General features: G+C 33.0%; 5 protein-coding genes across 6 annotated transcripts in view; 2 read left to right on the top strand and 3 right to left on the bottom strand.

Moving 5' to 3' along the window:
• Positions 1-19,384: 19,384 nt before the first annotated feature.
• On the bottom strand, positions 19,385-22,586 carry LOC133291091 (probable inactive receptor kinase At2g26730). The gene is made up of 2 exons (XM_061489274.1): positions 21,214-22,586; positions 19,385-20,110 (listed from the first exon to the last, which is right to left on the bottom strand). Exons 1-2 carry the CDS (start codon positions 22,493-22,495, stop codon positions 19,443-19,445), a joined length of 1,950 nt encoding a protein of 649 aa, XP_061345258.1. The 5' UTR covers positions 22,496-22,586; the 3' UTR covers positions 19,385-19,442.
• An 18,960-nt stretch (positions 22,587-41,546) lies between these two features.
• On the top strand, positions 41,547-49,042 carry LOC133291092 (sodium/pyruvate cotransporter BASS2, chloroplastic). The gene is made up of 13 exons (XM_061489275.1): positions 41,547-41,788; positions 41,944-42,061; positions 43,577-43,697; positions 43,798-43,839; positions 43,925-44,038; positions 44,120-44,182; positions 45,444-45,571; positions 46,612-46,693; positions 47,018-47,069; positions 47,203-47,300; positions 47,440-47,598; positions 48,437-48,526; positions 48,630-49,042. The coding sequence occupies exons 1-13, from the start codon at positions 41,662-41,664 to the stop codon at positions 48,705-48,707; spliced, it is 1,272 nt and encodes a 423-aa protein (XP_061345259.1). The 5' UTR covers positions 41,547-41,661; the 3' UTR covers positions 48,708-49,042.
• Positions 49,043-57,564: 8,522 nt separating this feature from the next.
• LOC133291057 (transcriptional corepressor LEUNIG-like) lies at positions 57,565-65,950 on the top strand. Its single transcript, XM_061489239.1, has 18 exons — positions 57,565-57,596; positions 58,282-58,379; positions 58,490-58,599; positions 59,151-59,438; positions 59,524-59,615; positions 59,725-59,812; positions 59,907-59,970; positions 61,358-61,407; positions 62,017-62,313; positions 62,440-62,568; positions 62,651-62,890; positions 63,320-63,419; positions 63,553-63,662; positions 63,807-63,956; positions 64,692-64,844; positions 64,936-65,052; positions 65,457-65,660; positions 65,804-65,950. Exons 1-18 carry the CDS (start codon positions 57,565-57,567, stop codon positions 65,948-65,950), a joined length of 2,469 nt encoding a protein of 822 aa, XP_061345223.1.
• Positions 65,951-67,210: 1,260 nt separating this feature from the next.
• LOC133291121 (gibberellin 3-beta-dioxygenase 3-like) lies at positions 67,211-69,396 on the bottom strand. The gene is made up of 2 exons (XM_061489317.1): positions 68,933-69,396; positions 67,211-67,808 (listed from the first exon to the last, which is right to left on the bottom strand). The coding sequence occupies exons 1-2, from the start codon at positions 69,394-69,396 to the stop codon at positions 67,211-67,213; spliced, it is 1,062 nt and encodes a 353-aa protein (XP_061345301.1).
• A 1,999-nt stretch (positions 69,397-71,395) lies between these two features.
• LOC133291106 (ABC transporter G family member 32) overlaps positions 71,396-72,089 on the bottom strand; it is a 10,591-nt gene continuing 9,897 nt past the window's right edge. For both annotated transcript variants that reach the window (XM_061489298.1, XM_061489299.1), the window contains exon 24: positions 71,396-71,974. In XM_061489298.1, the coding sequence (XP_061345282.1) occupies positions 71,705-71,974 (270 nt within the window). In that variant the 3' untranslated portion in view covers positions 71,396-71,704. The remainder of the gene's footprint in view (positions 71,975-72,089) is intronic.

Below are 72,089 nucleotides of genomic sequence, written 5' to 3'. Positions count from 1 at the left end.
TTTTCACTATGTACCATGTTTAACTCATTTATTTTCAATGCTGAGAGTTTTTATCACTCACCTTAAATTCTCTACTATTCGTACGTATAGAAAACAAACAAAAATTCGCATAATAATAAAGCAATTAAATGAGACTAAAATGCAAGAACAATTATTGTGGCCTAAGATACTTGGAATAAGAAACCAAGTTGATTGGTGAGGAGCATGAAATATAAGAAATTTGAGATTCTATTCTTTTGAATCCAATTATTTATCTAAAGTTCTAATTCATGCAATATAGTCATCAAACGATGACCAAATTCAAATTCAAAATTCTATTCAACTTGGATAAAAACAGAATAGTATTATTTATACGAGTCATGAGAGCTAAAAAAAAAAGGATAAGGAATGGATTTTCAAATAACATAATATAAAGATATTCTTGTGGGCTTTGCGGAAAGCTGAGGAAAGGTACGTCTACGGGTCGAAGGATTTTGCATATATATGAGATGAGAATCACTAAGTACTGGACCCGTTAATTAAATAACAAGTATATCACAAACAGGATTATTCTACTAAAAATTCCATGTTTCACTTGAGGATAGATTCTCAGCCCTTTTAAGCATCCAAAAAAACTAACTCACTCAATTATTATTCACTCTTTTCATATTATAATCATTGCTAGCTGTTTGCATATTTAATTTATGCTCACGTGGGAGAGTCCATAACTTTTTGCATGATTGATTTTCAACCCTCATTTTCCCTTTAAGTTTTGAGTTTTTATTTTCTTAATTGCTTAACTTTAAGCTCAATAATATAATCAGTTTAAGTTGAGTTGGATTATTAGATTGGTCAGAGTTCAAACCCTCTTAACTTGATCCATCAAGTTAGTTGTTAGGGTTAATTAGGCTTTTCAACCCAATCAGACACGATTCAAATTGCCTTACTGGACACTTTAAAAATATAATAATAAACATGAAATGTAATCCAATTTGCTTTTGCTTGATCAAATGATAAAATGGACTAGCCCAAACCAACTTTTTATTTCCAAATCATGCAAACTACAAGCCTTAGGAATGTGAGTTTCTATATGGATATCCCAAGAAACATTTAAGTCTCATTAAGAGCTAGTGAAAATGTTGTGCAAATTACGGTAGATAGATTAGGTGAATATTGTGCATCATATCAGAGCAATCAACGGCATATACGGCGACACAGGACCAGCGTATCTTTTATCTTATACAGTACTGCACAGGACGCGCACTCGAGTTGGTGTGTGTCTCTTTATTTATATATATATATATATATATGAAAAATATAATTTTACACGTGAAATTTTTTAGTTTGACATCAAATCTTAACTGTTAACTTTCGTCAATCTAACAAGTATAATTTATTAAGAATTAATTAATAATTGTGACCTAATATATATATATATATATATATATATATATATGGGCTTGGTGTTTGTCATTTTAAATGACATAAGTTATGTCATTTTAAGAGAGATAGACACATAAAATGAAAATCAATCATGGGAGAGAGAAAGTCAGTAGTTTTTTTTATTTAAAATTTAAATAAAAAAATTTATTTTGTGTCTATCTCTCTCTTAAAATGACATAATTTTATATCATTTAAAATGACAAATATTTTTCCATATATATATATATATATATATATATATAAGAGAGTGGAGTATGGAATAGAATCACTTTGGTCGGCCTCTATTGAAAAGATGAACTTGTTGAAAAGCAAAAAGGTACACTTATTCAGAGTATTGGCGAAGACTGGAATTTTGAACATAATGTTAAAATACTTGTTGACTCCCCATTATTGTTTGTGTCAAAACAAAGTAAACTACCAACGTCAAATATCATTGTCAAAAAATTCTTCACTTAGTCATGACACTGAGTTTGAGTTTTGTGGGAAAGTTCATGTATCAATCTTTTTTTTCTCTGTACTTAGGTTCCTTTTGTGCATTTAACAGCATCAGTCTTTTTAAAGTTGTACATCTAAATAAGATTAGGATAAAAGTCACTTTTATATATCCTATCCTTGGATTCCTGCAGGCGAGAAAGGTTAACGAAAGGCTTCATGAAACGGACCCAACTGAACCAACAGTGAAGGGTTTGGTGTTGGGCTGAGGGGTAAAAGAAGGGTTCAAAAGCCCACGCACCTTCAGAATTATATTGTGGGCTGGAATAGATGAATGTCTATAGAGTAATGCTGTCCTTTTTTAATACAATAATGGTATTAAGATTTGACGTTATAATCTCATCCAAATTATTTAAAGTGAAATAGTTTTTTTTATGTTATAGGAAAAAAAATTTCTCATGCAGTAGAAACAAAATTATAAGTGGGACCCACAGATAAAAGAAGATAAAAAAAAAATAGAGGTGCGGTCTACTTTTGTGTGTGTGTAGAAAATTGACTTTTCTTATGTATCCTCCTCACCCGCAAATCAATGCTAGTGGCTTAATGTTATCCTACCTTTTCTTTGATTTTTCAATGATATCTCCACCCATTAAGATGACAATAATCCACTTAACAGCATACAGTGCGAAAGTTTTTATCACTATTATTTTATTTTCAATTAGCTGATTCCGTTGTTTTTCATTGTAATTGCAACAAACTCCACCCCTCCCCATCTTCTTGTCAGCCTCTCTTCCCTCCGTCCCTGTGAAATCTCTTGTTACATTTCATGTGATAGATATATAGTATATAGATGGATTGGAAAATCAGTAATACTTATTTTACGATGATAAAATGCATGGTAAAAATCACGTATTTTTTTTCTTCAACAATATTCAATCCCGACTCAATAAAATTATTGATATTAAAATTACTTTTCCATACGTTCAATTTTGTTCAGTAGGATTATTACATTCCGATTTAAATGGTTACGTTTTTTTCTTAATTTCAGTTACAAGTTTTGCTCTTCTTAGTTCTTATTGAACATTTTTTTAGGTAAATGGAGAAATAAAAGAAAAATTTTAATGTGCGTAAATGTGGAATGCCCACCAAATAACTACATAAGTTTTAATTTAATGTAGATTACATTACTCATTGTATATATTACACGGCTGGATATTTGAAATGGGTTGTTAAACTGAAATTACACGGTCCCACTCATAAAGTAAAAACAAAAGACTGTGAGGCCCATCAAATCGATCACCTCGATTGAACAGCTTCAAATATTTATCGAGTGATTTTTTGTGACGGATACTCCATATAGGGAGGCCCAGTATTTTTTAGAAGAAGAATTCGTTGACAATTTATTTTTATAAATTATATTAAATATAATCGATCATATATTCTTAATTAAAATATGATCGATTATACTTAATATAATTTGTAAGAGTTTGTAAATAAAAAATTTATAAATATAATTTTTTGCATTCTTTTAAACCTTACCTAATTTATATGGTCTAAACTATCAAACTCGGTAAGAAGCGATTGAATGAGTACTTCGTTTTTTTTACTTTTTTTTGGTTATTAACTGATATGTTTTTATTATTATTTGTAAGAATATCATCTTATATACAGAAAATAGTAACACACAAAAAAAAATATTTTTCGTCATTTCGTTCACAAAACTTTGAAAAAATAGAAGGAATATAATACTTCACATATAATACATATCAATTAAAAACAACACGTCTCAGACACAATAAAATGTCATGCTTTACCAAAAAATAAAAGTCATGCAACCAGGTTTGCATAAATATAAAAAATCTCAAACAAGCTAAATAAACATAATAAGTCTTACAACTTAATTAACACAAGTCTAAAATAAACTACAGTAAGTTTCAAAAATCATAAATAAAAAATCATATTAGTCAATTGAAATCAATGTCATCATAAAACGTATGAATCGGCATAATCAACCATTTCCCACTATCAATGAGCAGATAATTATCAACCAAACCACGTAATACTTATGTTATCATTTTGAGATTCAAATCCTAACTTTTATTAAGTTATAATAGCAAAAAGATAAAATAAAAAAGTCATTATGACAATAATATTGATCAGCTTTAATTTAGAGATTAATCGTTATTAATTTTTAGTTTTACGCCCTAACTCATACTAAGTTTCAAACTCTGACTCAACTAACCAAATTAGGACAGTTATACAAGTGAGTTTAAAGCTATATCAATTTATATATCTTAAACTTAACATATCTTACATTGTATAAAAAAGATATTCATACAACATATATAGAGTATAAATTAAGCTTAGCGGTGAATAAATATCTAAAATGTTATTTTAAAATTCAGCATATTCAGAAATTTATGATATAGCTAATACAATGTGACAGAACAGCACAAACAAACGCATGGCCTGCGGTGAAGAAAGACACCCTTTGAGGGAGCAGGTTGATTCATGTGCAAGCAAAGACCACACACTTGTTAAAAATATTTAAAATTCTATGGGATCTTAACTAAGAGGATGTTGAGACTAAAAGCTATATAATTTATAATAGGATTCTGTATGGAAATGATTGGAAGTTGTTCTTGGCGTTAAACTTTGTGGAGATCCTCAGAACATACGCACAAAGTAACAGACACTTCAATCTAGGTTGGCCCATTGCTGCTCTGGATGTAAATATGTTACTTTAAAATAATGGTTTTATTAATTTCATGTTAAAGGAGATAAGTTATCTCATGTTATAGAGATAAATTTATGGGCTCCACCACCTGAAAAATAATAAGAAAAGAAAAAAGTGGCACAATTATCGAAAGGTGTGTAAAAGAGAAATTTATCACATGTAGCATAAGAGTGATTTTTCTCAAAATTTTAATGTTCATTCTGTTTTGTGAAATCGTGATTTATTGTCAGGGTTCTATTTTCTACCGTACAATAAATCCAATTACCATACAATATATTACTAGGATTTAAAGTCTCAGAATAATCGCTCATTTTAATTACTATTTTTTTTTTTTTAATGTTTATTTCCGCCTATTGATTCTTCTAGTTCAAATTTGCTTTACTCAAAGAGGACCTTCCAACCCCAATAGGAAAACCTAAAACCATTATTGACTATGTTGCTCAAACATGAACGTGCACGGCAAGAAAGGTTAGTCGTTGATGATGCCCATTGCCCAGCATCAAGTGGCGATGAATGAGGAATAATGTATTCCAGAGTTGCTTGAGTAATAATATCCTACACTTATCATGTAAAGAGAAAGTTTGGAAAGTATTTTATAGAATAACATTTGTTTTCCAGATTAGTTCACCAACTTCAAAATCTTACAATTTACAAAATGTATATTTTTAAAATAAAAAATGTTTCTCCCGGTAGATATAATTATCTCGACAAGAGAAACGTTAATCTCTTTTTAAAAACATATGGGAAATTAATTTGCACAAAAGGTTTTTTTTAAAGAAATTTATTCCATTTGATAATCGATGACATAAGTAGGGGTGGCAATTTGGGTTGACCCGCCCCGACCCGCCCCGCCTCGCCACCAACCCGCCAAAAACGGGGCGAGGCGGGTTGACCCGCCAAAAAATATGGGTTGTAAAAATGAACCCACCCCGTTTTATGGTGGGTTGGCGGGTCAACCCACCAACCCGCCAATTAAAAAAATTTAATTAAAATTCAAAAATAAATTATATTTTATGAATTTTTTTAATATTATTTTATTTTATTTAACACTTCTCTATATTTTTTTTAGTCTCAATCTTAAATGTATACTAATATTTATCAAACATTCTTTAGGAATTTATAAATAGATAACATTTGTCATAAATAAAATTGTTATTCTTTATTTTTTCTAGAAAGTACTAAGATAAAAAAAAATTGAATATCACAAAAATTTAAGTACTAATGAAATACTACCTAATTGTAAAAGAATAAAAAAAATAATAAAAAAATTTAAAATCCGACGGGTCAACCCGTCCTGCGGCGGGTTGAACCCGTTTTGACCTACTTCTAGGCGGGGCGGGTTGAGGTGGGTTGGTGGGTTGAAAATCTCAACCCAACCCGCCCCGTTTTGGCGAGTTGATCTGCCGGGCTCAACCCATATTGCCACCCCTAGACATAAGTTAAAATCCAAAAGCATTGCTTGAAATCCTCAACCGTCAACGCTGCCAACTAAAGTAAAAAGAAAAAGGTATGCACTTTACCATTTTTATGGGTTCACTTGTCTCGTTCACTTCATTATTTATCGCGCAAAAGGCAAAATGAACCCTACGAGTTTTTAAAGGCACATTTGTGAAACCCACAAAAACGGTAATAAGGAAGACATTACGTCAAACGGCTTTACACTGAATTTAAGTTTATACCGAGAAGGTTTGAATAGTTATAGTTGTTTGCATGGAAATTAAAGAAGTAATTAAATCACCAGAAAGTAATGGCAAGCTCCCATGACCCTACCTTACCAAATGGCTTTTGCTTAATCTTGAATCTTGTTATTTCTCGAGGCAGAGCATCTTACTTTATGAATTCTGATATGGACATACTTTTTCTTGTATGGAAAACAAAATAAAACACACATATATATATATATATAAGGTAAAATCTTTTGACACTGGTGTCAAGTTTAAAATTTGACACTTCATCTGAGAGCCGTTAGATCAAAAAAGATCAACGACTCTAATTTGTAAGCATGTGACACAATTGATCTTTTTTTATCTAACGGCTTTCAGATGGATGTTAAATTTCAAATTTAACACCGATGTCAAAAGATCTTACTTATATATAAAAAAAAACACACACACACACACATATATATATATATATATGGATTAGGATCATTTTACACCAGTGCAAGTTACACACTCAATCTTGATCGTTGATCCCACTTATATCTAAGGACTCTAATTTTTTTAGTAATGTGAGTCATTTGAGTGTAAGACTTCTAACTCTTACACCGGTGTAAGAATATCATACTTATATATATATATATATATATATATATATATATATATATATATGAGGTAGGATCCTTTGATACCGGTGTCAAATTTGAAATCTGAGAATCGTTAGATCAAAAAATATCAATGGTGTCACATGCTTGCAAATCAGAGTCGTTAATCTTTTTTGATCTAACGGTTCTCATATGAGATTTCAAATTTTAAATTTGACTCTAGTGTCAAAGGATCTTGCCTATATATATATATATATATATATATATATATATATATATATATATATATATATATATATATATATATATGGACAAGATCATCTTACACCGGTGTAAGAATAATAAGTCTTACACTAAATCTTAACCATTGATTTTTTACATCTAACGGTTATGATTTATTAAGTCTCACTCATTAATTAATTTTTAATTCTCAATAAATCTCAACCGTAGATCCATGGAAATCAATGGTTAATATTTGGTGTAAAATTTATTATTCTTACACCGGTGTAAGTTGATCCTATCTCATATATATATGAAGTATGACCAGTCATACTTTTTCTTGTATGGACAATAAAATAACATATAGGGGAAGGATCCGTTTACAATTTTTTTTTACAAATTACACTAAGTATGATCGGTCATACATTCTTGATTGAAGTATGACCAATCATACTTAGTATAATTTGTAAACAAAAAATTTGTAAATATAATTTTCTCCATATATGAATATGAGCTAGTAAGCAGTTAAAGACCACATGAAAAGAATTATTTATAAATTTTTACAAATTACATAATGTAATAATGTAACATAGTATACTTTCAAGAGTTTTATAAATATAACCGTCACCGAACACGACAGCGGTTCTCTAACTTATATCATATTGATTATCGCATCACGAGCTTTTTGATTATCACTAATCATTTTGAAAATGCTCCTTTTCTGAGCTGTTACGAGACTCACACTATTCCATGTTAAGCCTTTTGGCACGTCTCTTTTCTAGTTTTCTTGGCCTGCCTTCCATCACATCTTAATCTATAAAAGTTATTTAAATACATTTGATGTATAACGCATTTTTAAAATGACACAAACTAATATAAATATATCTTCTTAATAATACTTTCCAAGAACTTTATAATACATTCATTGAATACATTAAAGAAATAGCAATAGACTGAGTTCGTGATTTACACTCTAATCTCTCATCCTATATCCGTTGGGCATATATGATTCATATCAAATTGAATACCTTTAATTTGTTTCGCATTGGGGAGACATCAGAGTATTGTATTCTACGCTCGGTTTCATGTCATGTTAATTACTAAGGAAGTATTTTGAATTTTTAGTACTGCATCATGTAAAAGTTCAAGATAAGCCATGTTAGTCATTATTTTAAAAAACGAATCAAACAAGTTTTTGTCTGAATAACCTAAAAAATCCAACGATCAAAGAATCGGTTCAATATTAATAAAAATTCAAAGTTAAAAATTGATTTAAACCCTTTTTATTTGTTTTTTTAAATATTATTTAACTAAAATTATTTTTCGAGAAAAATATAGCCTTACTTATGATTTTCAATTAACTTTTTTATTTTACAGGACATATAATATAATCCTTTAAAACTTAATCTACCTTGATTTTCAATTATTTTATATTAACTTATTGTATATATATTTTATAGTATTAAAAAAAGAATTTACTTATGATCAAACCAGTAATTATAAATCAAGATTTTTATTGATTCAACAATTATCTAATTTTTGAAATAATCATATTTACTTAAAAAAATTATTAAGAGACTCGGATAAGGGGGTGGGGGAAATAGTTGAATTTCTTATAAATTTATGAACGAAAGTCTTGATAAACTTAGTAGATTAAGTACTTAAGGAATCTGGAACTTTGATTTAAAGGGAAGATGTACATGTACTCATCGTAATACAGTACTAGGCAGTTATTCGGCACCTTTAAATAGAAACAATAATTGATTAAGCACCCTACTAAATTTTTGTTCAAAACGACATGAACAAAATCTTGGAAGCATCACCATCAGGAGTTGCAGTGTCCCATCCAAAATCGACACTCTGTTAAATGAGGTAATTATGGTCGTGCATAATTAATTAGCTCTAATCTCTATCCATTGGATGCTCCACAAATCCATCTTTACAGTCTGGCTTACCTTTCCCACAATTGCATATTACTAGTACCGCCACATGTAAATATGTTTGTCAAAACTCAAAAGCAACATATATATGATGCATTGATGCTTCATTTATTAGTTTACGTGGAAACCCTTGATATTGATTATATGAGATTAAGAAGATGTTCCGTATTAATGCACGGCGGTGATCATATTAAAAAATATATATTTCCATTTAAAATTGGTAATTATATTTAAGTAAGACACGTATTCATATCGATATTTTATGAATATTTTAGATATTCTTAGTTATATTTGATAAAAAAAAAAATTGTTTTGTTTTTAAACTTTTGTATCGATATAAATTAAAATATCATAATAAATAATTGAATTATAATATCTTATTATATTTATGATTATGTGGTAGTATTATTTAAAGGGATAATATTACGGTTATTTTTTTTTTCATGTCTATTTTGTTTACCCTTAAATAATAATTTTAACTGATCTTCATCGTTTTTTCTCTCTTGAGATTATGATATAATGATGTGGTAAAAAAGTAGATAAAAAGATATGCATAATATCTAATCCCAATTTTAAATGAGTATAACGGTTTATATTTAACGGTTACACTTTCAATGATAATTGTTAATCTTATTTATATTTAACGGTTTTAATTAGGTGGATATGTGAGCCATTAAATTTAAATTTTTATACGTTATATTATAGTTGTATCTTTTTATTATTTTTTAAAACTTATTATATATCCTAAATTCATGTTTGTTTTCTAGATGTTGGGAGAGAATTCAAGTGTGAATTGTAAAGTTTTACATTGGTTATTAATCAATGGCAGAGCCAAGGAAATTTTATGAGAGATGACAAGGAATTCAAATTTTACACAAAATAAGACAGGACAACATAACAGTGGGTCGATATTGCTAGATTTGAATAACTCTCCAAAATTTATCGGTAATTTATGATCCATTACCTTTTTTTTAAGTTTGAATGTAGTGTTAGACAAAGGTTTGGTGAATTTGAGAGGATCTGACTCCATCATTATTAAGAATACACTAAACGGAACCATATAATTGAAAAGACTTGTGAATCTAATACTTTAAGATTTTGGATTGAGATATTATATCAAATTTATTTAATGTGGTGGATTGTGTTAGGAGAAGATCACCTTTGATCTTATCCTTTAGCAACTAAGTCCTAGTTTTTAGCAAGAATAGTTTGTTATTATTCCATGTATAGTTTGTTGAACAGTATACTTTATTCTAGTTGATCCTCCTTGATTCTGTATAACCGACTTGTGTATATATTGGCTATCAGCCATTTCATTAAATATAACAACATATTCAAATCCTCTTAGTTTTCTATATGGTATCAGTTTGAAGGTATCGATCCACTTTCCCAATGGCTGATTCTGATTCAGATTCTTCCGCTGTCAATATCAATGCTAATGACAAGCGTCCCAACCCATTCAATTTTTCTGCATCACAAACAGCAGCTGCAACACCTATAGTGTCCAACCAAAACTCGATTCCCAACTTGAGTCCTGAGCTTCTACAGCAAATTGCCAACATGGTTGTTTCCTCCACTACACCGTCTGCTAACACTACATCCCTTTCTGGTAAGCACACTCTGCCTTTTACCTGGTTGGTGGATAGTGGCGCTTCTCAACACATGACATGGAACCTCCTTTTAATCTCCAATGTTACATCTATTCCACCCACTACAATAGGTTTACCTGATGGTGATCAACTTGTTTCCAATCACAGTGGCAGTCTCAAGTTGACATCTCATATTTCTCTTCAGAATGTGTTATATGTTCCCAAATTACAATGCAACCTCATATTAGTTGCTCAATTACTTGCTGATACAAATTGCATCATTTCTTTTACTCACAATGGCTGTGAATTGCAGGACCCCATAACGAGGATCAAGACTGGACTGGGTAGATTGCAAGCTGGTGTTTATATGCATGACTCATCCAACAACAAATCCATCTCTACTGCATGTGCGGCTCACACTCAACAGAATGCAGATGTTTGGCACTGTCGATTGGGTCACCCTTCATTTCAGTTTTTAAGCTTTCTTCCTTTTGTTACAGTGAATAAAAATAGGGGTCATTCTCCTTCAGTTTGTGACATTTGCCTACGCGCACAACAAACTCGTACTGTATTCCCTATTAGCATTAATAAAACTACTGCATGCTTTGATCTTATTCACTGCGATATCTGGGGTCCATATCAAACTACCTCTCTAACCGGTGCAAGATATTTTTTAACAATTGTGGATGATTATAGCAGAAACGTCTAGGTTTATTTAATGACCACCAAGTCTGAAACGTTCCAATACTTAACTCGATTTCTTCTCATGGTACGTAATCAGTTTAATACCATGGTCAAAATAATACGCTCCGACAATGGATCAGAATTTTGTGCTCATAATCTCCGCAAGGTTTATTCCGATATGGGAATTATACATCAAACATCGTATGTAGACACACCACAACAGAATGGTCGTGTTGAACGGAAACATAGACATATTTTGAATGTTGCAAGAGCATTACGCTTTCAAGCTAGTCTTCCTATCGAGTTTTGGGGTGAATGTGTTCTAACTGCGGTACATTTAATCAATAGAACCCTCACTCCTCTTCTCCAAGGAAAAACACCATATGAATGTCTTTTCAACCGCACACCCAGCTATGATCATATTCGCATATTCGGATGTCTTTGCCATGCTCATCCACGTCCCAAACCGTTGGACAAGTTTGCAGCTCGATCAACTCGGTGTCTGTTCCTGGGATATCCTTTTGGCAAAAAGGGTTGGAGGCTTTATAACCTTGAAACACATACTGTTTTTGTATCCAAAGACGTGGTATTTGAAGAGAACACCTTTCCTTTTGCACCAACCACAGTCATTCCTACCACTGATATTCCTCACGACCCAAACCCCCGTAACCCCATATCACCCGAACCAACCCTTGCTCCACAAAGCCCATCCTTTGATTCCCAAGTTGTTACCAACCCTGTCCCTTTAATTGAAGACACTCTCCCTGTTGAACAGGCTCAGCCCGAATCTGCCCCTACTGTCTCCAATGAGCTTTCTATCCGACAAGAACAGCCCCCAGAAGTCACACATCCATCTGCACCTTTGGGACGTGGTCACCGTTCTCGCCGTCCTCCATCATATCTCCAAGATTTCAAATGCTCCAAAGTCATCGCACATAATCCACTAGCTTCTTCTACTTCTTCCAGTCCTTCCTCAGGTATGGCTTATCCTATTGCTAACTTTGTTTCTTGTTCTAGATTCTCTCCCAAACATCAACAATTCCTTGCTGCCATTTCTTCTGGTGTTGAACCAAAAACATTCAAGGATGCTGTAACTGATGAAAGGTGGCGTGTAGCAATGCGAAAAGAAATAGATGCCCTTGAACAAAATCACACGTGGGAACTCACTTCTTTGCCACCAGGAAAACGTGTCATTCCATGCAAGTGGGTATACCGCATTAAGTACAACTCAAATGGTACAGTGGAGAGATTCAAAGCACGGTTGGTCATTGCCGGTAACAATCAAATAGCTGGAGAAGAATACTTCGATACATATGCTCTTGTAGCCAAAATGATGAGTGTCCGAACACTTCTTGCGGTAGCTGCTGCCAAATCATGGCACCTATACCAGTTGGATGTTACGAATGCCTTTCTACACGGAGACCTTACCGAAGAAGTTTACATGCGTGTTCCACAAGGTTTCAATCATCACAAACCACATCAAGTATGTCGCTTACGTAAATCTCTCTACGGTTTGCGGCAGTCCCCTTGCAATTGGTTTGCTAAGTTGCGGTCTTCCATTGAATCATATGGCTTCATCCAATCCAAGGCAGATTACACCCTATTCACCTTACACAAAGATGTCCACTTTGTTGCTCTTCTCATCTACGTTGATGACATTATTCTAACGGGCGACAATGATGCCTTATGCACCGATGTCAAGGTCTTTCTCCAGTCATGCTTTCACATCAAGGATTTGGGGATTCTTAAATATTTTCTTGGCATCGAAATAGCTCACGGTCCATCAGGTCTTTTTCTGAGCCAACGAAAGTACGCTCTCGACATATTGGAAGACGCTGGTCTCCTTGCGTGCAAACCATGTGCCTTCCCTCTCGAAACAAATCATAAGCTTGCAGTTACAGAAAGTCCTCCATTCTCGGATCCCGCACGTTACAGAAGACTCATAGGACGTTTGGTTTACTTGACAATTACTAGACCTGAGTTAAGTTACTCCGTCCATGTTCTTTCCCAGTTCATGCAAAATCCTACCATTGCTCAATATGATGCTGTCATCCGCGTTTTAAGGTACATCAAAACTGATCCTGGCCAAGGTTTACTCCTTCGATCCGACAATGATCTCCTTCTTCGTGGATATTCTGATTCGGATTGGGCTAGCTGTCCACTCACCCGTCGATCAGTTACTGGTTATTTTATCATGTTGGGTACTTCTCCTATCTCTTGGAAAACAAAGAAGCAACCCACAGTGTCTCGCTCCTCCGCTGAAGCTGAGTATCGTTCAATGGCAGCAGCTACAACTGAGTTGTTATGGATCAAATCGTTTATGGACTCGCTTGATGTTCCACATTCACACCCTATGCAGTTGCACTGTGATAACCAATCTGTCATGCAAATAGCTGCTAATCCAGTTTTCCACGAACGTACCAAACATATAGAGATTGATTGTCATTTTGTACGCGATCATGTTCTCAGCAATACAATCACTACTACCTATGTTCGTACAGATCAGCAACTCGCAGACATATTTACCAAACCGCTTGGCATGAAGCAATTCAGTTTTCTTCGCAGCAAGTTGGGCATTTCGTCACTTCATGCTCCAACTTGAGGGGGCGTGTTAGGAGAAGATCACCTTTGATCTTATCCTTTAGCAACTAAGTCCTAGTTTTTAGCAAGAATAGTTTGTTATTATTCCATGTATAGTTTGTTGAACAGTATACTTTATTCTAGTTGATCCTCCTTGATTCTGTATAACCGACTTGTGTATATATTGACTATCAGCCATTTCATTAAATATAACAACATATTCAAATCCTCTTAGTTTTCTATAGATTGTCACTTAACTTATTAATAGTGATTTTATTGCCAATGGGCTCCCCAACCCTGGTATGTGAAACTCGCGATGGTTTTGCTAAGCCAGCCTGATGATTGGTTTTCTTGATATAACCTCGTAAATACTTGGAGAAGCTTTCGTTTGAGGGGCAGCCAATGTTGGATTTGATGTTTGGGTTATATTATAGGGCCTGACAAATTCTTTTGTGACTAACCGTCTGAGGCTTAACGTCATGGCCTATTGACACCAACGTGCAACCCTTCATGTCCGCCTACTTTTTAGTGTGGGACTTTATATATGTGATGTATAAAGAGCGAGATAGATAAAGAAATAAAATTGCGCATTAAAAGTTATAATTTTTAGCTTAATGATAAGTATTTTATCATAACACATTAACACCAAAGGGGAAGAGAGTGTGATGAATTTTCGCAAAGCTGATTAATAATGATTTTTTGACATGAGCTCGCCAAATCCATGTATTACTAGGCTACTCTATATATTGCGTAGGACCCCACACAAAGTAAATCTTTCGAGCATAATTAGGGAATAAGAACCAACAAATCATCGGAGTTGGGATTGTTAAATTAAAGCCACCCAGACACGCGACAACTACCACAGTCAAAGTGAACTCGAGACAATATGAAAGAGCCAAAGCCAAAGGAGGAAAGGAACAGTCAATTTTGCGTCCCACCAAAAAAAAAGCCTTGCAAATGTCCGCTTTCGGTTTTCACGTGACTTTACAACCCCACTTGTAACAAATTAGCAAGTTTTCAGTAGCATACGTGGCAAACTAGAGTTATAGGAATCCAAGAATCTCTATAATAAAGTAACTCTCCTCTCTTAATGATTTTTGTATAAACATCAAGAAAAATAACATCATTCCATTCATTTATAAATTTATGCACAATCGAATTATCTTTGTATAATTTAATATATATATATATATAATTATTTCTACAACCGCTTTATATACAATAATGACTTGTGTATGATTATGATTTTCCACATTTAATCTTTTCATTTTTGTATGGATATAATTTCTCACATTTAATACTTTTATGTATATATATGACAAGTATTTGATTACTTCACGTACAATAGTTGTAGAAATATAAACCCCATATATATAGTATTTGTTTATAAGAATAATAAATTTTATATTCAATTTTAATAGTTGATTTTATACATATGACGATTATAATTGATTGAAGATTAATAATTAATTAATAAAAATAATCCAATTAATTAGCGTCGTTTGATAGAAGAAAATTAACTACTAAAATTGAGTGTAAAATTTATTATTCTTATATCGGTTTAAATTGACCATGTCCCATGTATATATATAATTTATTTTCTCTTATAATTTTTTAATTTGATTTTGATCCAATTGTAAGGAAAAATAATTTATAAATATAATCTTCCTTTTTCTTTCGGAATGTTATTCTCCATCTGAAGGAATGTGAACAGTAATTCTTGTAGAGAGAGATTGATATTTGAATTTTTTGTTTTTTGTTTTTTTTAATCATAAATGATAGGACCCACATATGTCTGTATCTGCTGGAAAATGGTGTTGTTATCAGCAACATAAGAAAATTCATCCTCTTTTTCTTTTTCGGTAAAAAAATATAATCCTTCTTTATATATATAATTATCTTTATTTATAAAAGAATTATATGCATCCAGTAAAAGACAATAAGTACACGACCTTCGCCCATTTTTTTGCAACGCATGAATCAGCCTACTGGCCAATGGGTCACAGAGATAGAGGGGCATGAGCGAGTCTCGTTGCAACGTGCCCGAATCGGACGCTCAAAAAGTGACAAAAGTAACACAGTAACAATTTATTTATTTTTTAAACTTAAATCTGCACCAAGAGATTATTTTAAACATAGCTTTAATAAACTGCTTTATTAACATTAAAAATATGGATATTCTAACTCATGAGTGTCTATTAGTCATTGTCGAAATTCAATTATAAATGAAATGTCTTTGCCTGCAGCCGATAAAGTAGTTTCTAGTCTCCGGTCTCCAGTCTCGAAAGAGGCCAAATCTCTGTCCGTTATTTTGACAATTCCGTAACGAGTCCTTGGTAAAGAATGTACATAAGTAAGGTAGAGATTCAGGGGGTGTTTGTTTCAGGTTTTTTGAAGAGGATTATCGGTAATTTTTCTTTGGTAAATGTAATTATCACGTTTGGTAGAAGGAATAAATTACGATTCCCGGATATCCAAGGATTACCGGTAATTTGATTTATAAAGAAAAGTCACTATTCAGATTACCAAAAATAATATGGTAATTCGGAATACCAATCAGAATACCAAGTAAAGGGAAAGCACAATAATAAATTTTAAGACAAAAATACCCCAATACACATAAAAATCTAGACCCAATCTATCAATTACAAAAGTAAAATAGTTTGGGGTTATTTTTGTAAAATAACCTCATATTCCAAGTCATATTTCGTTCTAAACCAAATATGGAATCAGTAATTTTTACCCAATATTCCCGGTAATATTTTGGCGAACCAAACACCTCTTTCGTAAGATTCCAGGTAAACTCAATTTCTACTGAATTCCCATTAATCATGATTCCCGGTCACCAAAAAATTTCTCTTGTACCAAACACACCCTTAGGGAGCAACTAAGGGTGTGTTTGGAAGTCACTCCTAGGAGGAGAATATTTTCCTTATATCTTTTCTTTATTTATCAGTTTAAAAAATAGAAAAAAAATTAATAATTTTTGTACAACCCTTCTGAACCTTAAAATTAAAATTATCTCAATTTGAAATATGGAAAGGTAAATACATTTCTTACACACCACCAAGAGCGATTAAGATTCATCGACTGTGAAGCACCACCGTCCCTCCACTACTAGAAAATATCATATTTTTAATGTAAATTTTCCGTCGTAAAAGATAAAAATTTCTTCGAAAACATATTTTTCAATGGAATTCTTTATGGAATTTTTTCTGTCAAAAAATAAATTCTCGTTGAAAATTTTGAAAAAAAATAATCCATTGAAAGTCTAACTTTTCCATTAAAAGATAACTTCATAATATAATATTTATTGAATGAATTTTCAACGGAATAAATTTTGGTCAAAATTTTAGAAATGTTTTCCGTTGCAACTTTTGACAGAAAATGTTTCGTCAAATAATTCAACAGAATTTAATTTCCGTCACAAATGTCCACGAAATTTTGTTTTTAACAAATTATCGTCACTAATTATTTGTAAAATATAATAATTATACTTATTTTTTAGGAAATGATAAAATTATAAAAAAAAAATCGTCAACTTTGATTACCAAAAAAAAAAAATCAACTTTTTATTTTTCTCTCTTATCACATTTTTAACTCTCAAATAAGGATAAAAGAATACTCTTTATTTTTCTTCCTCTTCCTTTGGATTTTGTTCCTTTCCTTTCGAAACTCGCAAACACACTCTAAACCTGATGGGTACCAAAACACACTCTAATTCAAAGGGTACCAAATCGGAACAGTAGCAAAGAGAAAGCAAGAGCTTGCTTTTAGATTAATTTGCGAGTTGATAGTAGTGTTATCAGACCTGGCTTGAACTGGTCGAGTCGACCCGAAATCTAATGAATCGGTTCAAGTTAAGTATTGAACCGACCATGTATTGGATCTGATGAAAATCTATTCGAACTTGCGGATTTTATCAAAACTGCTGACTTAATCGGGTCATGCATTTTTATTTTAAAAAAAAAATTGTCTCGTCTTGTTTTAAAAAATGTGAAACTCCATTCAAAAAAATTTGTAATTTTGTTTGCTAATAGTATATTGCCTACATCGACCTCAAATTTCAACTTTAAAGACTGAAACAATTTGCGGAACAGTAGATTAAGAGAATGTGACATATTGATTCCTTGAAATTTATTTTTATGGGAAGAATTGTTGCGAAATGTCTTATAATTATTAAACATTGTCAGTTAATGAAATTTGATAGAAGAATTATATGTGGTTATCTGATACTTAATTTATGATTATTATTATTATTTTATTGTATACTTTATGTGATTATTATTATGACTTTTTTATTATTATAAAAATTATATATCTATAGCACTGTATAACAATTTTTTATATATAAAAGATAAGTTTTTATTTATTAATCCGGATGATGCGATTTAATTTATAATTCATCGGTTGAACTAATAACCTAATATGCCGAACGCGGGTCGGGCATAATAATATTGGTCCGTAATCCCTTGCATCGACGGTTCACTCACTAATCACTATCGTTGGGTCAAACTCTCTTCCTTATTTGTCAGAGCTCACAACGCACAAAAAAGGTCCAGCCAGCCTGTTCTCCACCCGTTTCCTCACAAATGGACACACCACACCAAGGGCAATTACGTCATTCTGAATCATTTTTCCCGGTCCCGTGCGAGTTACTTACACGTGAAAACGGACCACATTCGCATCTTCATCAGCAGCAGCGCGCGTGCGCCTTTTTATAACTGCTAATATACTGTGCTTTCTTTATCTCGTAGCATTTGAGGTCAATGCTTATTTTATTTATAATGGATCAAACATTTGGCTTGGTACACTACGGAATCAAAGAAATAAATCAGGTGATCAAATAGTAGTAATACAATTGATAGCAAAAGAATTGAGTAAGTAAAAAAAAAAAAAAACCTCAATTCGATCCAAATATCACCATTCCTATCCGTATCACACTCTGTAATTCTGTATTAGTCTCATAACCGACTGAAAAAATCGAAGATAACAAAAATGCTGAAAAAAACCAACTCATCTTACAAAAATAATTAAGGTTTAATTAACTTAAAAAAAAAAACAAGTGACGTGATACACAGTTTTTGCAATGATTTTTGTAACAATCTGGTCAGCTCTGAAAAAATCCACATGCTGAGATAGCAACACACAACAAGGGTATCAAGACAAATGGAAAGACAAGCTTAATTCTTGACAAAAAAAAATATAAGTTAATAAAGAATTAAAATTTAGAAATGGGGGAAATGACAACTAAAATTCATGAAATGGTCAATGGTTCATGGAACTCCTTCCATTACCTGGTCTTCCCCCAACCCCCCCTTCCCCTTCACGAACAATTCAAACCCTCCCATCTGTAAAAATCATTGAAAATAATTTTAGAAAAAAAAAAATGAAAAAAAAAAAATACATTGGGAAAAAAAAGCACATTGATTGGACCACGCTGGAAGCCAATAAAGAAAGGAGCGCGCCATAATTCACGATACGTACGCACATTTTCAAGAGCGACCCACCACCTTGTCTTGTCTTTTCCTCTTTTTCTCTTTTTTAGAATTTCAACAACTCTTTTTGAAGTTTTATTAAGGTGTGAGCGATGTAGTTGGAGTCCTTGACTCCGGAGGTGGGGTCTGACCCTCGGACCCTTTTGAAGGATCATCGGAGGACTGTCTCAAACCCTCATCGGTCTCGCCTCGGTTCATGTCCTCAATCATTCGCACCACGTCTTGCATGCTAGGCCTCTGGTCAGGCACAACCGAAACACAAGCCATCGCAATCTGCAACAACTGAACCATCTCCTCCTCAATGTTATGGAACCTCATTAGCTCGGCATCGAACACTTCCGCGGTCCACTCTTCACGAACCACTGACTGGACCCACCTGGGCAGATCAATACCCTCCTCACCCAAAGAAGCTTGGTTGGGTGCTTTCCCCGTTAATAATTCCAACAACAACACACCAAAACTGTACACGTCAGACTTGAAGCTGGCCTTTCGGGTTTCTACAACCTCGGGTGCCCTATAACCCGCGACCCGGTTGGACGGGGCTCCGTTGCCGAACATGGGGTTGAGTCCAAAGTCCGAAACGCAGGCGTCGTGGTCCGGTCCTCGAAGGAGGATGTTGGAAGATTTGATATTGCCATGGACCACCTTGCCTGACACGTGGAGGTATGCCAAGCCTCTTGCGGCTCCTAATGCTATTCTCCTCCTGTTGTCCCAGTCTAGCGGGGTTCGCCCAGATCCTCTGCTCCCTGTTATAATTAATAACAACCCAATGCAGTAAATTTGTTAGTCAAAATATACAATCGAATCCAATCCATAATGTAATCCTAACCAATCAATATCGTGTCTACTGCTAGAGTCACAAAAACTATCTCTCTTTAATGCTATATCCTCCCATAGTCCTTTGCCGACGCCGTTTTAGCTAGATATAAGAATGCATTAATTTCATGACTCCACAAGATATAAATATTTCAAGTAACAGTTTGTTGGATTTTTTATTTTATTTTTGGAGAGAACAGAACCCTTTCAAAAGCAAAGCAAAAAAGCAACACTGTCTGCGGTCCCATCCAATTTGGCTTTCCTCTTTCTTGGGTTTTTTTTTTTTTTTATTAGGAAGGCAAATAGACATTTTTTTCTTTCTTTTCTATGAAAAGAAAAATATAAAAAAAGGCGAGAAATAATGTCGGTGAGAGTGTGAGACCATACAGGTAGTAATATAGCATATCATGAGTGCATGTTGTTTGGGTTGAGGGGAATGCAGGAATGGCAAATTAAAGAAAGACAACCTCACTCATGAGTTGAGAATGTTTGCTCCAGAAGCATGAATCAAGCAAGCACAACAGCGCACTCCACGCTGCTTTACAAACTTAACACTTACGATACTCTCCAACTATTAAACAATCCTGCCCATTCATTATTTAATAGAATTAACATGATTCCACTAATAATACTACATTGACACACTAACCACCTTGCTCACCTCCATCATCAACGTTGCAGCCCACACAGTTGATAACAAAAATAAGGATATTAAAATATTTCGAGCCATTAAATAAAAAAAAAAAAAACAAATTTCTACAACTATAACAGCTGGAGCTGGAATTGAGTCAAAATTCCAGAAATAAACAATGCCAATTCCAATTCCAACAAAAAGGGAATATTTTCCCGAATGAACAAAACGAAATGCCAGAAAGGCAAACCCTGGAGAATGTAAAAATAATATTCCGAGAAATACGAAGCATTTTGCTAACTAGTACTAGTGTGATTGCTGAAATCAAATTGCATGAATTAATAATAATCAGATAATTAAAATTCATGAACAGGATAGGAAATTTAAATGATAATATCATACCGTGAAGCAGAGCAGACAAACTACCAGCAGACATGTAGTCGTAAACGAGCAATTTCTCATCCTTGGAGAAATAAAAGGCTCTTAGAGGAACCACATTTTCATGCTTGATTTTACCCAGAACCTCCATTTGCATCTCAAACTCTTTTTTGGTCACAACAACATCCTTCAACCTCTTCACTACCACCGTCGTCCCTTCTTCCAACACCGCCTTGTACGAAGTCCCCACACTCCCCTTCCCCAAAACCTCCGCCGAAGCCCTCAGCAAATCCTCCAAATCGAAGCTGTATATTCCTCCTTCGAAGAACACCAATTTGTTCCTCTCCGCCTCCGCCGACCCACCCGTGATATCGTCCTTCGACGACGACGTTCCTGCCTCCGCCGGTGCCGCACGTTCCGCAATCACGGCCTTCGGCGGCTTAGCCGGTTGCCGGCGTTGCCGCCTGCGGAGGCAAAGCAGCAGGAGTAGCAGCAATAACAAGACGCCGAGAACAGACCCAACAACGATTCCGATAATGGCACCAGTGGAGAGCTTTTTGGACTTCTTCCCCGCCGGGTTCGCCGGCGAAATGGACGCAGGTGACGGCGCCGGGGCAAAAAACGGGGTACAATGTTTCAAAGGTGGCCCGCAGAGATCTGAATTTCCGGCGAATGAGGATTCGGGGAACTTGGAGAGTGTCTCGGGGATGGAGCCGTTAAGGCTGTTATTGGAAACATTGAAATCAACCAATTTGGCTGTAACGCTTGGGAGGCTACCGGAGAAGCCGTTGTTCTGCAAGAAGAGACCGGTGAGGTGGGTCAAGTTGTTGATGGAGAAAGGAATTGATCCGGTGAAGTTGTTGGTGGAGAGATCCAAGCGATTCAAACGAGTCAAGCGAGTCAAACTAGGAGGGAACTCGCCAGAGAACTGATTCTTCTGGAGGTAAAGGCTGCGAAGGAAGGTCAAATCGGAGAAATCAGAGGGGATCTCGCCGGTGAGGCCATTGGAGCGGAGACTGAGGACCCGAAGCTGTGTGAGGCGTCCGATTGTGTTGGTCGGAACCCGACCCAAAAGGCCAACGCCGGGTAAACGGAGGGAATAGACAAAGGAACGTGAAGAGTCGCATTGAACACCGACCCAGTTGCAAGCCGAGTCGGAAGCGTTCCATTGGACTCTGTTAGAGTGTGGGGTTTGGGAGATAAAAGCAAGGAGGGCTTGCTTGTCCCGTGTTGGCTCAGAGTTGACTCGGACACTCAGTTGCAGAACCAAATGCAGAAACACAAGAATAATATTAAGCAGCGCCATTGGGTGTGTCTTTATGGAAACGGAATTAATGAAAAGAAGAGGAGAATGAGGAATGGGTGTTGAGGCGAAATGCCATAAGAAAAGGAGTGATAGGAATTGAGTGAGGTTGCGTTTGGGAAAGAGAACATGAGAGAAGAGAGGTTTAGTAAGAGAGAAGGTATCACGAGAGTCTCAAAAGTGAAGAAGAACTAAATAATAAAGCAGAGATACCAAACACAAACCACTGACTGTAGCTCCCACTGGTCCCAACTCGTAACTCCCTACGGTTTTTCTTTTATCATTTTTAATTCTCCCAGTCAATTGTTTCTACTACGCTTTTTCACCGTTCTAATTATATCCCACGCGCTTTTTCCTCGCGTGTACATTTTTTTTGTACGATTATGACATGGCAAAGAGTGAAAATAAAAAAAGGTGGACAAAATAAAACAAAGAGTGTGTTTGTCGCTGTCTATGGTTATGGTTAAAAGCTTTAACCAAGGGACAAGGTGTAAAGTAACGATTTTAGGACATCAAGTTTTAATTTATTAAGAATGCACATAAATATATACGAGGTACTTGTATAGAAATGCATGATTGGTGTAATCGTGTGGAAATGGCTAAATGAAGGAGATGTGGGCCTAGTTTGATCGGACGGTTCAGGTCCGTGAAAAGGTAGGTATGTGCTACGGGGAATTGGCTTCTGATGCTATGACCTCTGAAGTCTGAATAACAACTCAGATATTCAGTACACTTGTATGAATGTTGAGTTTTGACTTGGTGAAATGGACGGTGATCCAACCATTTGGATTGGAGTTACGAAGGGAGGGTTTGATTTGACCACAACAATAGTGCAATACGGTCGTATTGAATAGCGCCTTTAGCATTAATTTGTGTATTAAACCGGCTTATAATCAACTTCATATGTTCATACAATTTTAGTAAGAAACAAATAAAATCTATACTTCATTGTATTTTTTAAATATTTTACTATGCTCGTTTATAAATAAGACTTGCATTGCATAAAATAATTACTGAAGGGATCAAATAATAAATTTGTTAGCAAAAAATCAATTGTGAAAAAAAAAACAATCGTTTCTTCCGTTCATATGGTCAATATGTCATACTGAAATATTTTGGTGTACAACAAGTAGATATAACATAACTCTATCTATTTACTAATTGCAAAAACGTAAATATTATGAGAAAAATATATGTCCTTTTAGAGAATATATAATTATATTATTTTAAGTGAGAAATAGACATAATCTAGTATTATTTTTATTTAAAATTTAAATTTAAAAATGAAATTCATTTTATCTTCCATAATTTTTATTACTTATGTCTTTTTCTCAATTAAAATGACATAATTATATGTCCTTTAAAAAACAACCACTAAACCTAAGTATTATTCCGTGAATACCTGTAGAATAAGTTCACGGTTTTTCTTGTTCTGTTGATGATGCTCCATTAGACATTAAAATGTATATGGTACTTATCAATAATATTTTCGTACGACTCTAAATCTTCTGCGTGCCACAATTTAGATGTACACCGGTGTCATGTATCTTAAATTATAGATCCGGTGCCTTACCTACTGAGATTGAAACGTAAATCCTGTAATGAAGATGTTTTCATATCAACTACATATGTAACAGATGCTTTTATATTCTTTAAATCTGTTTCCTTAAGTATTTTCTGGTAGTATTCATGTGCTCATTAAAAGCTAAAGAGTTTGACAGTCATTTGACATTTAATAGATATATAAGATCAATTTGTTATTTTTGATGTTCCGTTAAGGTTGATGCTTCTGACATTAAGATATAGGCCTGGTTCCTTGCATTTTAATTTACTACTATATATGAACTTCATATACTATTTAAAAAATAAATACCTACCTTTGAGATTTAAATATAGATGCTGCATGTAGATGATTCATATCCAATGCGTATTTTTTGTTGCACAAAATAATAGTAAGACCATTTGAAAATTGGACATCCTTGACGGATAATTGGGCCCTTTAAATTTGTTGTGTTTGCGTATCCTTTCTTGTTCTAATTTTCAATAATACAAATGATTAGTGTTAGTCAATAACACTAATAAAATTGTTATAAATTTTTTATTTTTTATACAAAATTATTTTAATATTAAAATTATTTTGTATAGAAATATTTTTATTTTTATTTATTTAAAAATTAATCATATACGATAAATAATTTTTCAATATAATTTTAGTTGTATACTATAATACATTAATAAAATTATTACTATCGTTATATAGATACATACACATACGTATAGGCTTTTTTACCCTTTTACCCCTCATTAATTAATTAATAATTATTTTGCCCCTGATTCAAAACTATTCATCAATATGTCCATCTTTAATCGATTAATATAAATATTTAATCGATTAAATGGTCAAAACAGGCAAAAATGGTTGACTCGAGATTTAATCGATTAAATCTCCCTATTTAATCGATTAAATATCCCAACAGGTAACAAAGGATTTCAAGTCAATATAATTTTTTAATCGATTAAATAGGGAGATTTAATCGATTAAATCTCGAGTCAACCATTTAATCAATTAAATATTCATGTTAATCGATTAAAGAGGGACAAATTGGTGGATAATTTTGAATCAGAGGCAAAATAATTATTAATTAATTAATGAGGGGCAAAAGGGTCAAAAAAACTCATACGTATAACACTTTTATATTTTCCTTTATTTAATACAGCGTAAAAGAAAATGTTAGTAATATATTTTTTATTTTTTAAATATTTTTATATTACTATACGAATTTTCAAGTAAATTTTATAAATAATTTGAGCTTATTATTTGTTAGAAAAATCATCATGTTACTTTATTAAAATATTAAAAATATAAAAGAGTATATTGTTAATATTTATAAGGGTAAGATGTATTGCTGTTGTGACACTTATTACATAAATTATCATTTGTTGTACGATGGCTTTTCAATTCATTTTTAAAAACAAAGTAATCGCGTGTATGATAGTGGCCATTAATATAATTTTATGTCTTTTAGTAATTTTATATTAATCATTCAACGCTTCAATCAAAATTAATCCGGCAAAAACTTGTTTTTAAATTCAATCACTAAACATAAACAAAATATTATAATATCAGTTATTTTGAAATTAAATTTTTCAAAATTTATTCTTTTAAATCAATTCTACTATAACTAAAACATTTGAAAAGCTAATTATACATGAAGCATTGTAATTTGTACAGAAATAAACAATAATAATTTTCATACATTTTCAATGTAAACAAAAATATGTTATTGCTTACCAAAAAATAAATAAATAAGTTATTTAAATCACATTATCATATTTTTTAATAAATTTAATATATTGTGTACTCTAAATTTTATTACATAATATATATCATTAAATAACATAATAGACTTTTAAGCACTGACAATATATCAAAATTAAACTTAAAAAAACATATTATATATTCATCACAGAAATAAAATCTATAAATTAAATTATTTTACCTATCATTTCACAGACAACTTGAAAAATTAAGTCAATTTCTGGTCTTGTGAGCTTTCCGTGATCAAGAGACCTAATAACTCTTCCCCAGTTCCCTTCACATAAACTAAAAATAACAGGTCAATTATTTTCTTATAATTAAATCCTTAACAGATTATTAAAATATATTTTAGAAACATTAATCTCATTTCGAAACCTTACAATGTAAAAACAAAAAGCAAAATACTAATACAAAGTGTATCATATTTCAAGACAAAACTAATTCATATGCGCCCTTAATCTCAGAAGCACCGACAGGCCTTTTTTTAAAAAAAATTGCATGTCACACACGACAGGTGGTCAATATTGTTGGACATGCTGTCAAAGCTCTGACACGAATTTTTGACAGGTGATTAATTTTTTTCGACACGTATCCATCACTTTTTTTTTTGTCTAAATTTTATTTTATTAACTAAAAATGAAAAATTAATTTATAAGTCAATTTTTTCTGTTATAGAATTTGACATAAAAAATTAACAAGATATGAAAAATTACTTTTGCTTTATATTTATGTTTGGAATTTGAATATTTAATTGGTTATATGACTTATTATGGAGTGTTATATGAATTAAATATGAATAATATTATTGTTATGGATCCATATAAGGGACCCGTTAATTGACAGGTCCAACAAGTGGCAATCCAAGATCTGAATCAATAATAATCATGGATAAATATCCATCAATGATACTAATCCTAATACGACAGCATAGCAAGCAGGTCTGCGCCCTTACTAGAGGCGCTGAAGGCTCATCCACGCTACCCACAGGTAACCTCTATAAATACAAGGTAAACCCTAAATGTATGTTACGCTCTCTCTCTCTCTCTTACTGTTATGTTGTCACTGTGCGCACACACACGCCCCATTAGCTAACGCCGTTATAGTATTCTGTGCACAGTGATCTTTTTGACTCAAGGGTATCTCCTTCATAGATACCTTAGAGAGGGCACTAGATCCAAAAGTAACATACCAGCCTATTGGACTGGACATCTCTGTCTCAAGGACAGAACAATTATATATATTAAAAATATTATTTAATATCAAAACTTGTCTTATAACATGTCAAAATATGATATTTTTTAAAATTAACGTGTCGTGTCGTATCTCGTATTCCGTATCAGTGTCGGTGCAACATAACTCTTAATAATTTGGTTTGTGGAAGAATGCAAGGTATTCTTATTGTGCACACACACACAAATTCACAAATCATATATAATTTTTTTGGGAGTGTTAAGGAAAATATGGATTTTGCCTTACAATATAATTCTCACGTTAATTCCAATAGGATTTTTTTAATATCTATCTAGTACAAATTACAATCTATTTTCTTATAATATTTTCTCAGATTCAAAAACATAAATGATAGTAAGATAATTAAACTTTTAATTTTATCATAAAAGCTAACATCAATTAACATATAAGAAATGATAAATAGACGTAAATGTTTTATTAGAATTCTCACAAACATGAAATTGAAGGATTAAGGTCATGTTTGAATATTATTTCTAAAAATAGTTTTTTGGCTTTCAGAATAAAAAATATAAAAATATGCTTAATAAGGCCTGTTTTGTGTAAGATTATAAATGTAAAAATTGTAACTTTTTACTTTTATAATCAAATTTAAATAATATATCTGAATTATTTTTGTTTTGTGTTTTGACTATTAACTTAAAAAAAATATTTTTATAACTATTATATAAAACAGTTTTAAGTAAAAAAAAAATCAGAACATAATTAAACAGAACTTTTTTTTCATGTATTATTTTTGTATATACTCTAAAAATTTCGAACCCCTTGTTCAATATATGTAAATATTCTTTAAAAAAAAAAATTTCAGTACACTTGGCGAAGTTCAAAAAAAATATTATTATATGTAATGATGGTAACTTAATTGGCGCCAGTAAACAAAGTATGTGGGAGAGTGAGAGCATGTATTCGATTTTTCTCAATACTGTTTTTGAGAGGGATTTAAAGTCTGAATCACAAGACCTGTCCCGAGTTGGACTAGTTGTGAAACGATGAACCGATTAGAATATATATATATATATATATATATATATATATATATATATATATATATATATATATATATATATATATACCATTGCAATTTCGTTCAAGATGCAACTTTACATATGATTCAATTTATTACATATGCTTCACCTTATAATGGAAATGATGAAAACAAAAAAAAGAAAATAAAATTGAGCATGTCTACTTTATAAATAGCACAATGATATTTTTATAATTATAAAAAAATATTTCAACAAAAAATAAATATAAAAAACAAACCAAATCAATCATAAAGTGGGTTTTATTTTTTTAATGATTGCAAAATGTTATCCTATTTATGTAGTATTTTAAGTTTTTAAGAATTCACCAAAAAATAATAATAATAACACGTTACTTTCCCCTTTTCTTATAAATTCCTAAAATGAAAAATAAATAAAAATAATGTGAAAATAATTTTAATTATTAAAAAAACTTTTTATTCAAAAAATAAAAACAAAAATCTAACCAAGTGGACTCAAATCAGACTTCAGTAAAATTGGAGTCAACCCAAGGTTCATACCCACTTATCTTGTATTTTATAAATATATGATGTTATACAAATTTATATATAGAATATCATGAAACTAAGATATATTGAAATATATTATTGACATAATTAAATTAATTCGTAATGTAGATTATGAGTCAATAGTAAACATATATTGTACTGAATAAATAAATAGCTTATGTTAGTAAATATGAAAATAGATATAATATTAAGAGAAATCTATGCGAAATTATCAAATGGCTTTCGTTGGCTTTGTGGCAGTGATGTTCATCAACTGATCCAAACAGATTTAAATTGCGGTGACCGAATCAAAAATTGAATTAATCGAAAATTGAAAAATCAAAAACCGACAAAATATCATATATTTTAATTGAATTGGATCGGTTTTTGATTTGGTTGGTGAAAACCGATCCAATGTATTATGTATTTATTATTTTTAAAAGATAGTGGCTTGGAATCTTTTTGTTTTGTAGACTTGGATGATATTCATAACAAACTATCTTGTTTTAATTTTTTATTATCAATTAATCTATTTTAACTTTTTATCAGTTTTAAGACTTGAATTTTTCAATAGTTTAAAACTTTGTATGATTTTATTTTGATATAATTAGTGATTTGTATGATTGAAATTGTAAGCTTTTCAAAAAATAAAAAACTGATCCAATCGAAACCGAAATAAAAATGAATTGAATTGAATCGGATTTAAAAAAAATTAAATCAAATGATAATTAAGTGATTAAATCAAAAAAATGAATCAGATAAATTTTACTTCAAAATCAATTCAATCCAGATAACAATACCCCTGTACTTCGTTGTTGAGTTAATAGATTTTATGCAGAGAAAGCTAATTTTTAATCCAGTCATTTGTACTTTAAAATACTGAAACGAATTGTACCCAAAAAAGAAAATACTCAAACGAAGAATATATATATCAATATATATATCAGTGTTGTGAAAACCGGACCGTCTCGGCCGGTCCGACTGGTTGGCCCGGAAACCGGCCCATCAACCGATCCGATTCTTGCAATGGACCGGACAAGCAATCAACCCGGTGAACCGGTCAAGAACCGCGGTTCAACCGGTGACCCGGTTTTCGAAAAAATATTTTCAAAGTTGAAAACGTTAGAAATCGAACTCGAGTCATGTAAGAATGTCCAACAACAACTTACCGCAAAACTAAGTTTATTTGTTGGTTATTATGCACCATTTAATATATATATATATATATATATATATATATAGTAATTTAATTGAATTATTTCAAAATAGCATTTAGTGGGATTCGAACCCTTTTTATGAAAATATAAATTATAGTCTTTACCACTAAATTATATTTGATTCTTAATTCACTTGCACCATTTAAAATATTCATTATATAATTAAGTATAAAATATAAATTTATATATATATCTTATTCATGTGGTTAAACCAGTGACCCACTGACTCGATACCCTGATCGGATCGATCACCGGTCCGAGTTTAATAAGATAGATATATATAGTCAGAATTAAGCAGCTGTGGCAGAGTGTCCAATGACATTTTGCTGCTTTTTTTCAATCAAAGTGAACCAGTCCAACCAGTAAAATCGCATCTGATTTTCTCAATTAATGTGCATATATATATATGTAGTTAAAAGCAACTATGACTTATGGCAACGTGGTTTCAGATTAGTTCGGGTTTAAACCGTCTCATTAATATATAACTGGATTATGTTTATCTCATTTTACATGAGATAAACAACTTTTCTATACACAAAAAAATATTGGGTCCTACCACTATTTTTTTCTCTCCTCTTACTTGTAGGTGCCACTTATAATTTTATCTCTATAACATGATGTAACTTTTTTCCTACAACATAAGAAAAATATTTTCCTATATAAGTATATAAATAAAGGGTTAGTTTTATGTATAAAAAAAAGAGTTAATTTTTTCTACTTTTAATATAGATAACTTATCTTAATTTACTATATAGAAATATTAAAGCAATAAATAAATAAACTAACTTTCTTATAAAATATCCACGGGCTCAATTTCTTTCATGACTTTCAACATTAGTAAATTATAAGTGGCACAAGGCAATATTGCTCTATTTTTTGTCTGGTATCTTTTCATGAGAGCATTTACTTCAAGTTATAAGTTGTATGAAACAAAAAAACTATAAGTGGAGGGTTCAAAAATTCGTATGCGCTAAAAGAGAATAATAAATAAATGATTCATTTTTTTTTTAAATTACTTTGGATAACTTTGTCTAATGTTCGTCGAAACAACGTCATTTTGGGACGAAAATCATTGTATGCTTATAATTTTAATTTATTTTAGAGTTATAATAATCTTTATTATTCTAATTTTTTAATTTTTCAACCTCAAAACAACGTCGTTTCGGTGAACATTAGACAAAGTTGTTAAAAATAACATTATATATTTTTTTCACATAAATAAAAGTAAGTTTCAACTCAGAAACCCACCGAATTTCCAACCACTACTGCATGCTAGAACTTCAATCTTCTCTTCTTATTTTCCTTTCTCTAATTCCCAGATAACAAAAGCACATTACTTCAGAACATGTTTCCCCATCTTGCATCACTCCATGCTTTCCTCACATCTTAAACAGTAATATAGCCAGGAAAGTGGCCAGGAAAGGAGGAGAAAAGAAGCAACCATAGTCCATACAAATGTCCCTAGCCACTTAAATTAATTCCTAACTCCTACCCCGAAGGTCCTCTCAAGACAAACACCCATGTCTTGGTCATCACTTTCCCTTGATCTCTTCGAGTTATCTTGCGATGCATATAGCAGCTCCATGGAGTATTTTGTTTAAAAGGGAGAGGAACAAGAGGGAGGAACGGGAGAGATCAAGAGTCACTCAAAGAACCATCACCCTTGTGTAAGTTATAAAACTATCGTATTCACTCCACTAATAATTCGAATTAATGTATGAAATATGCATGTCTACTGATTTTCTGGTATATGTGGATTATGTTGATCATGCATAATCACCTTATATGATAAATGAAGTATGCATTAGGATTTTGGGAGATTAATGATAATCTAGAGTGCATGCATTGTATGAATGTTTTATGGACTTGGGAGATGTGATAGCATCGGTTGGGTTTGATATAAGTGGGATTTTTGGACCAAGGGAACCCTTGATAGCAGTTGCGGTCGAAAACTGCATTTCTGTTTATGCTCGCTGCTTGCTATAGTGAGCAACCTCATGAGTCTTTTTGGAGTCACTTGCTGAACTTAATTGCTTGCTCCAGCGAGCAACCCCTGTTACCTCACTCCCTCTTGTCCTCCTTGTTGGTGCTCGCTCCAGCTAGCAATCCAATGATTGTGTCTGTGACATAGATTTTGCTATATAATACTATCCATTCATAATATTGATGTCTAGTTGTTTTATCCATTTGTTTGTCCTGTTACAGCATGATATTTTATTGACAATCCTAGTGTGTATTTATGCATATAGTACATATGAGCGCATAATGCCTCTGCAGGTGCCATACAGTTGAAGTTAGGAGGGATGTTTCATTGTGTTTGAGCTCAATACACCTAAAAGTCCATAATGGACAAGAACATATAACCGCTATATGCTGGACATATATAATAGCTTATCCGGGGCCTAAGATCCTCCTATACATTAGCTTTAGACGACTAGTGATTCGGTGATTTTATGTCTATATATAAATGTGATTGATTCTTTCAGCAAATCTTTTATGGAATTGTATAGTGAGATATTATTAAGCAGGACAATCCCTCAATCATAATCTATGTAGCAACGATACTATCCCTCAATCATAATCTATGTAGCAACGATACTGACACAGGATACGAGACACGTTACGACACGACATTTCAACACGTTAATTTTAAAAAATGTTAAATTTCGACACATTAAGACACGTTTTGATATTAAATATTATTTTTAATTTATGTAATGTATATTATATTTAATACTCAATAATTTAACAAAAAAATGAAGTTAAACTTATAATACCCATCAATTTTGCAAAGAAACATAAGATATTCCAAATATTTATATTAAATTCAATAAAATGGTAATCGTAATCTAACGAATCTAATAATTGAAACTAAAAATGCAAAGCAACGCAACCTTTGAACCTTTTTTTGAGTTTTTACAACGCGTGTTTGAGTGTCGAAGAGTGTCGAGAAGTGTCGGATACGATACGTTAAGAATTTTGAAATGTCGGTGCTAATTCGTAGATCATAATAGAGTAAGTTTAATAACTTTATAATTTACTGGAATTCACATCTCACCTTCATTTCAGGAATTCCCGGCAAAGTCAGCAATTCCGGTAAGATGTGATCATATGTGCACAGTAAATATTGTATTTTGTTTGCCCATATAGTGAGAGTTGAACAGTGGTTTTAAATTGTAACCGTGACTTCACACTTGCAGTTTGTAATTAAATTATGGACGTCCTACTTCCTTTTTTGATGTTATGTTTTAATTACATTTCAGTTGTTGGAAGTTCTCTTAATGAAAATATTCCAATAAGTCAGGGTATTGCAGTCATTCCAATGAGTAACTTAAAAAGAAAAATCTTGCTAAAAAGAAGAAGAAGAAAAATCTACAAATATTTTTTATATGAATTAATATTCGATAAATAAAAGTTATTTTATTTCATTTATAAATTAATATATTAGTATATAACTTTATTTATACAAATAAATTTGTATATTTTTATACATATTGATAAATAAGTATTTAATATATTTTTTATGAAACCTTTCTTTGATTTCTTAACATTATTTTATTTATCTAAATAATACAGCAATTTTTAATAATATACTCTTTATAGTAATTTTAATTAAAGACAGAATTTATGAAAATTATTAAATCAAATAATTTATTTTTAGTTTGAGTTTTAAAATAATTCTTAAATTTAATTTTTTAATATAATTATCAAACAAATTTTATTTTAATTTTTGAAATTCTTTTTTTTAAATTTAGTTTAAAAATAACTTTCCAAATACCATATTCACTTGAACTTAATTGGCACCGGAAGCGTCCTGCAATTGGTAAGGATAGCAATAATTTGATACATTGGGTGTTGATAATTTCGTATTTCTTATCTTCACTTACATATTTAGGATTCAAAGGTGGGGTTTATAAGCCATATCCCTGCGTAGCCTTCACCTTTATTTTTTTAAAAGAACAACTAATAATGTTGGCAGCGAAAATATAAATAGTAGCCAGCATGTGGAATATTAGTGGACCTGCTCCAAGTCATTATCCGGCACATTGGATCTTCATCTTATGTTTCCACCCAATAACCCTATGCCACAAATTATATACCCTCTGTCCCCACTACATTATTATTATAGTTGTTTTCGTATGCGCTAATTTTGCACATGACCAACATTATCACGCGGAAATTTTCTACAGCTATGCCCTTTAATGGGATAAAAGTAAACATTTCTGTTGAGATATATAGTCTCACATTGGTCAGATCTGCAACTAATGTGGAGTTTATAAGGTCTTGGTCACTCCCACCCTTTGAGCTGGTATATCTCAAGGTTTTTAACATGGTATCAGAGCCTCACCGTCCCTCGCTTTAAAAAGTGGAATTAAAATAAAATAAAAAAGCACAAAAAGGTAAACCAAAAATGGGCCTGTGCAATTCCACGCTTTTAGCCCAAAGGGCTCTTGCGTGAGGGGGCGTGTTGAGATATATAGTCCCACATTGGTCAGATGTGCAACTAATGTGGAGTTTATAAGGTCTTGGGCACTACCACCCTTTGAGCTAGCTTTTGGAGTGATGTATCCCAAAGTTCTTAACAATTTCCCAGAACCCACTTACAAATAACTCATATCGGTCACGGAAAAAAAAAAAAGAGAAGAATTGATACGTCATTTATGGAAGATTTTGTCTATTATTGGCCATGTCAACCTCATTCGAGATAGTGTCATCCAGTTTCATGGGTGACGGCGTTTACCCTCTTATTATAAAGATAATACCCTATTTCTTCCTCTGCGTCAAATAAGTTGAAAGTGATGTAGAACAATTTAAGGGTATTCTTATTGGCCATATGGTGATGGTGTTCTAGAGCTTCAAAAATTGGCTATTTGTGTGCTTAGTTTAACACGTAGTTCCTCTGAATGTGAGTGAAATTGGAGTGCTTTTGAGATGCTATAATTTTAGTATGAATTGCATTTCATTTAAAAAATATGATATTAGTCTACTATTAAATTATTTCTTATATTTGTATAGATCCACACAAAGAAAAGAAATCGTTTGAAGCAGTAGACAATGAATAATGTTATTTTTGTGATGGCTAACTCAAAATTAGGCAAGACAAAACATAAAGTGTCTCCTCAAATTGATTATAACTTTGATGACATTGAGTCGGATGCTGATTTGATTATGGAACCAACATATGAAGCATTTTTAGAAGATGTTGAAAAAGATCAAGATCCCCTTGACTTGGATGATCCAAGTGAAGAAGAGGGGAACTTGAATGATTTGAAAATTCTCAATTTTATTGGTGAATTTATTAGTGGGGAAGGGGATGAAGAAGATGATATTATCTTGGACTCCAATGACTTAAATTAGAGATGTTGATCTCTTTTATGATTTTCTTACTTTGGTGTTTTGATTTTAATATGTATTATGATGACTGAGTTTGAACTTAATTTTTTTTTTTTAGTGTTTGAACTTAAATTTTTGATGACTTATATATTTGTGTGTTTTGGTTTTATATATGTTGGATATATATATACACACAAATATATATATATATATATATATATATATATATATATATATATATATATATATATATATATATATATATATATATAGCGCTTATCGTTTCTCAAGCTGCTTGAGATAATATCCAAGTGAAGAAGAGGGGAACTTGAATGATTTGAAAATTCTCAATTTTATTGGTGAATTTATTAGTGGGGAAGGGGATGAAGAAGATGATATTATCTTGGACTCCAATGACTTAAATTAGAGATGTTGATCTCTTTTATGATTTTCTTACCTTGGTGTTTTGATTTTAATATGTATTATGATGACTGAGTTTGAACTTAATTTTTTTTTTTTTTAGTGTTTGAACTTAAATTTTTGATGACTTATATATTTGTGTGTTTTGGTTTTATATATGTTGGATATATATATACACACAAATATATATATATATATATATATATATATATATATAGCGCTTATCGTTTCTCAAGCTGCTTGAGATAATCTTATCTCCGGCTACTCCGTACATAGATGGATCAATGGTGATAAAGGAAGAGAGAAAAAAAAGGAATCATAATCATTCAAAGGTGAATCAATTGATATAAGGAAATAAATAAATAAAACGACTTAGTTTTAGATGGCCGGAGATAAACTTATCTCAGCTGCTTGAGAAATATTTTTTCCATATATTTGTACATAGTAAACTCTTACATTTCGTTTATGTTTCACGATTTTACGTTTCTGACTACCCTTCTACGCTTTAACAACCTTGGTATATATAAACTATATAAATGCTAAAAATAATAAGCTATCCTTTGAAAGCAGTAGTTTCATTTGGATTATGTTAGTGCTTTTGTGTATCTATCTCGGAATCACAAAGAAAAATCAAACTACTTGTAGAGGATTAACTAAAAAATATGTTTTTTTATTTTTTATTTTTCGGCGTCTGACAACATGAATGAAATTCTGCCATTACCGTGCAGATCAAACTCTGCATATACATATTATTCGGCCAGCAATTGCAAAATCATACATATCACAATCCAGACACCAATTTTTTTTGGAGAATACCATGACACCAAATATTGCATCAAAGAAATGCATGCACCAGATAGTCTCTGTGTTAAACAAGGTGCTAGCAATATGTTTTTTTTATACTCTGATAAAACTTACATGTGAAGTAAATAGAAGTCAATCTTTATAAGTTGATGTAACTTTTCCATCATTCACTTACCCCGACAATAAGCATCTCATATGGGCAAGATTTATTTTTCCATTGAGAATTGAAGAGAAGCCATATATGGCTCCTGTTAAAATGACTTATCTCATTATGATATAAGTGATACAAATTATAAAGACTTTTTGGAATATTCTCCTTTAATCTGCGTTTAGCTTTTAGTCTAATACCCCATGGGTCACCATTTCATGATTTCTATGTTTCTTCCAAATCAAAATAGATGACATAATGCTAGCGGCTTCATATACGAGTTCATCATAAGTTGCCTAAAGCTTTAATTAATAAGATTTTAGATCTTTTTTGTCACTTCCATTTTTGGATATGCATCCTGAGATGTGACAACTATGACTCGTGATGTTAGACAGCGAAAGTATAGTATTTCTTTGTAACATTGCATTTCTACATGTGTTATTGGAACCGATCTTGAGTGCTATAGATGTATCCAATAATGGGTACGACTTCAGTTAAAAATAAAAATATACATACTTCCGAAAATACATAGTATATATTATTAAAGGTTTTTTTTCTCTCTCTTTCGAGACATTGTTAGCTGATATGTACGTATTCTATTGGTGCAATCACCTACGATTGTAGTATTAAAGATTTTCTCGTGTTATTGACTTATAATATTTCCTTGCATATTTTCAAGCATAATATTGTGGTGATGATTGATTGAATGTAAAATAAAGTAAGATAATTGTTATATGTAAATAGAGTTATTCATCATTAGCCAACAACCATTAATTCAAGTTGTTCGATCTCAGAGGGTCGAGGATGTTCACCCAAAGGGTGAATGTCAATATGGGATCAGTACACACTCGCAGAAGTTTATAGAGAAGACACCACAATGGGTCGTAGATCACTATGTACAAGGAATAATGATGTAATCAAGGTGTAAAGTGTGTGCACAATAACAACTAAGAGTAATGAAAGATAAAAGTGTGTACCTGGTGACCTAAAACCTTATTTATATTCGGGTTTTTTAGAAGTAGAGTTCTAATACCTTAGTATTATTAGGGAATCTAATATTCTCTCTCCTAGTGATGTGATAAGGTTGTTGCCCTTATCTCTCTTAGCTAATTGTTTGTTGTGGGTTGAGATATAAGGTCTTAAGTTAAGTCCATAACATAACACAAGTGATATAAGAATATTTTTTCAACTCTCTTGAACCAAACTAGTTAAGGTGCGCGTTAATTAATTCATACAAAATTGAACATAAATGATATATATATATATATATATATATATATATATATATATATATATATATATATATATATATATATATGGCTTTAATGTTTCTACAGTGAATGTAGATAAGTTATCTATATTCGCTTTCAAAATGACGTCATTTTGAATTGAAAAATTAAAAAATTATAATGAAATATACTATTATAACCCAAAAATAAATTTATAATATAAAAATACCTTGATTTTTGCCTCAAAACGACATCGTTTGGGGCTTAATATAGATAAGTTATTTACATTGAGTGTACAAAAAATGAACTACATATATATATATATATAGAAGAATATTTTCTTATATTGCTGGAAGCAACTACTCTCCTGTCATAGTCACACAAAAATCTGTGCAATATTTCTTTTTAAAATAAAAAAAAATCTCATTGGCTATGTGCAGGAAAATTGAAGTGTCTCTGGTAATAGAGATATAAGAATACTTTTTTCTTTCTCCCGAGCCAATTAGTTAAGCTACGCGTTAATTAATTTATATAAATGCAAACATAAATGGTGAATGATATATATATATATATATATATATATATATATATATATATAGATTAAGCGGATGTCATGTAACTTGACCTAAGCATTGGTCAAGTTACATTATGTATTACGAGTAATATATAATATATTTTAGAAATTAACGACGTACTACGGCTAGTAGATAATTTCTTGAGAGAGAGAAGTTATGAAATACACTATGTACTACCTGTAGTACGTAGTGTAGTTTAACCAATCCTTAGTTCAAGTCACATAACAAACTATATATATATATATATATATATATATATATATATATATATATATATATATATATATGGGGAGTGATCTTTTGACTCTAGAGTAAGACTTACAACTCTTACTCTCCATCTCAACCGGTGATTTCCGTCCATCTAACGATTATATATAACAATTAATTATTTATTTATTTCAAATAAATAGTAATCGTTAGATGGACGAAAATCAACGGTTGAGATGGTAAGTCTTACTCTAGAGTCAAAAGATCCCTCCCATATATATATATATATATATATATATATATATATATATATATATATATATATATATGGCGCATGATATTTTTACACCGGTGTAAGAGTTAGAAGTCTTACATTCAATCTTGATCATTGATCCACTTGTATTCAATGACTCACATTATTAAAAAAATTGAGTTTTTAGATATAAATAGAATTAATGGACAAGATTAAGAGTGTAACTTAGAGAGAAAAAGAAAAGAGAAGTAGATGGTATTACGTGAGAAAAAAATAAGTATAACTATAACTAACTAAAATTATTTTTTTTAGAAATGTTAATTTCATTTAAATATAAAAGGTGCGTGTAATTGATGGAAAAGAAAAAGAAAAAGATAAAAATGAGAGTTCTGTATGTCATGTATAAACATTCTACAAGTAAATAATATTACTCTTTTTTTTCGCCTTATCCCTAATTTGTATCATTATCATTTATCCAAATCATGACACATAAAAGTACGAAACATGATCAGAACTACGCGAAGAAAGAGTGAGATTGGAGTTTTTTCCCCAAACAATTTGCAATCAAAAGAGCTATAGTTCATATCATTGTTGGATTTGCCAACCCTAGTTGGCTAATAATAAGTCTTCATCGCCACATAGATCGAGACCAAAATAATTGGCAAAAAATAATAATCTAAAGACTGTATATGATTGAGATGCTAGCAAACCTTGTAAGTTGTACCAAAGGATACTTTTGCATAAGATGACAGCTTCTGATGTTTGACATAACTTTCTTAAATTTCGAAATATTCATAAATAAAAATAAACATAAAATTTTCATATAATTAAATTAAGAAAAGAATCTATTTATAAAATTTTGTAAATTACATTGTATACTTTCGGTGTACTTCTGAAAGTATATAATATAGTTTATAAAAGTTTATAAATAAAAAATTTATAAATATAACTTTCCTTATTAAATTATATGAAATATATGACAAAATTTACTCTCAAATATTTTCATGTGAGTTAGATTATATTAAAATAAGAATAGACTTATTATCTTAATAATTAAAAGTTCCCCTTTAACAATGTAGAAGTATATATATATATATTTTATAAAATTCAACTGATGTCCGAAATCCTGATTCGATTATTGTTGAACTGGATTTTTCATACACTGATTTCTAAATATATTTTCTTCTTTTTTTAACACATTTTTGGATAAAAAAAATTAGGGTTCATATCATGAATTAATGATTTATATAAGAATAATTAAATTAATAAAAAAATTATATATAAAGATGATTTTTAGTAATTATTGCATGCATAACTGAGAAATATTGCATTAATATTTTGATAATTGATTAAGTAATTTATATTCAAAAGATTCATTGTTGAAAATTTCATTATCGGTGAATTAATAATACGGATATACTATACAATATATTTATTTCCGTAAGCAACTATGAGTTTTATACTATGCAGGTTATCTTAAACGTGATAATTAGACATGTTCAAGTTTGACAATGTCCTTGTCTTCATTAATATTTAGCTATGTATGAAATTATTTTTTTGGTTCAATAATTTCCTTTAAATTCAGCATGGTTGCACAATATGATTCGAAACTGATACAAAGTCTCGTGTTGAATGTAGCACTAGATGCATATAAATTTTTCGAAAGATCCACACTAACGGCTTGCACACTTGTGGGAGTGCTAAATGACAAAAGATAAAATATGGAGGCAGTTATATTAACTATTATTTTAGATTTATCATTTTTTTATTGAGTAGCTCTTATAATCTTTTTTCGTTTATAATCTTTTATAACTTATTTTTTGTTGTTGATTTTTGTCAATTCAACAGTTATAATTTAGGTCATATTTATTGATTAATTATTAATTTTAATAAATTATAATAATTGGATTGACGCAAATTAACAGTAAAAAAATACATTACAAGAGATTGTAAAATTTTTAGATTATAAAAATAACGATCCTCTAATTTATTTGTTTAATTATAATTGAATTAATTTAAAATTAACAGTTCAAAAAGAGAAAAAATTATCCGATCATTGAATAACATTTGAGACAATTAGGTGGTTGCTCTTGTATCTTATTATCGTGAATTGCGGCATTTATTGGGCGTTATACATCGTGTTTCATTTTAGACGGCGATCGGTATCTATTAAATGTACAATGTGATATTTTTCATTTCATCATGTGCTATGAGAATATACATTCTCATATTTTTTACTTTGTGTATTTTTTTCCCATTCCTTAATTTTTATAAGAAATGAAGCCACATTATTGGAGACAGGCAACAAAAGACGTGGGCTCCTTATGTTTCCCAGAGGCAAAAGTAATATATAACAATACCCAACTTATCATGCATTTAAGGGTTTAACATTTGTTGTTTTAAAAGACATAATTTATATATTTTTAATAATTTTATACTATATTTTATAGAAAAAATATAATTATAATATGAAAGTTATTTTTTATTTTATTTTTCACGTCAATTAAGGTAATTGAGAAAAAAAAAATTCTTATTGTAAAGCGACACAACTTTTTTCCTTCATTTAAATTGACAAAGAGTGAACTATTCAAAAAAAAAAAAAAGACAGAGTGAGGTTGAACATCGCAAAAACAGGCATAATTTGGAAGGATATGGATGAGACATGGAAGCGTTTGTGGTGCATAGGTTTCCACGACAGACTGAAATATCCACGACACTCAGACTTGTCATTCTCATTTGGATGTAAATTTCCAACTTCGAATACTTCGCCTTCTTCCTTTGAATTTTTACCGTGATCACACACAAACACATATTAATATTCCATGTTCTGAATCTATAAACCCTTTTCAACTAAAACCTCCAACGGAGATCTCTACTCTTTTGCATGCAGCAATCCATGGCTTCCATGTCTAGAATCATTCTCGGAGACCATAGGATTGGGGCATGTGATGCGCTGCTTAAGCCAAATTCTTGTATTCCCACTCGGATCAAGCTCCACAATGCTCATATGGGTATGTTTGATCTGTGCTTGTTTGGATATTTCTTGCTTACTGGGTTTTATTTCTTTGATTTTGTGAAAATGGGGACTGTTGTTTCTTTCCTTCCATTCATGATTTTGTTGAAAAGTTTTGTATTTTTTGTATTTTTTTTTGTTTCCCTCTTTCAGATGTTAAAAGTGAGTTTTATCTGCATGAGAGTGGAAGAAGCTGTGGAATCCGAAGCGAGTTGTGGGGTCCAGTTGTTGCTGTTGAAAGACTACCTTTACTCCATCAAACGTCAAAAAGGTAATCCTTTGAAACCAAGCTCTGATTTTGGTTGGGAGAAATTAACTTATGCTTATAGTATTCACTTGATTGAAGAATGGTATACAAGCACTAGGAGTTTAGGACTAGTGGCAAAGGCTATGGACTGCAGTGAGAATCATGGTGATGGAGGTGTCATGTTATGTCCAAAAAAGGAATGCCTAATTTCTCATAATTGACGTCTGAGGAGGGATTTGAGGGAATGGAATTGTTTCTGCCGCATTACTTATAGGTTATGATGAAATTCTTTCCAGAGAAGCAAGATATGTAGGTCCCCAGTGTATTAGAATTAAGAACCTGCTTGGATTATCTCAAACATAAAATAATTCGTCAAAGTGTAAAACTTTACAGCTATTGTCCGACGAAAAGGGCACGGAAAAAGTTCCTGATTCTATTTTAATGTAGGAACAGGGGAAGGGAAAAGAAGAGGAAAAGGCTAAACATTGCAGTGGGTAGTGATTGTAACCAGTTTTGAAATAGAAACATTAATCAATGTTTTTGTTGATGTCCAGCTTTTCAGCAGTCATTGTAATCTAAGCAATTAAAGGTATATTAGATGACTTATAGTGAAAATGGGTTGAGTTGATTGTTTGAGACCCTTAATTCCTGTGTCACAGACAATAAGCTGAGGGCCTTTCCATTTATTGTGCTTTATGTTAGGCAAGATGGTCAATGTTTTTCTTATCAACTCTCCATTTGCAAGTTATTAACCTTCCATGGCAGCACTAACTTTCTAGGTCTTGGAACAAATTATTTTATAGGGAAATGTAAAGAGCTTAATGTAAACAAAGAAGGATAAATCTTAATATCTTGAACTTCTAAAAAAATAAAATAAAAATTCCCGTAAGTATTTGCTGTGAGTGATGCAGCTATCACTTCTATAAAGAAAAGAACTCGAGCTCACTTTCACATTTCGACAAATTGCTTTTATTGATGGGTGTTGGAATAATGATTTGCTAATAGTTAATCACATATAAGCAGCATCTGGTCGGTTGGATTGTTTACTCTCGTCCATAAGGTATGTAACTCCTAAAATCTAATTATAAACTTATCCTCCAGTTCTGAAATTTAAGTATACTACTTAGGCCCTCAAGCTTAAAAATTATGGAGTAGAGTGGTATAACCTTTCCTGAATTATACTAATGATTACCGAGTTTCTGATTTGTTTCTTTGCTGCGCAAAAACTAAGTGCTCTTCATGGGTAGAGTGTCTTGCTTCCCTTCTTTCCCACTAGAAAAAGGAAAAAGAAAGAAATTATTAACTGCTTGATAGCATTGTGTCCACTTTCATATCCTTGATTTAAAATGAAAATTTGAATAACAAAGGAAAAAAGAATGAAAAACACCAGTCACTTGATGACAGTACTTCCAGAACTTTTGATTGACCTTTTTTAGTCAGGTATTGCACGACAAGTCTTTTGGTCTGTTTTCTGGTGCTTACATGTACTTTCACATTCTCGATTTAAAGTGCTAATGACTTGTTTATTGCTATGTTTAGGAACTCTAAAATATTGTGCAAGGCTACAACAAACATTTCTGGAGAAATTCCTGAAAGTGCTGGGGGGATGAGCCAGTATGAGAAAGTGATTGAAACCTTAACCACTCTTTTTCCTGTGTGGGTAAGTCTAAGACTTTTCATCTTCAATGTTTAGGTCTGTCTCAAAATTTTATAATCTCATACTTGGTCAGTAATTTGATAGTTTAGACTTACATGGGCAGGTCATCTTGGGGGCTATCGTCGGCATTTACAAGCCAGCTGCTGTAATAACTTTGTCTTTTTCTGCTAATTACATGGTTGAGTGGAAATATTTTGATTAACTGCTGTGGTGTAATTGCTTTATTCCAGGTAACTTGGTTGGAGACAGACCTTTTTACTCTTGGCTTGGGTTTCCTAATGCTGTCCATGGGCTTGACATTGACATTTGAGGATTTCAGACGATGTCTACGAAATCCGTGGACTGTAAGGGACAATCACTATTATAAAAAGGAAAATTTATCTGTTCATTCTTGCTTTTAAAGATTATCCATTTTGTTTTTGCAGGTGGGTATAGGGTTTCTTGCACAATACTTTGTTAAACCCATGCTAGGCTTTGCTGTTGCAATGGTATTTTTTGTTATTATTTGGGCACTTTCATGCTTTACTATCTATGTACTAAATTCAAATTAGCTCTTGAAATGTGTTTTGTCCTCATATTTTTTATATTACCTCCTTATATTGTTGTCAAAGAAATTATGTCATGGTAATGATTAACTGAGTATTTTGCACCTCAGTTTATTTATTGTAGATGCTACATTTTATATTATCTTTTGCATAGTGATTGTTTAATTGAAGAAATTAAAGATATCTTACTCTTGAAATGAAAATGGTGATATTGGCCATTGTTGTTGTTTGATCTCATAATCCTTTTTTAATCAACAATAAGCTGAGGGTTTCCACTTTCCAGTTCCTATGCTTTTAGGTTAAGCAAGATGGTCATTCATAACATTGTGCTAATTGTTTTTGGATTATCTGCTTTTTTATGCTGAAGTTCCAAGTCCTTCTATATCTTTGAGAAGGTTATTCCTACAAACTTTCCACTGAAATGGCAAGTTATTTACTGTCTATGACTGGAGTAAATTTCTAGACCAAAGAATAAATGTATATTTAGATAAATTTACAGGTGCTGAAGAGCTTATTGTAAATGTGATTATCTGGGCTTCCCTTTGAATTTATTATCCTTATTAAGCTATATGATCGATGATAGTGATGATGAAAACATTTTTAGTTTCCTTAGATATGGGTATAGGACTTAGTATAACTATTTATTTATTGAGGTCTGTTAGAGAAATATTACATAAAACCATTAATGAAGCCTTCACCTAATTGCTTAAGCTTTTGGGTTGAATTGGTTTTTACATAGTATTAGAGCCTCTGTGACCAAATGTTCACGAGTTCGACCCTCACTAAATATTCTAGAGTTTCTCAGCACAGGTAGGTGGCCTGTACATTCTCCACTCTTCAAGCCCAATGGACTTGTGTGAGAGGATATATTAGAGAAATTATATAAAACCATTAATGTGGCTTTCACCTAACAACTTAGGCCTTTGGGTTAAATTGGTTCTTCACAAGATCAATTTTGGGATCTGCAATGCTTTTTTTTTTTTTGGGTTGCTGCTTAAAAAAACTGGAGCTCAATGCCTAGTATTGTTCTGTCACTTCTATTTACCAGTCCTATTCTTGTTATTCTCTATAAAAAAAAATGTGTTTTTGCAATTAGATACCAAAGTTTGTAAAATTGGTTACTTCTCTTATAGTAGATGGTGTATTATGCATCATAAGAACCTATATCATGTGAAATCTTCTAACATCAATCTCTGATTCTCAGACTCTAAAACTTTCGGCTCCTCTTGCAACTGGTCTTATTCTGGTCTCATGTTGTCCTGGAGGTCAGGCGTCAAATGTTGCAACATACATATCCAAGGGAAATGTTGCACTCTCTGTTCTTATGACAACGTATGTTTAACATGTATTCCCTTGTTGGTGATTTCTGTACTCATCTTCAGCTACCTCATTTGTTAAATGCATTATTTTGGTTTCTTGTATTGGCTCCTGTCCCTCTTCACATCTGCAGGTTTTGTCTTTTTAATTGAAAAATCTGTTTTTAATTTGGTTAAGATTGGTATCATATAAGTAATATAGGATTAGTGGATGCATTGAAGTTACAACTACTAGTTATCCTATCCTTCAGTGCCTGTACACTAAAACCTGAGTTTCTAGTCCTTGTAGAATTTATTTTCAAAATGTTTTTTTTTGTTACTTGAAGGAGAAATGGAAGAATTTGGATTAATATGTTGCGCTAATTAGAGCCTCATGACACTTTTAAATTTTGGCAGTTCAAAGTTAGAATACATTTTGAAATTTTTTGGCTGCAATTGGAAAAGTATATGTGATATACAAAATAAAGGGCAAAGGTCAAACTCCGGTGCACAAGGTTCCCCGACTTGTGAGGGTAGGGTTGGGGGTTGATTGTACGAGTCGATTGCACGCAACCTTACCCTTGTATTTTTGCAGAGAGACTATTTTCCGGAATTGAACCCGTAACTTTTTGGTCATAAAAAGCAATCTTAGCACAGCTCCAAGGCTTGCCCTTATTTGATATTCAAAATACCAATCTATATTCTATAACAAAGTACCCAAAAGCCAAAAGTTTTATCTATAGGTTATTGAGTTAACCAAAGCAATTTGACTAAATTTTGTGGTACTTTATGATTCTAATAGAAACAAGAAGAACCTGCACAATACAATGCAATGTAAATGTCCTCTTTAAACATGCAAGGCTGAATAATGTATAAGAACAATATACAATTACTGAATACGTGACATGGTTGCAAATGTGTCATGTTATAGCAAGAAGAAGTCATTTTAGCTTTATTGTTTTTGTATTTTGTAGCAGCAATGAATTATCTGATGTATAATGCTGTTGATTAAGAGAATCATTGTTTTCAGAACTTTGGCTTCAGAAATAGTTAAAGATGCTATTTACTGTTCTACAGGTGTTCAACTATTGGAGCTATTGTTATGACCCCACTCCTTACAAAGCTTCTTGCTGGTCAACTTGTTCCAGTTGATGCTGCCGTAAGTTGTGGCGTGCCTTTTTTGTTGGAATGAAAGGGATGTGGAAAAAACTTTTCATTTAAATGATATAATACCAGCCTCCTATTGGCTAGCTGTTACCGAAACAATCTTTGTTTACACTTGACAATACCAATCATATTTTCTTCTAATCATGCGGAAAAGTAAATATAGATGCCTGATTCTAGACAGGATATCTTGTCTTTCTTAATGACATACTGTTCTTCTGTCTATGCTGAGATTTTCACATCATTTTTGTCACAGAAATCCCCTTGTATTTATTATTTTCACTCATGGAATGAAACTGTTATTCTTTGTCTTTTTCAGGGTCTGGCATTTAGTACCTTTCAGGTTGTTTTAGTCCCAACAACTGTGGGAGGTAAGAGATGGATCTTTCCAGTTATGTGTTAGAGTTGGTTGGGCACTTGAATTTACATTAACGTGTCTTCACTTGGTGTAAGGTTTGGTGCTTAAATAGGATGATTTTAAAATGTTTTTGCTTTATCTGGCAGTTTTGGCTAATGAGTTTTTCCCCAAGTTCACTTCAAAGATAATCAAGGTTACGCCTCTGATAGGAGTTATTTTGACCACTCTCCTTTGTGCAAGCCCAGTAAGTTGACTAAGTTCTAGAAGATGAAGTTCACAAGCATTAATCTCTGATAGCTTGCAGTTTACTTCATTGTAGATTATCATTTGTCATTCTTGCTTTGCATGGAAATTTGACGTGTATTATATATAATACTTTTCAGATTGGACAAGTTTCAGATGTATTGAAAACTCAAGGAGCACAATTAATATTGCCGGTTGTTTTTCTACATGCTGCTGCATTCGCTATTGGTTATTGGATTTCAAAATTATCATTTGGTGAATCTACATCACGCACAATATCTATAGAGTGTGGGATGCAGGTAATCCTCTTCTTCACACCTCAATACCTCTTTGTTATCTTATCCCATCTGAAAATTTTTAGACTCGTTCCTCTTTCTAGGTTGTATGTTGCTTTTGATTTTTTTGGCATACTGATCCTAATTATCTCTTTGAGGCGAGTTGGCCTCCCGGGTATCCTCACAAGCTTCATCTCTTTGAGCTAATTATGAGACTAATCTCGAGTCGGGGCTTAGTCACAGTTAAAGTTCCTCGCCCCTCTCCAAAGATATATTTGGTGGGAATCGAACTCGGGTTCTCTCCCCACTCTACTCAGCCTGTGTTGCCAACTAAGCTACACCCATTAGGTTATGTTGCTTTTGTTGATTGTATATCATGTCATCTGGAGTTGGCATCTTAGCGTACAGAAATACATTCATTAATAAACGTATATAAAGGAGCTGTGAAAGGATTCTGTTCTTGATACAAATTTAATTATATAGAAGGGGTTTTGGTTATCATACCAAGAGAGCGCACTGCTGGTGTTTCTTTGTGTTTGCCCAGTGCCTACTATCAAATTGCACAAAATGTACATCAAAGCACACAAATCTGAATTTTCCATATATTGAGCAGTATCGTGCTCAGGAAGTGAACAATAATTAATGTTAGATCAATAGATTAATAACTTAATATGACATTGAACTGTTTCTGGTGAAGGGACGATCATTATCAGTTCTATACACATTTGTATTCTCTATAGATGCTTAAACTTGTATTATGCTTCTTAGATCTCTCTCATCAAAATCAAGGTAACTCCTCCTGGTAATGTTGAATGGTTGATCATTATGTCTAACCTTTATTATTTTTTATTTTTATCTGCAGAGCTCTGCTCTTGGATTTTTACTTGCTCAGAAGCACTTTACAAATCCCCTTGTAGCTGTTCCTTCTGCTGTTAGTGTTGTCTGCATGGCGGTAAATAGGATATTTTCCTGCTCTAAGATTGTTTCGTTTTGTTCATTTCTTGTTAAAGGATTTAGGAATCTATCAATGACTAGTTTTCACTGTTGTCATGCAGCTTGGGGGGAGTGCTCTTGCTGTGTATTGGAGGAATAGACCAATTCCCATTGATGACAAAGATGACTTCATGGAGTGAAAATCATGGCCTACCTTCTATTGCATTTCATGCCCTATAAATAATTCTTTTCTCCTCATCTTTTGTGGGACGTTGGTTTCTGTATTAGTTGATAAAGAAGTTTTGATTCTTGAATGCATGTAGTCGCGCAACATGTTAGAACTTTAAGAATTTAGGATGAGCTTTCAACAATTTAAAATGGAGAGTGGCAACAAATATGCCCGTAGGAATGCTTGTAATATTTCTTTGGGGTTAATGTTCTTTTTCCCCATTGCATTTAGAATCTAAAAGATGGACAGATTTTCAGGTAATGGCAAGCAAATATTCACCCATATGCAGTGTTTGTGGGACATTATGATTAATTTAAGCGTGTTTGCTCTCCCTGGGCTGTGTCTTGTTTTTTTTAGGCAGTATTTATATCATAATTTTTAGTTGTTAAATTATTCATAAATTCTTATCAAAAATGATAACACGAGGTTACATACATGATACAGATTCAAGCCTCTGACTAAGTTGTGAGGCCATGTGATTCTGGATTGTGTTTTCTTTATTTTTTTAATCGCAATTCGCACATGTGATTTTGATGTTAGAAATAATTTCGACTGTAATGGGCCAAGGGGTAGGTTCAGGCCCAACTCACACTCCTGGGAACAACATGAGAAGGAGTAAACTAGCTTACCTGAAGGATTATATCCTCGGCTGAAGTAGAGAGGCCCATAGTGTAATTCAGCAACTATGTTAGTTTATGCTTTTAATTACCAAGTCATTTTTAATTACAATATTTCAATTATCATGTAACTCAACTATGAGTATAAGTACACCGTGAAATGAGATAATACATAAGCAATATTCAGAAATCTCTCTCTCTCTCTCTCTCTCTCTCTCTGTGTGTGTGTGTGTGTCTCTCTCTATCTCTCTCTAGTCATGCTTTTGCTAATCTTCTCCCTCTATTCCCAATGCTATGATATTAGCTCTTATTACATTGGTGCTTTCATTGTTGTTATTGAGTTATGGCAGAAAACACTCGTTTACTTGCCCCTACTAACCAGCTACATGTTCATGACCAATAATTTATCACACTAGAGAGGATGACGGATCATCGTTTGGAAACCTTTGAAAATGCACAGAACCAACGATTTGAAGAGCAAAACCTATGGTTTTAGGTTGTTAATCACCAGATCCAAGAAATATTCACACTTCTGCAAACACTGCAGCAACAGATCACAAATCTGGGTGTGAACGCTCACACAGGCCTACTGAGTGCTTCGCCTGGCCGCACTGCACCACCTCTGCGCTCCATGAAGATCGATTTCCCACGATTTGGTTCGGGAGATCTGGATCCATGGTTATTTGTTGTGGACAGGTATTTTCGTTACCATCATGTTCTTGATCAGGACAAATTAGATATGGTTTCTTTTAATTTGGATATGCCTGCTTCTTGCTGGTTCGAAGCTCTTTTTAGCAATGGTCAATTTCCAGATTGGCATTCCTTTGTCATAACGCTACATCAGCATTTTTGGACCATCGGAATTTGAGGATCCTTTGGGTTTTTTTAGCCAAATTACAGCAATCGGGTTCTGTTTTGGAGTTCCAATTAACATTTGAGTTGCTTGCTAAACGAGTTCCCGATTTAACCCCTATTACCCACAAGAGTCTTTTCATTTCAGGGTTAAAACCTCACATTCGTAGAGCAATTTTAGTTCATCGCCCATTAGATGTTGCAACTGCTTTTGCTTTTGCCACACTATATGAGGAACAATTTGCTGACAATAGAAACTCAAGACCTTGGCAAAATCGTTCAAACCCATCACAACCCATAGTTGCACAACCTATTACATTAGTCGCACCCACTACTAAACCTCCTTTGTCTTTACCTGCCATTCCCATTAAACGCCTATCTCCTGCGAAAATGCAAGCACGTAGAGAAAAGAATCTTTGCTACAATTGTGACGAAAGGTTTGTTGCTGGTCACAGATGCAAAGGCCGGGCCACACTCTTATACTTGGATGGCACAGATGATGAACAACCTAATAGTCCTGATAACCACATACAGGAGCCACTGTCGTTGAAACAGTGGAAACTAAATTTAGTGATATTCCTCATGAAATCAGTTACAATGCATTGTTTGGTCATCGATCTACAAATTCCTTCAGTTTGCAAGGTAAAATTGTTGGCCACCCAGTCCAAATTCTGGTGGATGGAGGTAGTACCCACAACTTTATCACTGTTCGTATAGCTTCTCATCTTCATTTAGCATTACATGTCATTCCTCCTTTGAAGGTTCAGGTAGGAAATGGTGATGCCCTTATATGTTCAGCTACTTTTAAGACTATCACAGTTGATATTCAATCCCACTTGTTTACTGTTGATTTATATGTCATTGACTTAAAGGGTGCTGACATGGTGTTAGGAGTTCATTGGCTGGCCACATTATTCTGCTTTAACCATGTCCTTTCTCCATAACGATTCAAAGGTGCTACTCCAAGGGGTAGGGACGGTCACTTCCAGCCAAATGAGTCCTTCACAGTTGCACAAACTAATACTACATGACTGTTTCATCCTGCCTCATGTGTTTTACTTCACCCGGCATTCTCTCCCCACCATCAAAGCTATTTTCGGTGCCTTTTTCAGAGTTATCTACCTTACTGCAAAATTTTACTGATATTTTTGCAGAACCGTCCTCACTACCACCTGATCGGGCTTATAACCATCACATCCATCTACTTCCCAACTCTAAACCCGTCCAAGTAAGACCCTACCGCTATCCATATTACCAGAAAAAATGAAATAGAAAAATTGGTGGTAGATATGCTACAGAAGGGCATCATACAACACAGCCATTCCGGCTTTCAGCTCCCCAATTTTATTAGTTAAAAAGAAAGATGGTACTTGGAGGTTTTGCGTAGACTACCGTGCTCTTAATGCCATTACGGTGCAAGATAAGTTTCCTATTCCCACTATTGAGATTACGGTGCAAAATTGGAGGTTTTGTTGGATGAACTACATTGAGCTACTATATTTTCCAAACTAGATTTGAGATTTGGTTACCATTAAGTTAAAATGAACCCTATTGACATGCATAAGACCGCTTTCAGGACACATCATGGGCATTTTGAGTTTGTGGTCATGCCCTTCGGTCTTTCCAATGCTCCTTCCACTTTTCAGTCCACGATGAATGCTTTTTTCTCCGAATTCCTAAGGAAATTTGTGGTCATTTTCTTTGATGATATCTTAGTTTATAGCTCGACACCAGAAAATCACGTGGATCACCTCACTGCTGTATTTCGCACCATGCGCTCCCACTCTTTATTCACCAAGAAGGAAAAGTGTGCATTTGCCCAGATGGAGATCCCTTACTTGGGTCACATTATTACTGGTCAGGGAGTCACCCCTGATCCGGATAAAATTAAGGCTATATTGGAGTGGCTAATTCCAGTGAATGCTACTCAAGTTCGAGCATTTCTGGCTATTATCAAAAATTTATTAAGAAGTATGCTACAGTGGCTGCCACCCTCACAGATTTATTATCCAAATCGGGTTTTACATGGTCTTAATTGGCTGGTCAGGCTTTTGAGAAATTGAAACATCTCTTGGTGTCGGCCCCTATTCTGGCTCTACCCAATTTCTCTGAACCGTTTGTCGTGGAAACTGATGCTTCGGGTGTGGGTATTGGAGCAATACTGTTACAAAATGAGAAACCTCTTGCCTTCTTTAGCCACAAACTATCACCAGCTGTGCAACATCAGTCCGTTTATGTACGTGAGATGTTTGCAATTACTTCAGCCATCAGTAAATGGCGACAATATTTACTGGGATCGCTGTTTACTATACGCACAAATCATAAAAGTTTACATAACCTGATGAACCAGGTTATTCAAACCCCAGAGCAGCAACAATTCTTATCTAAACTATTGGGGTTCACTTAAATAATAGTGTATAAAGCGGGCAAGGCCAAAGGCCAATACAGTGGCCAACAGTTTTTCTAGACTGCATGTAGGGGGCACTGCAGACCAGTCACCCCAATTCATGGTCATTTCTGGCCCAGTACTCAATTATACAAATAAGTTATAGTTCAAATACAATTCTGATGCCTACTCTACACAGATGATACAACAATTACAAGCTAATCTTACGGCTATGGCTGATTAGCGGCTCAAAAATAGACTCTTATTCCACTGGTCTCGCATCTTTATTCTAGCGGGGTCTTCATTGAACAAGCATATTCTTCATGATTATCACACTTCGGTGCATGGTGGTTACTCAGGAGTTTAGGCTTGCCTCCATTGGATTCAAAGGAACTTCACCTGGAAAGGATTACAAAATGATGTTAAAGAATATATTCGCAGATGTGAAACATGCCAGAAGTTAAAAGCACCTAACCACCCACCCCTCAGACTGTTGCAACCCCTACAAATACCAGAAACCATTTGGGGACACTTAAGCATGGATTTTAGTGCTCACTTGCCCAAATCTGCAGATCATACCATAATCATGGTGGTCATCGATAGATTCTCCAAGGCAGCTCATTTTGTACCTCTCTCTGCCTCTTACTCAGTGGCGATAGTAGCCCAATTCTTTTGGGATTTTGTCGGTAAACTTCATGGGCTCCCGGAATCCATAGTGTCAGATCATGATCCAATTTTTCTGAGTGATTTTTGGCGATCTTTGTTTAAACTGCAGGGGACAAAATTAAATTTCAGTTCTAGCTACCACCCCCAATCCGATGGTCAAACCGAAAGAGTAAATAGATGTTTGGAAAATTGCTTTTGGGCGTTTTCTCATGCACATCCTTCCAGCTGGTCCAGATTTTTAAGCTTGGCAGAGTATCACTACAACACGTCATTTCATTCTTCCACAGGAGTGACACCATATCAGGTCATGTTTGGTCGCAAACCACCTAACCTATTAGCTTATTGTTTGGGGTCTTCATTCAACGAAGCAGTTAATACTACCCTCTCTGACAAAATGTCACTTATAGGCACATTAAAAGAAAAACTCTTCAGGGCTCAACAAGTTATGAAAGCTCAAGCAGATAAAAAGCGGAAAGATTGGAACTTTACCTCTGGCGATTTAGTCCTGGTCCGGTTACAGCCCTATCGCCATATCTCCGTCGCCCGCCGTTCATCTCAGAAGCTAGCCCGTCGTTATTATGGGTCGTTTGAAGTGGAAGAAAGGATTGGTCTAGTGGCATACCGCTTGAAGTTACCTACCACGGCAAGGATACACCCCGTCTTCCACGTTCCCTTGTTACGGCCATTTCGTTCGGGTCATCGGTACAAAGTCCATCCTTTACCACTCTTGGAGACAGAGAATCCTCTGTTGCACACGCCCTATGCTATTGTAGGCTCTAGACAGATTTGGCAAAAAAGGAAACTCATACCTCAGGTTCTAGTACAGTGGCAGGATCTACCAGTGGAGGATTCCACTTGGGAGGATCAAGGGCTGGTGTTGAACACTGGAAATCGTGAACAAAAAAGGGACAGTCAAAGGCATAACTACAAAGGATACAGAGGGGAACCTTCGACAACCAGAAGGGTTACGAACTAATAGGGGTGATAGGAGCACCGGGAGGGAACCTAGTAGGCACGACAGAGAAGTTTGGAGGAGAGAATCAAGGGGAGGACAAGGAAGGGACACATCTGGCAAACCCACCCACTTTGCCTAGAATTGAAGTCCAACAGTTCCCTATGACCACTGATCCGATTCCACATTCGACGGCTCATATCTTTTCCCCCGTGTCGGCAAGATCTACGCCGTTTAATATCCCTAATGAGATACAGCTAGCACCCATCAGCCTACCTGAACCGACAGTTCAGATATCTGCCCCAGTGTCGATAGAATGTCCACCGTTCGTTTCCTGCGCAACACCACTTCAGTCCCCAGCCAACCACGTGCCCACGCCAGCTGTCTTGGACAATTCCCTTATATAAGCCCAAATGCTTCGAGAACCATTATGACTTGAGGACAAGTCGAGTTTTCCAGGGGAAGGTAATGTAATGGGCCAAGTTGTAGGTTCAAGCCCAACTCTCACTCATGGGGACAACATTAGAAGGAGGAGTAGACCAGCTTACCTGGAGGATTATATCCTGGGCTGAAGTAGAGAGGCCCATAGTGTAATTCAACAACTATGTTACTTTCTGCTTTTAATTACCAAGTCATTTTTAATTACTGTATTTCAATTATCATGTGACTCAACTATGAGTATAAGTACACCGTGAAATGAGGCCCATAGTGTAATTCAGCAACTGTTAGTTTCTGCTTTTAATTACCAAGTCATTTTTAATTACTGTATTTCAATTATCATGTGACTCAACTATGAGTATAAGTACACCGTGAAATGAGGCCCATAGTGTAATTCAGCAACTGTTAGTTTCTGCTTTTAATTACCAAGTCATTTTTAATTACTGTATTTCAATTATCATGTGACTCAACTATGAGTATAAGTACACCGTGAAATGAGATAATACATAAGCAATATTCAGAAAAATCTCTCTCTCTAGTCACGCTCTTGCTAATCTTCCCCCTCTATTCCTAATTCTACAATATTAGCTCCTATTACATCGACGTAAAAGCCTAAATTTTGTTAGAATTCAGCTTTTTATATATATAAAGGTAGAGAAACTTTAAAATTAAAAATTTCTTGTAAATTATTTAATAATTTCTTCTTCTACTAACACTTGATAGCTGACATGCCAAATTTATCTATTATTTGGAATAATCAGCAGTACAAAAATACTATGTTTGGGAGATTAAGTGTGTGTTTGGATTGATTTATTTAGGGGTAACAGAAAATTAATTAAAAGATTTCTGATAAAGGCTTGTAAAGAAGAAAATAATTATTTCTTAAAATTGCGTTATTTTCAAACGTGCTCAGTTCTTTCAAGTGTATATATATTTATAGAATAAAGTGTAAGTAATAATTGTCAACGAAATAATTAATGAAATGGTTTTATTAAATTATATATATTGGGCTTTAAGCCCAAAAGGATAAAGCAAACAAGAAAATAAAAGAAAAAGATAATCTAAATAAGTGCATAATCAAGAAAATGAGTTTCTTGAGAATGTACTTTGCAAATCTTGTCTAAGGAATATACTTTGCAAATTATATATAGAGATTTGCCCTAGAAAATGCCATATTTATGAGATTTGATAAATAAACGTATGTTATGTACTTTTTTTCTTCGCTAGTTAATCATATATATTGATATTGTTTGTATTGGATATATAGTTGAATCAGAATTAGATTTCTGTCCTACTTCTTGCTGTTTTCTCTCTTGCATTTCTTCCTTTATTTTATAACAATATCCTTTTTATAGACAAATTAAGGAGATTTTTTGAACTTATTTTTTGTATTAAACTAATCTTTGGTTCATTTGTAGACCAAAAAATTAATTAATCCCAATAGATATAATAGTAAATATTATTAACAGGTTTAACAATTTTCGATGCAGAAAGTAGTGAAACATTAATACAGTTATTTGACACAAAAAATTTTAAATTCTTTTCTCATCTATAAAGTTTATATTTTGAATTTGAATAGAATAGATACTAAGAGAGGAAACATTTCAAAATAGTTTCAGTGTGAACACAAAGTGGATATTGAAAAAGAAAACAAATGTTATCAAAGTTTCAAAAAATGATTATCAATTAGAATATATTATTTTAACAAATTATGATTTCTAGTTGGCTGTAAAAACTATTATATTGCTCATCTCAATCCCATGTTAATTTGTCAATATTTATGTCACTAATGCTTGGTAAAAAAATAGGAAATGAGTCATTTCATGTTAAAATTTTTATGTCTATTTTTTTTTTATTAATAATAATTGAATCCCACTTATTTAACGCGTGTGCAAAAAGAAATAGATATAAAAATTTCATATTATCATATTATGTAAAATTTTAACATGATTCATTAAAAAAAAAAATAGAAAATGGTAACGACTTCTTGATTTTTTTTTTTTTTTAGAATGGTGAGATCTTTATTGACTTCATTTATCTCTGTCCCTGAAGACTAGAGCGTAGAAACAAAAAGGTTATTGGAAACATAATAGATACGATATTTATTTGAATGCAACAAAAGGCATCCGCCAGTGGGATAGTCACACTTGTGACTGGGTGAGGGTATTCCAAAACAAACATTTTCGTAGCATGGACACTGTTGCGTGAGGAACAAGAATGTGCTCTAAAAAATAGTAAAAAATTACCTCTAAGCTAAACAAATAAAAATTATAATATATTTTAAATTAAGTTAAGATTAAATATAATTTAAATGAGGTTAAAAATAAAAAGTTTGATATTTTTAATGTTATATAAAATAAAATTATCTCATACATATAAATAAAATATATGAGGATCAGATTACCAAAAAAAAAAAGTATATGATGATCATATAAGTCTACGTAAAAAGAAGAGAGATAAAAAAAATAAGTCTCTCACATATTTATATATATATATATATATATATATATATAGGAAATAATTTTATCTTTTATAATATAATAAAATATTAAACTCAAAAATAAATACATTACTATATATTCTTATGAAAAAAATATTTATTCTTTTAAATTTTTTTAGTTAAAACTGTTACTTTTTATTTAGTATTTAATTAAAGAAAAATCTTCTTAGTTTCTCCCACCATAATTTTTGTTACGTAACTACAGTATTGACATAAGTTTATATGTTTTAAAACCACAAACTGATACCTGTTATTATTTGTTATTTTATTATTGTCTCTATTGATTTTGTTTCAGAAAAATCTATGCAGCATTGTCTTTGTTTCCTTGTGTAGCGGGTCACCATAGCCATAGAGTGACACAGTTTCTACGCTGAGTATCGCCAAGATCAGATTTTTTCACCCTCTAGAGTTCAAAAAATGTCTCGCCTCAACTGGGATGCTGGTGAAATGTACGGTACCCTCTTACACTTTTGAATTTGCCGCCTTGTTTTCTATGTGCTTTTGAACCTTCCATTGTTCCTTCTTATTGTTACTGATTTTTCTCTCTTCTTGGTTTTGTTCATTTTCTTTTGTTGGTGGATGCTGTGCCTGCTTTTTCCCCTGATGCTTTGGTTTAGGGTTTTTGTTTCAATATGATGTGATGATGATGTAAAGCTTTTGGCTTTTCTTGCACCAGTTGTCTGTTCATAGTTGCTTGTGTTGCGTGGTTTATGCATTATCTGCTTTGACTAGCTTCTGTACCTCATTTCCAAGCTTTGATTTTTCTTTTGGTTATTTTTAGCTTGAGTATTTTATATGTATATTTATACGCTCTTAGGCCTATAGCCTGTTTTAATACTTGTCTTATAGCTATCAACTATGCATGATGTCTTCTCCATTGTGTTTTTACCAGCAATCATAAAATTTGGTTGTTGTTTCTGTTATCTCACTTTGAAAAATGGAAAAAGGCTCCTTAATTAGTTCAGTAGAATGTTTTGCATTTGTTAGGCTCAACATCATTTAGCTCGGATTTGTATCTGCACCATCCCCATTCAGTTTGCTAGTTGTTAACTTGCTACCACTTTGATTATTTATTATACTTTTATCACCATTTCTATTTGGGACTCTCTATCCTTTTTTGGGATTGGGGAACAGGTTAGATGCGTATATCTATGATTATCTCACGAAGAGACAATTACATGCTTCTGCAAAAGCATTTCAGGCTGAAGGAAATGTTTCAACCGATCCTGTTGGTAAGATAATAATATGAGCATTCTGTGGGAAATGAAATTTGGTATATGCAAATGCAAATGCTCTTCTAATTTAATTGAATTTGACTTTTACTTTTGGCCATATGCTCCAGTTATAGACGCACCCAGTGGTTTTCTCTTTGAGTGGTGGTCTGTCTTCTGGGACATATATATTGCTAGGACAGACGAGAATCGTTCAGAAGCAGCAACATTTTACAATAAGGTGCGTTTTTTTTTTTTTTTTTTTTTTTTGTAAACTTAAAAAAAGTTGACCTTAACCGAATCTTTTTCTTTCTTTTCCTGGGATTAATTCCTTGGCATCTTTCTTTGTTGTTTGTTTTCTGTGTACTTTTTGTATTCATTGTTACCTCCCTGCTTCTAGTATTGGTAAATGACTCCTTGTTGATGCACTTTCTTTTTATACATTATGCCTATTTAGATTTTTTTAATAATCTGAATAATCAGATATATATGTGTGTGTGTGTGTGCGCGTGTGTCAATTTTGGTGTAACAGTCCATGGTTTAGCATAATTATTTACTAGGGCATTATTATCATTACAATGTATTACTATTTTCTGTGGTTTTAAGATGATTAAGATTTTAATCTTTGACATCTGTCATCTTAAGTTACTAGTCACTGTCAAAATCAATACTATATGCTATGCTAACTAAGTTTTGTTTCAATATCTGTGCCTTGCCCTTATTTCTATTTGTTTAGTACCTAGTATAGTCCATAGATCATAAATTAGCTCAAAATAAATTTGAAAATGACAGAGCCAACAAAGTAAGGCTCGAGAAATGCGGAAGCGACAAGAGCAAGAGCATCAGAGTCCAAACCAGAATCAACAAATGCAAATGCAGTACTTATTGCAGAAGCATGCTCAACAGCAGCAACATAGGAGTGGAACTCAACTTGTTAGTGGGAGTGCTAGCAGTCCTATTAGCAATGACCCTTCGATGAGGCAGAACGAGGCAACATCTAATGCTATGGCAACAAAAATGTATGAGGACAGGTTGAAGCTTCCACTCCAGAGAAATGTTTTAGATCATGCGGCCATCAAGGTATTAAGTCTGTTTGAGATTATAATAAGGTCATTGTTTTTATTATATGATTAATATCGCATTGTTTATACTATTTCTTATGCAGAAGGTTGATGGTAATGTTGGTCAGCTTCTGGACCCAAATCATGCCTTTTTGTTGAAAGCAGTAGCAGCAACAACTGGTGGACATGCTACGGGGTGCCTACCAATCATTTGTCTTTGAGAATATTTATTCTTCATGTCATCTTGTTCTTGATGCTTATGTCACTTTGGGCTGAATTTGCAAAATGTCAAATTCTGTTTGCAGACAAACATTGCTCAGTGCACCTAGCATTTTACAGGGGAATCTTCAACAAATTCAAAATCAGAATCAGCAACTTCCAGGGTGTACACAAGTAATAATGAACAGCATTTTTGTCTTGACATTTGTACGGCTGCCATTTCAAACTTATAATATTTTGTATTTACCGGTCTTGTGTCCTGAAACAGGATATGAATGCAATGATGAGGTCTCAAGCTGTTGTTCCTCAAGGATCCTTTATCGGTGTTCATGGTACTGGTTTTATTGTTTCAAATTAAACTTATTGTTCCCAAGTTTACTCTTTCTTGTTAGTGTTTCAATATAGACTTGGTAAGTTCAATAAGGGATCTTTGAAGATATTCATTCTTTGTTAATTTGCTTCAATATTTTAATTTTCATCCAGTTTTCACTCCCATTTTGGGAATTGTAAGTTATTGGATTTATTCCTTTTTGCCTGAAAATCATTGTACATAATATCTGTGTTCATAAAGAGTTACATTGGAACCGTGCTTTGCTTTCACAAGAATATAAATTGTGTTTGGCTACTGAAGACATGCAAAATATTTCAATGCATCCCTGTTGTAGAATTAAAAAATATTTATCTTTGAATAATTTAAATTGTTTCTAGAATTTGTTGAAACTACTTGTCAGAACTTTGGTCATGATTCATAGCTTTCAATGGCTGAGGCCTGAGGCAGTTGAATGATTAGAATAAGTGTCTTCAGATCTGTAATTTACTTCTCCTGTCTCCAGTTTTCATCTCCTTGCTTTTCTCAGCTAACAGTGTCTGTGACTGCACCTTCTCCTTGTTATCACTTATGTAATCTGATTTAAAAGTTTATTCCTCCCTCCCAAAAATTGTCAGATTCACTTTACGCAATTAAAATATAGTTTAGGGACTTCTCTTTATGAAGTTTATATAGTTGATAATTATTCTCTTTGGCTGTTGGTTATGTTAAAATAACGCTCTACGCATATAGTATACTTTTATAAACTGTGTCAGGTCTTGCCAGAGTTAAGAAGAAATCATTCATTGGCAGACCTTCTCCTGGCATCTTAAACTTTTGGGTGATATGGTTTTTGACATAATATGATCAAATGGTTATTATTAGAAGTAGAAGTTATTAAGCAAACTAAAAGTTGTATCTGTCCAAAGTCTAAATTCAATTATCTTCTCACATGTGGTTCTTGTACCTTAAAATTGTACAGCAAAATCAAATAGGCTTATCTTTTAGGAACTTTACTTATCTAGTGGCATGGTGTTGTTTTCTAACTTAAAAGACACCATAATAATAAAAATATAATGATGATTTTATATACTTCTCATTACTATGAACATGATTTCCTTCCCTTTTTAAGAGACATGTTTCCATCGACACAGAAGATAATTCAAAGAATCAAAATCAATCCAAAAATTCCAGCTTTTTATAAGCTCTTTTGAGCTATTGGAATGAATACCTCAACTTTAATATTTTATTCCTTGCTTTTGACTCTTGAAATATTTAGCATCCCATGCTTTGGTGTATAGTTGCTTTAGATGCCACCTCAGTAATGATATCTCTTGGATCTTTGGTATATTGTAACGGTATGATTTTAGTAATTTTATTTGATTTTTGGTTGACAATTATTCTCATTTCAGGTTCAAATCAAGGTGGTAGCAATTTGACTCTGAAAGGATGGCCTTTAGCAGTAAGACTTTACATAATTTCTCCCTAACAAAATTGTGATGCTGTTTATATGTTGATTGGTGTGATTTTTTCCCCGTTAAATCTTTCTTAGGGAAAATAGCATTTAGTGGTGCAATGTTGCAAACTTTATTGGACTACATAATTTATGTAGCACACTTGATGGATAACATTGTCTGTTCAACGTAAGAATGTTTACTATCTTTTTCTGCACATTTTAAGGTTGAATTTTGGGCACTTTCCTTAGAAAATGGTATGTACTAGTGAAGTGAACTTCCTCGTAGAACCAATGGGACATTACCTGTCAGATATAGCATCTATCTGGTTTAATGTTTAGGGCAGCCTCTCTCTTTGGCCTGTGTAGAACCATACTGTTGGCCAGAAGTTATTTGTGAAACGGAAATTACCAAAATTGGTTGTGATATGGATATTTTAGTTTATTAATTCATTTTGCTTTAAATTTCATCTTTAAGGAAATAACAAGATTACAAGTATATTGGGCTATCTTTCTCTTCTTCATTTTTTCTTATATTCATCTAGATAATTTAGGTGCATCAATGTTCTTTCCACCGTCCAAGCAATCCTATATCTGTTCATATCTCAATTATTTTAGGGACTAGATCAACTTCGTTCAGGACTTCTCCCGCCGAATAATTTGATGCAATCTCCAGAGTCTTTCAATCAACTTTCACTACGGCAGCAACTTATGCTTCAGACACAGCATAATTTAGTTTCTCCATCTGTCAGTGATTTTGAGAGCAGAAGATTTGGAGTGCTTCTTAATCAAAAGATGGGTCTTGGGAAAGATGGCCAATTAAATTCTGTTGGTGATTTAATTCCTAATGTTGGAACACCTGCACATATTGGTTCACCTATGTTGCCTCATCCAGACTCAGATATGTCTCTTAAGGTATCACCTACAGCTGTACCTGAATTGGATTCAAATTTTCACCACTTTGAATGTATTCCATCAGAAATTGTTGCCTTCTAACTTCCCCAAATTCTTCATTATATGTTATTAAATTGTCTTTTGAAGCAACAAGTTCAAAAGAGTAGTCAGCAACTCCAACAATATTCAACACAGCGTACTCGTTCAAGCCAACAGTCTGAGAGTCTCCAGCGGCTAGAAAAATTTGGTTCTAGCAGCTTACCAAGAAATGACCAGGTTTTCAATCTGCTGCCTGTGAGCAATATTGTCTAATGCATATATAGGTTTTCTAATCAGTTTCAGTGTGTGTTAATTTAAGGCTTCCAAAAGTCAAATTGCGAAAAAGCGAAAGCAAGCATCATCTTCAGGTCCTGCCAATAGCCCTGGAACTGCAAACACCACAGGACCATCTACTGATTCACCTTCAACACCATCTTCCCATGCAGCAGGAGATGGGATGACTGTGCCAACTGTCCAACAGAATGTTCCTTCTTCAAAGTCAATGCCTATGTTTGGTACTGATGGTTTGGGCTCGCTTACATCAGCCGAGAATCAATTGGTGAGATGCTTTGAAAGTATTTTCTAGGATTATTTTCTTTTTTTGGTAGATATATTTTCTAGGAATTTTACTTGTATTTAAAATAAAATCTTCTCAAATCATGTTTATGCCATTCTAATACTATGTCATGTTTTGTTGAGAACTATTGGTTCCCTGTCTGTTAAATGAAAATATTGTTTATTTATACTACAAAAAAGGGAGCCTGAAAAACTATTTTTTATTTGCAAATGTTTGAACGCATCATGGCCCCTCAATAAAACAAGAAATAATTGACTTCTAAGAGTAAAAATCAGTACTTTTGGGTTCTGGTCACCTTTGTGATTGTCATTCCATATATATAGTGGACATGTAAGGTTTCTTAAGTATGGAATTATCTGGGCACTTGGAAACTCTACATGAAGGCAAGGTAATTGAATTATTATTTGGCAGGCTGATATGGACCAACTTATGGGTGATGGACCTTTGGTTGACAAAGTTGAGTCATTCTTATCTCCTGATGAGGCAGATCCTGAAGTAAGAGTTGGCAAAGGTATGATAAAACACTCCTTTTCCCCCCCTTCCAAAAATATCCTAATCCAATAGGCACTTTATGGATTGGATTTTTTGTATAACTACATTGAAAAATCTAAGATTTCAAATAAAATTGGTCTACTGTGCATTAGGATTCTCATTCAAGGAGATCAAGCATATAATGGCAAGTACACATAAAGTTGAGTGTTGTCACTTCTCATCAGATGGAAAACTGTTTGTTACTGGTGGCCATGATAAAAAGGTAGGTGCTGCTGATCCGACTTCAACTATGAAATAATCTTCATTTGAGTAGAAATGTTATATTTAGTGGGGTTTGGAAGAAGCTTTTGTTTATTGATTTGAATTTAAAATATGATGAAATCAATTTTTCTGTTTTGGGGTGCAGGCTTCTTTGTGGTGCACAGAATCATTTAACCTGAAATCTATACTTGAAGAGCACGCTCAATGGATAACTGATGTTCGATTTTGTCCAAGTATGTTGCGTGTTGCTACATCCTCAGCTGACAAGACTGTTAGGGTTTGGGATGTTGATAATGTATGTCAAGATTTCTATTGGTCAAATTCAAATTCAATTTTTTTTAAAGTTCAATTAATTTGGATTCAGATAAAGAGATGGAGAAGTTATGACCTTTAAACTGTTATGCTGTGAAATTGTTGCATATTTATTGACTGTTAAGCTGTGAAGTTATACATCCTTTAAACTATGGCCCATGTCTAATCTGACTGCTTACATGTCTTATTCTATTAATCACATTCACACCCTATTTTGTTGTTTACCTTCTTTTTCTTTTATAATCCCCACTTCCACGTTTAGCAATTAAAATCTGAGCAACTTTGTGAGTGGCTATAGCCCATAATTATTTATGGAATTGATATGAAATCCTGGTTGTATCAATCTGAAAACTAGGGTATGATCATAAATGATTGAAAGTAGAGGAAATAGGTCAAAGATAGAGGGGATTGAGTGCTTCCTATTGCTGGAACTTGTCAATAAATCAACCTGGATTTGGTTCCTTACCTCTATCTATATCTATGCATGCTGTTTGATAGCCAGAAAAAAATTCCTTTGTCCTTACATATTTGGAATCTTTCAAGATTATAACTTCTTAATATAGCATCAGTTGTGCAATAATTCCTGTGATTAACCATTTTTTTTGTCTAAAGAGCGCATCACATAGATTTTTCTTTCATCAGTGTGCGTGCTATTATTACATGATCATTTCTTTTATTTTTATCATATAATTTATTGAATTTTGATTATACTTTGCAGCCTGGTTATTCTCTTCGAACATTCACAGGACATACAACAACTGTCATGTCACTAGATTTTCACCCTAGTAAAGACGACCTTATTTGCTCTTGTGACAATAATGAGATAAGATATTGGAGCATAAAAAATGGTAGTTGTACTGGGGTTCACAAGGTTTGCAATCTCCAACATTAATTGTGAAGCAGATCCCAAAGTATTGTTATAATTTGATTGAAAATAACTTAATTTTCTTACATTTTATCAGGTTGGTGTAACTCAGATAAGATTTCAACCTTATTTGGGAAAGCTTCTTGCTGCTGCTGTTGATAAACTCATATCCATTCTTGATGTAGAAACCCCGAGTTGCAGACTTAAATTACAGGTCAGCTGTGAATTTTGTGTATGTAATACCCTTATTTACATGTGTAACCAACATTACATTTTAATTTCTGGTCTATTTGTGAATTTGCTTAAGTTTTAATTGACCACAACTCCACAAACGATGCTAGAGCTTTCTTCTTGATAATGTTAAGACTTCCAACTTTCCTTTGGAGAACATTATGATTCACATATACATTCTGCAGTATTAGATTATTTTGCTGTTTACCTCAAAAAAAATACTTGTATCGACAGTTGATATTGTTTTACTCAGCATTAATGTGCCTAAACAGTTAATAGACACTTCCATCATCAAAGTTCTATTAAAATGCCACCTTTCTCTCTTATCTCTCATTCTTTTCCCCCTCCTTGATTATTTATCAATATCGTTCTGGTGCTTGATTTTAGGGCCATAATAACCATGTCCGTTCTGTGTGCTGGGATTCTTGTGGAAAATATTTGGCATCTCTTAGTGATGATCTGGTTAGAGTGTGGACAGTTGGATCTGGCAGCAAAGGGGAATGGATTCACGAGTTGAAATCATCTAAGAACAAATTCAACACATGTGCTTTCCATCCCTTCTATCCTTTACTGGTCATTGGCTGCCATGATGTAAGTTATCTTTTGTCATACAAGTTATTATATATATCAAAGAATATAACATCATGTTATTCTGACTCTTCTCCAATAAGCACCATCTTTTTTTTTGGAACTGGGAGTTTAGTTTTTGATGTGGAATAACATGGGCATTTCAGACTCTCGAGCTGTGGGACTTCGGAGAGAACAAGACAATGACTCTGCATGCACATGACAACCTTGTATCTTCCTTGGCAGTATCAAATGTTACTGGCTTGGTGGCTTCAGCTAGTCATGACAAGTGTGTCAAGATCTGGAATTCCTAGCATACATAGGGATTTTTTATTTTTTTTATTTTTTGTCCTGGTAGTTCCTACTTCATAGTATAGGTTCAGTAAAGAGTTGTTTTGAATTTTTGCGCAGTCCCTGCTAGCCCATATACGACCCTTCTGACAAAATTTTTCCATACACTAATTTAGAAATAGGAAAGGGTATATAATGAAAGGGAAAAACAAGTATAATGTTATTAATATTATACCCTATCTATTTTATTTTTTAATTCAATATTTTTCCTTTTCTTTTTCGTATTCTCTAGAATATTTTTCTTTTATATATTCTATTCTATATTTTAGGATATAAAACTATAAAAAAAAAATGGCAGGATAATTAATATATGGGAAAAAGAAGTATCCTTTTGAATGACAGAAGCTTGTGTCATTTTAGGTGTTTTACACAAAGTACGACCGGTCGTACTTTGTGTAAAACTGAAAAGTTACTTTTTTTTCTCTCTCTTCAGTCACATCACTGACGTGTAAAGTGAAAAAAAAATAACTTTTCAGAATTACACAGAGTACGACCGGTCGTACTCTGTGTAAATCGGTCGTACTCTGTGTAAATCACTAAAAGGATACAACTTGTGTCCTTTTGAATGACACACACTAAACCCTTAATATATAGGGTTTGGTGTTTGTCATTTTAAATGACATAAGTTCTCTCATTTTAGGAGAGAGATAGCCACAGAAAAATAGAAATCATGGGAGAGAGAAAGTGAGTGGTTTTTTTTATTTAAAATTCAAATTTTCTGTGTCTGTATCTCTCTTAAAATATCATAACTTTCTGTCATTTAAAATGACAAACACTTTTTCCTAATATATATATATGATGGAGAAAATAAAAATGTGGAAAAACAAAAACACACATGGATTTCTTTTTTTTTTTTTAATTTTCTCTCACCACTCTTTTCTCTCTCCTCTCTATGTTTGTCTTTGTGGGAAGTTAGATTTCTCCTCTTACCTAACATGAGAAATCTAATCCCCATAATGAAGTGGCAAACCTCAAAAAGTACAAATAATGAAATAGATATTTTGCAATTTTACATGGAAAATATCCCATTTATTTGCGCTTTTTATTATTATACATTTTTTTGGGTGAAAACTTATTATACATGCATATGATTCTGTTCAAAGTTCAAACACTAAATTCCCGAAAAGCATTTCCCGAGAAAACCAACATTTTATTGAGTAATTGAAAACCTTAAATTATTTGTTTTACAAGAGGACCCTGAAAACTCTGAAATATCATATCATTCACTTTGAGGATATTACTCCATTCCTATTCTTATTATTCTTAATAAGCTCAAGTGCATTGTTAAAATGCATTGATTTGGCACCAAGGTATTCTTTCCAAGTCACTGGGGAATAGAGTGGTGGATGATCATGATCGGTCAACGGTGATATCTTCACATCTTTTGGTGGGCCATAGAAGTATGCAACTGAGATTCGATGACGTGTCTTGTTTACAACCGCTCGATGAAGAGGGCTTTTGAATTGGCCATTGGAGAGTATGTGCATCAAGTCACCAACATTGACCACAAGTGCACCGGGAATGGGCTGGACCGCCATCCACCCAATGCCATCTCCATGGACTTGTAAACCATTGCAAGTGCTTTGGTACACAACCGTGACAACTGATGAGTCAGTGTGTGGGCCTAAGCCCATGGCTCGGTCTGGCTCTGGACAAGCTGGGTATGAGTTCAGATGAAGAAGACTCTGGGCCTTGTTACATCCCGTTTTGGGCTTCAACCACTCGATATCTTTTGAGGTTAAGCCCAGTGATCCAAGCATCAGCTCCACCAACCTTTCAGTCGATTTCTTCATCTCTTTCTGGTACTCCTCCATTACAGTACTGCACCAAAAATATATATCACACTCCCACTATATATATAATAAACAGATAAATGACAAAAGAACTAGCTAAGGGGCATTATTCCTATCTATACAGTTCTAGTTTGATTATAGTTTGTATTTGTGTGTTTCAACTTATATTTTGATTTATGGAATCAACTTAAAGATTTCTTTTTCCAATTGAGTCTATGTCCAAAATGATGCCTTCTAAAATTTTATTAGCATACACTGACCCCTAGATCTCTGCCCCTTGTTCTAATCTTTTAATTAATATTAGTGGTAAAAGTAATTTTTTAAATAAGTGTAAGCATAAGACTAAATCACAGCTTGACAAAAAAAATTATGTAAATTTTTTTAAAAAAATTATTGTTTAACTTTTACTTAATAACTATGGGAAATTATTTGTTGCTTATGTCCTTTAACCCCTTGTAACTATGTATTCCAGAAAATACATAATTATAATATTATAGTTATTTTTTTTTTCCTCTCTTTTCAGAAACTTTCCAAAACCTTGTCGGCTGACAAGAAAAGAAAGAAAAAACAACTTTTATATTATAACTATATAGTTAGAAGGAATAAAAAAACATAAGTTTATATCTTTTAAAAAGATACACACTAAACCCATAAACTATATGAAAACAAATTTTGGCTAGTCTCAACAAATTTCCAAACTAAATAAAAAGGCAGAAGTCAGAAGATAAAGCTAAAGACGGAGGTAATGACAAATGCAATGCAGGCTTTAATATGGGCCTAAGTATATTTGCGGTGTGGTCCAATAACTAAGGAAAGGGCAGGGCTAAGAGGTACGTGAATAAAAATGCATGGCGGTGCATGTTTGAAAATTGAACACATGTTATGGTTGGTGCAAGCACGCGTAATGCCCCTTCTCAGCTCAGCCACCACTCACAGAACGAAACGTTGCAGACATGCAAAGAATCCCTTAACATCTCATCCCATCAGATACAAACGAAGCTCCATCAGTTATCTACGACTATCTTTTATGGCTCTTAAGAGATTTATACAAGCAAGCTCTAAGATATATTCAAATAATTAAAATTATAATGCATGATATAATGTATAATATATATAATATAAAAAAAACATAGGATGACTCATGCGGCATACCAGAAATTAGTTTGCTCGTTGGGTTGATGTGGCCAAAGTAGGGTGGCATGTTCCACCGGAGACCCCACCATTGTGAAACCTTCAGTCCACATGAGCTTTGGAAAGAAACTTGAAATTTGAGGCAGCCCGTAGCCCGTGATGCCGTCCGGTGACCGGAGAGCGCAGATTTTCCGGTGAGTTGGTAAGGAAAATAATCTATGAGTTAGAAGTTCAACTTCATTCAGGAGGTTCAAGGGAACGCCATGGTTAATGACTTGGAACACACCCCATTTCTCACACGCGTGTCGTATGAGCGATTTTGCATTTGGGTCAGAGAGGTTTATGATGGGCATGGATCCGAATGTTTGTGGTTCGGCAACCGTGTGGTCGTTGGGTAGGGTCCATTCATGGGAATTGGGTATGGTGTGTACATTCTTGAAGTCCAGTGGAATGTGGTTCTTGAAGGAGTTTGGGATTGAATTCATTCTTAAAAAGCATATGCTAAACAGTGATCCCCTATGTCTTCCAGTTATCTATATATTTATAAGGAAAAATTTTCTACACTTAAATAACATAACTTATATCATTGAGAATCAGACTCGCATTTTATATTTTTTTTATCCACTCTTTCTTCTTTTATTTATCTTTCAATTAAAATGATACAACTTTATATCATGGGGGCGAAGATAGTAAGATAAAGTGAACAGTTATAATAGAAATAATTAATGATGAGAGTTAAAAAAAGGAATTATTAATTACAAGAAGGTGTATTAATTACATGAAAATTAATTAAATTAAAGAACCTGACAAGCACTAAACGAGTTATTTATATTTTTTAAGAGAGATACGTTCGTTCTATAATTGTTAGGGATTTTTATTAGAATAGAATTTTTTTTTAAAAATGTCCAAAAATAATGATTATCAAAAATATGTTGAAAAAATAATTTTTTTGAAAATATTACCAAAAATATTAGCTCAAATTTTCTTATTTTTATATTTGGTTGATTGTTAATTACAGGATAGAGTAATTTTAAAAATTACAGTGCCAATATACTAGTGGTGCCATCACCGCACTATTGGAGCAGGAAGAAAATATTGCTTAAACAATTGGTGTTTGTGGTGCGAGAAGTAAAAATTGCTTAGCGCTAGTGGAGCCATCACCACTTTAGTGGCGCGGAGACCAATATTTTTTTATCTCTTGAAAATCCAAGAATACACCCCTGGTTACTAGTAATCTTGGATAATATTTTGCCTTAAAAAATTTTCACACATTAAAATATTGTGAAAATTAGATTTTTGACAAAAAAAATTCACAATCGTTACATCAAACTAAGTAAATAAGATTCTCAATGTTATTTTTTTGAAAATCTAAAAAATCTTTATATCAAACATGTAGAATCAACCATATGCACTAGATTCATGCATCATAATTAGGGCTGGCAAAACAGGCTCAGCTCGACGGGTCAACCTGTCCCACCTGTCTAATGAGGCGGTGTAGGTCGTTTTTTGACAGATAGATAACAGACATAGACGAATCAATATAAAATTGGTTCAGATTGACGAGCCAACTTATCCAACCCACCAAACAGGACGGAGCGACTCGAATTTTTCAGTCTTCTTTCAAAAACAAAACGGGACTGGCTGGCTATTTTTTTACGGATTAACGAAACATACTCGCCGCATTACCTAATAAAATAGGATAGTGCTCAGCCGTTGGATCTTACAAAATGACATACGGTCGTACGCAATGCTTGGATCACTCTCTTCCGCACCCTCAGTATTATCCTAAAAAAACACAGACTACATAAAATAACTAAATTTTATCAGAATACAGTAATACTTTTCCTTCAATTACACTATTTTAACAAAATATTTCTGGCATCCATTTAAGAAATAAAAAACCCAATATCAATTGCTGTAATTCAATGACGTAATAATTCACTTTGAAAGTTAGATTTTCATTATTTTAAAAAAAAATAACATAACATAAACTATTACACGGACATTTACTTTTTAAAGAGTTTACCAAAATAAAATACCAATTATTATTTTTAAAAATTAACTTGTATATGCTCCGAGTTCACCGTAAGAATATTATTATGAGGTTTTTTCTTGTAGTACTTTCCTCACACTAGAGATGGACATGGCAAGTTTTTTCTTTCCGGTTTTTGGTCCTTAACTATTTTTTTTTGTTTTTTTCTTTGGTCTTTCTCCAATTCAAGAAAAGATGTCAAAAAGGATTTTTTTTTTTTTTTTTGGCCTATCACCTGTCTGACATCTCATATGAGATAGATAACAAAATCAAAGTGTAAATGTACTTAAAATGAGACAAAATATGAAGTGAAATGTGCAAATAAGTGTAAGGAAGATTTTATCCATAAAAAACCGTTTTAAAACAGGAAATATAAAGCTTTTGATTATACAGACACCGAGTCACCCCTATATACGAATTTTCTGAGAACCGAAGGACATCCTCAGTCCTCACTATTATTACGAAATAACACAAAAAAAAGGCGATTACAATTTCTCCAAAATCTGTCATTAAACCAAACAGTACTCTGACTTTGTATCTAACAGAAACCCTACAAACCAATAAGACACCACTTTACAACAAATTTGGCCCTGAATTATGTAAAACAAAATAATTTTAATAATGTATTCTTATTAGTTTACAATCCCTAAAAACATACTAGCTCTATGCTATAATCATATCGCTATACAGATGTCGCGGTATTTTTATGAGGTATTGAAAAACTAACATAGATATCTTCAGTGGCTTGCAAGTCCATTCCATCATCTCCTTTGGAAATTGAAGGATTTAATTGCAAAGGCAAATATTATTGCAAAAAATATGCAGAAGCCGGCTACCATAGTAGCAGCAACATACAAGAAATCATGCCTGTACCCAAACACGTCTTTGAGTACTTGCCTTATAGTCATCAAGTTTCCATCAGATAGCTTCACCAACTTATTATCATCACCATACTGTGAAGTTAGGAGACCATACAGACTCCAGGCTACGGGGTTTGCCCAGTAATACCATCTCCACCAAATTGGGATTCTCTGAGAAATTGAAGGAGCAGAAAAAGTTATCAGATGAAGCATTTAATTGAGTACACAAGTACAATTTGATGTATTTTGACACCAAATATTACAATAACATGCCAATCAAAGTGTT

The sequence above is a fragment of the Gastrolobium bilobum genome, unplaced genomic scaffold, assembly GCF_033153095.1.
Source record: "Gastrolobium bilobum isolate Gb01-03AN ecotype WA unplaced genomic scaffold, APGP_CSIRO_Gbil_v1 utg829, whole genome shotgun sequence".
NCBI classification, from domain to species: domain Eukaryota; kingdom Viridiplantae; phylum Streptophyta; class Magnoliopsida; order Fabales; family Fabaceae; genus Gastrolobium; species Gastrolobium bilobum.
This window is presented reverse-complemented; position numbering and strand designations above follow the sequence as displayed.

What these genes read in the sequence shown, in the direction of transcription:
- LOC133291091 (XM_061489274.1), bottom strand. Translation starts at nt 22,495, where the DNA reads ATGGCGCTGCTTAATATTATTCTTGTGTTTCTGCATTTGGTTCTGCAA. An exon ending in TTTGTCTGCTCTGCTTCACG is followed by an intron (nt 20,111 to 21,213) that starts GTATGATATTAT and finishes TAATTATAACAG; the next exon opens with GGAGCAGAGGATCTGGGCGA.
- LOC133291092 (XM_061489275.1), top strand. Translation starts at nt 41,662, where the DNA reads ATGCAGCAATCCATGGCTTCCATGTCTAGAATCATTCTCGGAGACCAT. An exon ending in TAGGCTTTGCTGTTGCAATG is followed by an intron (nt 44,183 to 45,443) that starts GTATTTTTTGTT and finishes TCTGATTCTCAG; the next exon opens with ACTCTAAAACTTTCGGCTCC. An exon ending in AGTCCCAACAACTGTGGGAG is followed by an intron (nt 47,070 to 47,202) that starts GTAAGAGATGGA and finishes TTTATCTGGCAG; the next exon opens with TTTTGGCTAATGAGTTTTTC.
- LOC133291057 (XM_061489239.1), top strand. Translation starts at nt 57,565, where the DNA reads ATGTCTCGCCTCAACTGGGATGCTGGTGAAAT. An exon ending in CATCAGCCGAGAATCAATTG is followed by an intron (nt 62,891 to 63,319) that starts GTGAGATGCTTT and finishes ATTATTTGGCAG; the next exon opens with GCTGATATGGACCAACTTAT. An exon ending in GGGTTTGGGATGTTGATAAT is followed by an intron (nt 63,957 to 64,691) that starts GTATGTCAAGAT and finishes TATACTTTGCAG; the next exon opens with CCTGGTTATTCTCTTCGAAC.
- LOC133291121 (XM_061489317.1), bottom strand. Translation starts at nt 69,396, where the DNA reads ATGAATTCAATCCCAAACTCCTTCAAGAACCACATTCCACTGGACTTC. An exon ending in AACGAGCAAACTAATTTCTG is followed by an intron (nt 67,809 to 68,932) that starts GTATGCCGCATG and finishes TTTTTGGTGCAG; the next exon opens with TACTGTAATGGAGGAGTACC.